Source organism: Pseudochaenichthys georgianus, chromosome 17, assembly GCF_902827115.2.
Source record: "Pseudochaenichthys georgianus chromosome 17, fPseGeo1.2, whole genome shotgun sequence".
NCBI classification, from domain to species: Eukaryota; Metazoa; Chordata; class Actinopteri; order Perciformes; family Channichthyidae; genus Pseudochaenichthys; species Pseudochaenichthys georgianus.
The window spans coordinates 28,507,737-28,564,755 of record NC_047519.1 but is presented as its reverse complement, the minus strand read 5'-3'; the positions used below and the strand labels follow the sequence as shown (position 1 = coordinate 28,564,755).

The following is a 57,019-nucleotide window of genomic DNA, read 5'->3' as shown; positions in this document are numbered from 1 at the left end:
ATTGAAGATACATGGGTATAGTGAGAGATGAAGAGCTACACAGGTCGTAGTAGAGGTTTGACTCAAGATAATAATTGTGTGCACAGGTTTCTGAATTACATCTATTAGACGTGTTGATATTGATTAGGTGTTAATGAACTGCAGTAGTAGTACAATAAGGAAGTGACATTTTTTGGCTAACACTTTTCAGGGAATGTGGGGAAACAGCTATTCCAATGAGGGGTTGGAGATATCTTGAACATTATAGTTGTAATTGTGAATTAATAAATGATGGCGCTCCATATATACAGATTTTTATAGACGAAGGATGCTGGCCTGTGCTGGAAGATCGGAGTCTCTGCAGAGCACGACACATGGCCAAAAAGACTGAGACCAACTGACCTTTGACCCTGACCGACAGGGTAACTTGGGAAGGCACTCTCAATGACTGACTCTGAGGTGTACCTGACCAAACTTAACTTTACAACCTGACAGTGTGAGTGTGAGTGAGTGTATGTCTGCATCTGATCAGTGCAACTGCATGATTTAAAACAATGACTAATCAAGCATGTTTTTGGACTAACACATTATTTTTGTGTGATAATAATGTGTGAAATGAGAGGTTTCCTAACATTGCACAAAAGGGGAAACCGTTTATAATCTGCTTGATGATATTTCACTCCCACAGGAGGTTGCAGTTTGCAGAATGTGAAACTCAAACTATGACATTTGAGGATTCTGTTTCTTTTAGGACTGAAAGAGGGAGAGAAACACTTCATTTCACTGAAGTGTTTACTGTGGAAATAATGGATGTACATTTGGGAAAAATGTTTGGTATTGTCTTATAATCCATTATGACCTGAAGGTTTTCTTCCCATACAGGATTTTGTTTACACATGAGTTAATGTGTAAAAAAGGGGGAGTGTAAACTTCACAATGTACATTTTTCATTTAGGGACTGAAAGGAACCGGCTGCCCAATTCGATTGTTCAATCTGACCATTGATTGACAGTTTTAGAATTGACCTGCTCCATATCTGGGGATAAGACACTGTTTGATGAATGTTGACATGTCTCTAAGATTGATTGAGTTATAGCAGGTAACACAGATAAAGAATCAGTGGCAAAGGGGCTACCAGAGAGATGTAAGTCCAGAATGGAATACTGAAGAAGCTGACCTGTGAGTAATGTGTCAACTAATGTTTCAACAGGTATTAAAGTAACTGAGGTTTGAAATGTAGAAAGAACATATTTACAGTTAAGCTAAAACATAGTAATGTAATGAGACAAAATGTAATTTAAACACCATCATGTAACTAGCCTGGTAAAGAAGTAAGAGCCATATACTTTATTGTTTAGGTCATTATGGGGATATACATTTCATCTACATTTATAATAGAAAGACATTTGAGGACAGTTTGTTGGAATTCTGTATTCATTTTTTCAGCGGGATAATATCTAAGCACTGACGGGTAGAAGCAGTATCACCAGGAAGCCATTCACTTTGTTAGTATTGTGATTTTGGTTGTTTTTGAATCCATAACATTAGTGTGTTTCTTTACCAGAAACATTAGCAGTTCAAATCATATTTAGATTTTTAATGGGATCTCAAGGATTTCATTTAAAAATAAACACAGATGCTTGTCAGAAATTCAGAGCTATTGAAATATGTTATTTAGTTTACCTAAAGATGTTGGGGTTCTTATTTAGTTGGCACAGTCCAAGTATTAAGATTCTGAAGCTGCACAATTAATTTAGAAAACCTGTGCACAGACGTCTGTTGTTTTAAGACACCCCACCAACAGGCTCCAAGTGGCCACGCACTGGTGGGTCAAACAGCCGAGGGCCCCAGAGCCCGGAGCGTAGGCTTGAGGGATTTGTATCAGATTTCTCCACACAGGTAGTCGACGCCAAAAGGGGGACCCGAGACGCAGGAGGCTGACTGTCAGCAGGACAAAGTGGATCAACCCCAGGCTCTCCGGCCCCGACCGAGTGACCCAGCGGACATCCCATGCCGTCCGCCTACAAGGAAAGGGGGACAGCTCGTACCACGGGAGCCAGTGTGCGGCGGGGAAAACACCTGCGAGGACCCTAGACGACATCAGGACGGATCTGGCTTTCGTCATGGAGGTCGACTCGGATGCTGTCATCAGCGGACTGGAGGAGAAGGACCTCGAGGACATCCATCCAGCAGTCGTCCCGGGAGGCATCATCATCGGACCGGAGAAGGAAGATCGGGAGGACATCTATTCAGCATCGACTCGGAAGCCGCCATCAGTGAGCCGGAGGAGAAGGAAGACATCTCTCTAGCAGGCAGCCCAGAAGCCGCCGTCAGCGGATCGGGGGGACAAAGACACGGCAAGCCAGGACGGCACAGGGGACTCCACTCTCCGCTGAAACAGGAGTGTGGGTTAAGTGCAACAAGACGGTGTATGGAGCCAGCCAGGCCTGCCAAGCTATGGGCAGCCTCTACCATGACAGCTGCTTCACCTGCAGCGCCTGTAGTCGAAGGCTGAGAGGGAAGGCGTTCTACTATGACGCAGGAAGGGTTTTCTGTGAAGAGGACTTTCTGTACTCTGGGTTCCAGCAGTCTGCAGACAAGTGCAACGCATGTGGACATCTGATTATGGACATGCAGGCCTTCAGGCCCTGGGGAAGTCGTACCGCCCCGGTTGTTTCCGCTGCGTCATCTGCAACGAGAGCCTGGACGGAGTGCCCTTCACTGTGGACACTGAGAATAAAATCTACTGTCTGAAAGACTACCACAGGGTCCTGGCGCCTAAATGTGCTGCGTGTAACCAGCCCATCCTGCCCTCAGAGAGGTCTGATGAAACCATTCGAGTTGTATCCATGGACAAAGACTATCATGTGGGTGTTGTTGTGTGCCGTGCATCCGCTCATTATGTGTCAGACTAATCAGTTCCACCATTGAGGGAAAAGCTGCTTCTCCCCCTCCTGACACTGTTGGCCTGTGTCAGGGAGAGGACGAGTATGGAGACTCAGCAGACAAGGACGCAGTTTTTTGACATTTTTTGGTCTCCCTCTCATTCTGCCATAAGAAATTGCTATGAAGGGCTGTTTCCAAATGTTTAAAGGGCTCTAAATATAATGTTGAGAGATGAACACAATGGAGAGGAGTGACAATAGTTATGTTTCAAGTGCCTTGTGTAAGTTGCACTCTGTTTTAAAAGTGCAAAAGAGGGAATTGTGGAAATTGATGTGAGATATAGTACAGAAGAAGTGTGTTACATTTGAAATGGCAGAAAGTCTTGTTGCAATTTCCAGATATTAAAAGAGGTCCCTTTGAGTTTCTCTGGTAATTATCAATAGTAGCAGTTAAGTGGATACTGTTCAAACAATACCTGTGTTTGTGTTTTATAGTGATTTCTCTGTTTTATCCTTTCATAAATGTGAGGACTAAAATGGCGATAGACAAAGGGCTGTTAAGAGTAAACTGGGTTTTATTGCCATGTGGGGGAGGTGGAGATATGCAGGACAGGGTGCTAGGTGGGGGAGAGTATATTCTGCTTAAGATCTCAAGCAGGCCAAGTTTCAGGGAAGTCTATATATCTTGAATAATTATATGTGTGGGTTTATACATTCCTGTGTGTTAATAGTTGAAGGAACAAAAGGTACATTTTTCCTCTCAAATATAGAGAGGTTTTTTATAGGTTCCTGAAACAATGTTCCCTTTTTCTTAAAAGTAGATTAGCGCAATAGTCTTTTTCTTTGACTTTTTACCTGTTTATCAAAAGGGTGTTTTAAGCTATTTGTGAAGAAGGAAGATGCAGAATTAATGGTGATTTCTGTTTTGAGTGTAAAGATTATCCCTGAGAATGTTTTTCTGGGTTAAACCATCGATAGGCTTTGCAAATTGGGAGGGACATTTCCCCTGATTTTAATGAGGTGCATCCTGCAGGCCTTCCCAACACTTGTGGCTTTCATAGCTGCCATGCGCTGATTCCCTGTGAGATAGCGTTTTGGTATCTCCCAAATGAAACGCCACCCCTTCTTAGTATTAGGGAAATGTGTATCTTGTTGTTTTGTCTCTCTCCATGCGCTGACAAGACGAAAGGATGTCCGCAGCGCGTGAATAAGGGCGGGAGTACTCCACACGTTGCTTATATGATTCTTTGAATTGTATAGTAATGTATTATATTATATCGTATTGCATTATTACTTTGTTTAATTAAAACGGATTATTGTTTAACTGGTATCCTGGTGTCTTCTAATTCCCTCCCTGTTATGATTTCAAGCAGGACTCGTCAAAACAACACGCGGTGAGGAGTTGGGTTGTAAGAACCCCAATCCCCCAACAGCGGGCAAAAGTAGGATCCCAGAAGTGATTCGCCCAGTGTGGAGTGGCTCCTGAAACCCCTCCCGGCGTGCCTTTAGTGGAACTCGGGTCCGCTGTGGTGGATGAGGTTGAACGTGGCTCTCATCCGGAACTCAGCAAAGGTGGATCACGTCTCAGCGCTGACGGCGTGTAACCTGTTCCTCAGGTGAGTTTCAGAGCACGAGCAGCAGCTGTGATGAGCAGCAGCTGTGATGAGCAGCAGCTGTGATGAGCAGCAGCTGTGATGAGAGTACCAGATCAGCAGAGGTCGCAGCCCGCCCCGAGTCCCCAGCCCAGGCAGGAGACGAGGGCGAGTTGGCCTAGAAAATCACCGGTTCCGGCTGCAGCCCAGGCGCAGCCAACCCAGAATTTCGGCCAGCAGTCGAGGAGGAAGAAGCGAGCGGCATGAGCCCCTCCTTCTCCCCTCTGTGACAGAGCTGGAAGTTCCTTCCCCGGCTCGAAATGTGTTCCCGCTGCCTCGAGAGATGCCTCAACGCCATCCTCAAGTCCGCATAAAACACATGTCACATCCTTATTGTTTGAATAAACCATTTTCCGCTGACGCATCCAGGCTTCGGCCAAGGGCGCAGCTCAAAAAAATGAAAAGAAAAACAATAAACAGTCCGTTAACCATAAATCCCCTTCTGAGAGCAGCTATGGCCTCTCTCAAAAGGCGGATAATAAACGGGTCTATGAAGGCACCACCGCCACACGCATGTGCAGTACCGGTTGGGGCTTTAAGGGCACTACCGTCACGCGCATGCGCAGTGCCGGCTAGAGCTGTAATGGACAGCCCGCCAATTCTTCCCCTTTTAAGAGCAGCTACGGCACCTCTCAAAGGACGGATTATTGACGGGTCCGTGAAGCCACCGCCACACGCATGCGCAGTGCCGGCTGGGGCTTTAAGGGCACCACCGGCACGCGCAGGCGCAGTGCCGACTGGAGCCGTGAGGGCACCACCGGCACACACATGCGCAGTGCCGGCTGGAGATGTAAAGGCACCTCCGTCACGCGCATGCGCGGTGACGGCCGGAGCCGTAAGAGTGACATCCCAGCTGGCTCTAAGGAGCATACAGCAGGAGATACTCACAACGTCTGCCTGGGCTTCTCAAAACAGTTATAATGTATCTGTTTTCACAAACCCAGAGAGAGTCAACCCATATTCCGGAGAGAGAGGTTCTCTCTCTCCTAGAAAGAAGGGTTTTATCTATAATGCCCACTGAGCGGAGTCAGATTACGGAGGAAAATGTCCTCGTAAAGCACCCACTCAACATGGGCCTCATAATAAAACTAAACCCCGAACGCCACGGCGTACGGAGAGTTTTGGTTATTATGAAATGCGTAGTGGCACTACACCTGACTTTTCCAGTGCGGGACGCGCCTACGGGTGCAGTCCTTTCACGGGAGGTGGTCACCACGGACGCAGGTCAGACGGGCTGATAGGGGATTTACGAAGGTCGCCCGGTGAGAGGTCCCTAGAACAGAGACTTCCAGCGGGCACACGTAAACTACCCGGAGCTTTTAGCAGTGTTCCCCACCCAAAAACGCTTCCTGCCTTCTCTCAGAGGACATCATGTCCTCGTGAGGACAGACAACACGATATCGTGTATGAACCGCCAGGGGAGGTTGCGTTGTCTCCAGTCACACACACTGGCACACAAACTGATCCCTTGGAGCGGCAGACGTCTCCTCTCTCTGAGAACGACACAGGTACCGGGAGTTATGCACCTAGGGCAGGGGTCGGCAACCCGCGGCCCACGGGCCGCATGCGGCCCTTTAAGCCCTCTGCTCTGGCTCCCTTGAGCTTAGACAAAAATAAGAAGGAAATAAAAGTATTTGTAGGACTATTTATATTTTGTTGCATGGTTGTAAATGTTTCGTATCTTGTATTTTGAGGTGATACTGTGACACATAAATAAAAAACAAAACGGTTTTAATTAGGTCAACTAAAAATATGCGTCACATCCTGCTCCGGTCCCGCGCGAGCGCCTTTTCTTGGAGGCGAATAACCTGACCTCCGGCTCGATGAGCGAACTATGGATAAATCAAAGAAAAGTACCGGAGGAACACAGGATTTAATTCTGCGTGGACAGAGTTGTATGCTTTCACAGCAAACGATGCTGGTTTACCGGTATGTTTGATATGTAGAGAGAAGTTGTCAACGGTGGTGCAGCCTTTACGAGGGAGAGGAAGCCAGCTGACGATCGTCAGTCATAATTCAATGGGGTATGTAATTTATTTCAGAAAACACTTTTTGTTATATTCCATAGAATGCTCTTAACGTCCCGATAGCAATGAATATATTAAATGCTTTGACAATAAATACATACAAAAATTAATCTCTGGAAGCCGTAGCGCTGTAAAAAGCACGACCAATCATCTGACCCGGCCCGGCTAAAATAACTGGATGGCCTACCTGCCTGTCAGCCTTCCATCTGGGCACAAATTTATATCGTGCCCTCATTGGTCATGTGTGCGTTCGTGTGTGTTGGAGGAGGGACTCTGTAAGAAAGTCTGAAGGAAGAGGCAGATTTGTTCCGGTTGTGTACTTTCAAATTCTAGCGCACTCGAGCTGGTTTCTCCATTCTTACCTTTAACTCTTTTTAGGGTGCAGATATATGTTTTATTTATTTCGAAGTGGACCCATTTCATAATATTTTGTTCCCCTTCAAATGTGCCGAGGACTCCCCAAGTGCTGTGTTTAATTTATTTTAAAGTAGGCCTGTGTATTATTTTTAATTCTCCTTATAAAAGTTCTTTGTTTCTTATTAGAGGTTAATAGTTTTATATCATGTAATAAATAGCCTAATAAATGCAAAACTGTAGTTTTTGTCTGATATAACAATAAAAAACTATGAAATATGTTTTGCGGCTCCAGACAAAACATTTTTTGGGAAAAGGGAGCGAAATGGCTCTTTTGGTCAAAAAGGTTGCAGACCCCTGACCTAGGGACAGAATTATTGTCAAAAGGTGCACCACTCTATGCAGACTGGACTCCTCATCCAAGGATCGGGAGTCCGCTGTGGGTGCGTTACGGCGGAGCCGCGTTAAGTCTGTTCGCAAGAGGAGAAAATGCTCAATGACAGCTGTTCTCTTTAATGCACGATGTAAACGCACTGATAGGCGGGGACGCACTCGTACACGATTGACCTCCGGGTCCTCTGTACACGTTCCCACCCCTGGCTCTGTTACCCTTAACTCTGGCCAGAGTGAAGGAGCAACGCCACACACTTACTCTGATGTTTCCACCCTAGCCCGCAATATACGGGCTGGCGGGGATATATCAGCTGTTGTGCGGGCAGTCATGGCAGCCTCCACCACGCAGGGACAGATTGTCTCAAGCGGGGGGGGCGATCCTTTACTCACGCCCGGAGCGCAGGGCACTATGGGCCTGACCCGTGAGTGGTACAATCTGAATACAGTGGGACTCCCTCAGAAGGTGATAAACACTATTCAGAGTGCGAGAGCTTCCTCCACCAGGTCTCTTTACGACTGTAAGTGGAGGGTGTTTGAGGAGTGGTGCCTTCAAGAAGGACACATCTCTTTTCAATGTCCTGTCGGGGTGATTTTATCATTCCTACAGGACTTGATCGATAAACACAGAGCTTTCTCCACGATCAAGGTGTACCTGGCTGCTATTGCTGCATGCCATGTGGGCTTTGAGGGTAAGACGGCTAGCCAACATCCTTTGGTTTGCCGTTTTATGAAGGGAGCTCGCAGGCTCCTCCCTGTCTCCAGGTCGCTGGTGTCCTTATGGGACCTGGCAGTGGTTTTAAATGGGCTCAAAATGACCCCATTTGAAACCTTGGAAGGAGCTGACATGAAACATCTGTCACTCAAGACAGTGCTGTTACTGGCCCTGGCATCCGCTAAACGGGTCAGTGATATCCATGCACTGTCTGTACATCCCTCATGCACTCAGTTCGCCCCAGGGCAAACGAGAGTGTTGTTGAAACCCAACCCTGCCTTTACACCAAAGCAGGGGCGGATCTACCGGGGTGGCATGGGGTGGCAACTGCAACCCTAAACAATAGCCTTGCCACCCCAGCTGCCACCCCAGTTGGCATCTTTGTTTTGAAAGAAAAGTTGTGGCTCATCGGACATTTATGAGCGAAAGTCTCTAATGTCCGAGTGCAAGTGAATGCACCACAAGATGCACGTCATGTAACCCCTCCCCCGGTCCTGGCACGAGAGTGGAAATATGATTGGTGGCGAATTCACTTGAACGGGGGGACACCGCGTCCCCCCTCCCCCACCCCGTCCCCAGAACTACACATGCTGGCTATTCTGTTTCGCAACATGTTGTCTATGGCACGTCTCTACTGGGAGTTGTAGTTTTAAAAGACGTTTTCGTATTTCCCATAATAAGAAGTTGCCAGTATTAAACTGTGTACATCCCTGGAGGTTTAGGGGACAGGAAACACTGGGTGAAAATTGCTTGTGCCCATATACCCACATGCCAGCTAAGGTTAGAAGAGCTTTATTTAACAGCTGGTCTTATGTGTGTGACCCCTGTGATAACATTACATTACATTAATTGATAAGCCTGAAACATGCACTTGTCAAGGTTCAGAGGCACATTTTGCAAATATGGCAGTAGCCATCGATCAGCTTAAGATAAGATATACTTTATTGATCCCAAGTTGGAACATTTGCGTTACATCAGCATGTGTAACAGTTAAATATGCAGTTGTGTTTATTTGAAAATCATTTAGTATAATCACACAAATTCTGTGTTTTATATTCAACAATTCTGTGTTCTTTATTTATTGATTGTTCAATACCTGACAAGGCCGGAGATGAAATATCTACATACATCTTATAAGAGTATAATACATTATGTATAATATCAGTTAAAATAAGTGCTTCAACATAGTTAACATTGCTGGAGGTATGCACACATATTGATAGATGTCTTGTAATGCACTATTGAGGAACCTGCAACCCATGTTTTTCATTCAGTGCAGAACTACACCACAGTTGTGTAGGCCTATATGATATGTCAATAAACCTTAGAAAATCTTTAAATCTTGAAAGGGATGTGCAAAATAGTCATTACATACAGTCTTTAATTAACTATTAGTAGAGAATAGCGAGTAATGAATATACTTTATAGGGATCGTATTAATATCTAATAATACAAATAAATAAATTCAATAACATGCTTTAACCACCAGGTGTCCCTTTATATCAGCTGTGCACCTTTATGTAAATACAGCCTATCTACCAATTGGATCAAATATAAAAGTGAGCCGAATTAGTGTTGATACTGCAAGGAGACGTATTGTGTGAAAAGAAATGTAAGATGTTGTTTAATGGCTGATATATTTATGATCCACGTCACGTTTTCAGTTCCTCATGTTTGTCTTCTCATCAGGGCTCTATAAATACAGAACTACGGCAGATATGTAATATGTAATGCAGCCGAACCGTGTATTACAATGCCGTTATGTGATGACTTTCAAAGAGAAAAGCAAGCACACTCGGAATAAGGTATTATTATTATTTATAAAAAAAAATACGGTCTGTTTCCGGTATTTGTTAATGACGATGTGCTGTGAGATGTGAGACTGGAATTGCACAGGGGGAAAATAACGTAGGCTATCTTTAGATGCGGATTTTGTTAAACTAATATGTTTAGGCTGTGGACCAACACTATACATTGACGGGGAAGGGGGTAGCAATAAAGATAACACCATTAAACAGTTACACAACATAACAGAAATAATATCAATAGCAGCGTCCCTAGCAACCACCTTGGTAACAATGAAAACGTCGCGATTTCCTGAAGTAATCTTCGTAATAACTAGCAAACTAAAGGGTCATGTACATCCACTGCACACATAATCTGAAATAACAACTCATATTTCTCGCATCAAATGACATCAAAACGTATTTTAATGGCCAAACTAACTTTAAAATAGGCATTTTCTACCGAGAATAAAACGAATTTCGGCCATGTTTTCTTTTTCTGCAGGGAGAAATTTGAAGATCATGTGACATAGACGCCAGCCATCGGAATGAATGGTGAAAAAAACGGGGTTTGTCAAACAGAGCACATGGTGTAGTCCAAACAATAGCTGGGGATTCTGGGTAGTGTAGTGTCTTCTGCCATCCTTTACTCAGAAAAAATATTTGTTTCTCCGAATCGAAGGGGAAAAATACAAAAGCATTGCACACAATTTAAACCAATCAATGTTGTGTAATTAACAAGGATAATCTGGTGTTTTTTAGTCGATGAGTAGTGCAGATATCACTATAAAATCAATCGACAGTAAGAGGAATACTTACTTCCGGGTGTACAATTCTCCGTTATCCAATGGGAATGGACGCTCACATTGCCTTTAAGGGCAGCCGACACAAACGAATGCCGTGCTTCCATGAGCGTCAAATCCCGACGCAGATGGGAATACATTGCAATCAGTTGAAAGCTATTTGCTTCCCTTTATGACGCTGAAGGAGCCTAGGAGCGTCACAATTGGACGCCACGGACACTGACCAAACGTCGCTATTGGACGCTTAGGGAGTGAGAGTGTGTTGGGCCAGCAGGTAAGGACCTTCCACTGGATAATAACTGCAGCGATGTATTTGTTTTAGCTGAATACACGTTTTTTAACCCTAACTGATGCAGTTAGTCACTTCTTTAATGTTTGTTCTTTCTGATGTAAAGTCAAGGTTGTAACTGTATATCAATAATGATATAATTACTTGTTTTTCAAATTTGAAGGAGGGTGAGCAAGCATCTTGATGAACATTCATCATTAACTCCTCCAAAAAATATAGTTTATTCAATAATAAATGAATATGTGAATCATAACAGTTCTTCACTACATCTGTAAAGCGTCTTTGAGCACCTGTAAAAACGCTAACAAATTAAATCTATTATTATTATTATTATTATTTATTAACAGTGATTGACAGCTGATAGGAATAATATGATTGTTAATAGTATCATATTCATTCAGACAAACATCGATGAGACAGTTAATGAATGTACTTATTGCAGCAGTCTGCATAGATTTGGTTCCCCTGCTGGTCTAAGAGTGAGACAAACTCATTCAGTTATTGTTCAGTAAAAATTCATTAATTACGTCTGCCACCTTATATGTAAGGCTTTACTGATGTGCCACAATAATAATAATATCACCTATGTGATTGAGTTAAAATATTAATATTGTGGCTTTCCAAGTTAAAATTGATATTAGGGGTGTAACGGTTCACAAACATTTCGGTTCGGTACGTACCTTGTTTTTAGGTCACGGTTCGGTTCAGTACGTTTTCGGTACAGCAGAAAAAATTATAACAAAACATTAAATATTTTTTTTAAATTATTATTAAACTGTGACTAATGTATTCAAATAAATACAAAATATAGTAAAATAAACATTAAGGTGCAGCATTTCGATGAACTGAAATAATCTGTATTTGAACTGTACTAGTACCTGAGCAGCCAGTTTGACATCAGGACTTGCTTGTCATTGTATTTTCATGTTGTTTAAAGAAAGATGAACTTGTCCACATTGCTGCTGAAAGGGCAGATCTGCTGGCACTAACAACGTCTCCTGCTGTGGAGAACACCCTCTCTAGGGACAGAGGCAGCAGATACAGCCAGGTAGCGCTTTGCTAACATGGCAACATAAGGATACTTGGCGTTTGTAATAGCTTTGGCTCGGTCTGAACTCTCTGCGAGTGGTGGAGGCTTACATGCTAGTGGGAGTTGGGTTTTCACTTCAGTCTTTTTTCTTTTGGTACCGGTGATATTCACATTCGGGTGATGCCAGCCGCGTAACCAATGTTAGTTGAACAATGCCGACAAACAGCTTTGGTTCGGTCCACCTGTCTTTGTCCGTCATCCTTGTACGTAACTGCGAAACCAAAATGTTCCCAAACCGGAGACTTCAATGATGCTGGAGGATTTTCAGCTCAACTTTATCTGCGTTCGCCATTTCGACAGTTCCTCAAATTACTGACTACATTTGAACGCATTCCTGTGACCAGCTCTCATAGTATGCCTCTCGTCCAATGAAATTACTTGGTCGCTCTATGATATAGATTACTTCCAGAAAGTTGTTCATGTTCTCAATTTTTTACGTTTAACGCTATATTCGTTCAGTACACACGTGTACCGAACCGAAGGGCCCGTACCGAATAATTTCAGTACGGGTACGTGTACCGTTACACCCCTAATTGATTGATATGATTGCGATTTAAATCAGCATATACTTCTGTCAGGGGATGCCACCCCTCAAAATCTCCTGCCACCCCATGAATATTTGTCTAGATCCGCCCCTGCACCAAAGGTGGTTGGTTCGTGTACCCCGATTGACATTGAGGCATTTCCTCCGCAGCTGGTTTCCTCCGGGGAGCAGCAGCAGGATCTATTGTGTCCAGTCCGGGCTTTACACACATATATGGACAGATCAAAAGAGCTTCGTCTTAATGACCAACTCTTCGTGTCCTGGGCTAAACCTCACAAGGGTAAGCCTGTTACTAAGCAACGACTATCCCACTGGATTGTGGAGGCGATTGCTTTGGCCTATACGAGTCAGAATCTGCAAGCACCTTCGGGTCTGCGGGCTCACTCGACTCGGGGCCTGTCTATATCCTGGGCTTTGTTCAAGGGTGTTTCCATCCAAGACATCTGTGCAGCGGCAAGCTGGTCTTCGCCGCTCACTTTTGTCCGCTTTTACAGGCTAGACGTCTCCGCTCCAAGCGTGGCCCGAGCAGTGCTGGGCACCTTGTTGAGTCGGGACTCCACCTGTTAAATTCTGGTTGATCGGTGATCTTCGAGATAAGCTCGTCTGGCAATACGGGAGCTACAATATCTCATAGTGAGACATCGAACGGAGTGTTATGAATGAGAACTATAGGTTACCTACGTAACCCCAGTACTCAGAGTAACATGAAGTGAGATGTCTCACCAGACGGCCCTCCTTGCTATGGTGAAGCGAGAAGAGGTGCTTATTTTGAATGACGCATGCGTCGTGGCGCAGGCTACTTATAGGGGGTGATTTCCCCTGACGTTGACGTCAAGATCACCAGCCAATCAGGATTGGCGTAATGAGATTGATGCTTCTGTTTGCTCCGCGATGAGGCGCATCCCATAGTGAGACATCTCACTTCATGTTACTCTGAGCACTGGGGTTACGTAAGTAACCTATAGTTTCATTAATATCAGTTTCATTAATAACAAGTACAGACCAGTTGAAAGGGAGATAACAATGCATGTTTAAATACACCCAATGATGCAAGAGATCTAATAGCAGCAGGTAAAGTATTCCAGTCTGTTGGGACTTTAAACATGAACGCTCTTCTGCCAATACATTTTTTTGCAGAGGGGACAGAGAAATAAATCTGAACAGAATGTCTAACTTGATTATTTGACGAGTAGGGTACGAAATACTGCTTTAAATAAGGGGGATAGTTAAGATAAATTTATTTAAATATCAGCTGAAGCCAATGCGTGTGTCTTCTTACATTTAAAGAAGGCCATTGTGTGCGATAGAAGAGAGATGCTTGGAGCCATTAACACCTGTTATCAGGAACATTAGGGTGGTAGAGCTGGCCTGTACATTTGTGTTGTGTTATACAAGTATGTCCCACTTTCTATGTTTTTACAGAATAACAAATCAGTTATATAAGATAGATGCAGGAACAGATAACAGCGTATTCAGAATGGAGCAGCTGACGTAAATAAGCACAACATCTCTAAATTTTTAAATTGAGTGGCGCTCTGCTTTAACTCATTAGGGATTTTCTTGAAAGCTTGAAATATCTGAGCATCTTCATTTTTTCTCTGCTTTCACCTAGCACACTAAATAGAGTCAGTTTATTAGGCTTTGCAGACATGAGACCCATGAAGCATTGGATGTGATTGTGTCAAGACAAAGCTTTCATATTCATAAAGCATACACAACAAACATATGTCTCTGCCAGCCTCCTGGGGTTTCGAGGTGGCTCAGCTGGCATGTCATCCCTTTGGTTTCTCCCAATTATTTCTATCTCTCTCTTCACTGTGAACTCTCAGATAAAGGTAAAACATCAGTAGCCTGTTATCAGCCGTGCTCATGCATGAGCACGGCTGATAACACACATCTCCCTCAGGCAGAAAATCCCAATGGCAGTGATCGTATTCAAGAGCAAAATGTCAAAGCCATTGTGTCAGCATGTGTTAAGGGACTTGTTAAACAAATGTGTTCTTCGAGGGACTTGCCCTCAGAGTGAGATACCCTTATTGATCCCTACTGGGGACATTTGGTTGTTGCAGGAAACGGACAGGAATAAATAGAGATTTGTATGCAGAAAAATACAAGGTGTTTATATAATATAATAATAAAACAAAATAGGAAACTACACAGTAGGATTTTGAGACAAATAGCATGGTATATAGAGTCTAGAGTCATCCGACGTGAGGCTGAGTGTTTCCTGGAGAAATTAATTATTTCCGAGACGGAACATTTGACAGAACATTGGAAGCAATTTGATTTCAGAGTCAAGTGTGACGGCTTGGTTAGTACAGCGATGTGGAGGGAGGAAAGCTGCAAGCAGCAGAGAGAATGCTATAGTAAAATGCATACCAGTTTTCTATGCTGTCAACATGTCATAGTCAGTTTGTGTTAAGTGTCAGTTTGATTCATTGAAGCAAGATATTCTACAATAATGTCACAGCTGTGTTTATCTTTACATTGCTAGTGTATCATTATTTGACATCATAATTATCAACTCTTTAATTCACAACATAGCTTTCAGAAGCAGTGAGATCATGTTCATGTTAATATCTATTGATTTAATCGCAACTAGGTAATTCTAATGACTGTTAAAATATACAGTATTAATAGCACATCATTGCTGTGTATAACAGAATACAAAGTGATTGTTTAAGTGACATGTTTTGGCTACAGATAGTGTTATTGCTGGACAAGTCAACAAGTCACTGACTGTCAGAACAACCCATCACAAGAGGTTGATGTGCAGTATATGACCAACCACACTGCCATCTAGTGATGCCATCCTGCTGAGATAATCAAAAGACTAAAAAAGAGCATGCTGTATTGACATGATACAAACTTCATTTTTTTAAAAGCCAACATTGCTTACTGAGTTTCAAATACACATTTGTGGGTGATTGTAGTAAAACGCCATCATACTTTATTGTAGAAGTCATTGTCAGCAACAATTCCACTCGTGCTTTACATACACTATGATCAACATTTCACCTGTTGAGCTTATCAGTGTTTCACCACTGGCTTAGTAAAGATAACAGCCCATTACTTTATTTCTACTTACTGTAAATGAGCACATTAGGACACCACTGTTTATTTTCTTTCCATTACATGTAAATGAGAGGGACTAGGAGATGAATGGACTCATAGAGGCACAAACCGTTTGCTGGCCTGAGTAAAGTTCACAGAACCCTCATATACTGATGGCTAACTTTAACCTCTGCGTTCACGGCTCCACTATTTACTTTAGTTTCTGGATGCAGTCAATGGTCTGCAGGAAGCATTGGTCCAGAACGAGGGAATACCTCTGAGGAGAAGGATGGAGAAAGGAGTCATTCAAAGCTGGAATGACAAATAGGTGAGGCTGTTTACGTATGCTGTGTTTACATAAGTTTGTGTTTGGTTTGGTGGGTTATTGGGCATTTTGGAATAAATCTACACCTTTCTGCGTAATACAGCTACATAAAACGATATTAAAATTGTTTGTGGAAGTGTAATTTATTTGAAAGTGATGACACTATTACAAAAATTAAATCAACCACATTATCTGTGACATTAATTTGTGACTGAAATTAAACAGTGAAATTAATATTGAACGGCAATGAGCTTGAATTCCGAGCCAATAGCTTGTAATATCTCTCTATCACCAAATATAAGCTTTGTCTTAAATGTTTGAGAAAATATTGGACATGCTCTACAAAACTGATTTATGAGGTTGTATATTATTAGATTATTTAAGTTACAAATTTATTTTACAAGAGTCATGGCCAAGATTGTCTGCAGACAATTTAAAGCACGCCTAAACAAAAATGTGTTAAGTTCAACATGTTCTCTTGAATTGAATGCAGGAAGGGACCACGTATTTTCACCAACACCTTTTCTCACACACATTTCGAAAACATTATAGGCAATCCTGCAAGGCATGCAGTCATGAAGCTAATGGTATCTCATCTGTTCCTACAATGACATCTCCCTCTACTACATTAAAGCGTGCCTCACCTTCTATCCAGGAGGTATTTAACACAAGCAGTTTTTTGTTACTCTGAGCATAAAGGCTTTCTTCATCACGTCCAAACTCTGATATTTTTGTCTTGTGGCACTTTTCTCGCTCAGTCCAATGGGGACCTGCCAATCTCCCACAGGGTCCTGGAAGAAATAGTGCGGTATTTGAAGCAGCACACTAACTCAGCCATGGTTTTTAAATTAAGCGTGATGTGGAGGGAGAGGAAAGGTGGAAGGGGGGTTTCTGCTGAAATCCTTTTGGCTACATCGGAAGAAAATAACTCGGATGCTAGTTTGAATGTGGAGCGCAGTCCCACCAGGCTGCGCACGTCCAAGCAACCTTTGGGTTGAGGAGCGAGGCGTGCATTCTGTACATACGTGTGACACGCTCTGGGGACTGTACGGAGGACTATAGTGGGAGTTTGTGTAGCTTGAGCCCTCATTCATTTTCAACCACTATTCCCACACATCTGGTTTTAAGTCAGAAATGATTAGCAGGAATATTTAAAAAGTAATACTGAAATGTATGGGAACTTAACTGGGGTTTTTACTGTTTGGCCTGGCCTGTCACACATTTATGAACAACCATCTGGGGCCAAAAGAAACTCATAAATCTAGGAAAGTCATAGCCATGAATGTAAACAATATATTCAAAACATTTGGTAAAGATTGGGTTTGCCTTCCATTGATTAAATTGGACATTGCGGATAGCCTACAAAACAGACTGTTGCTTTCTATACATGTAATGCACTTCAGGTTCCCCGCAGAGGGAAACACATGCAGAGTTTCAATGAAATGTGACTGCAAGCAGAGAAAATCTGAATCGAAAATGTCTGTAATCAGTAGGAACACTTATCACACCACGGTTACATTTGAAAGCTCCGCTGCTCGAGCTACTCAAATCGCCAAAAGCACAAAGGAACCAACAGAAACCGTCTTGAAAGGTTTCATATGGAGGAAAAGACCTCGATCCGTGTGATGTTTTTTGTGGCAGAGGAGGAGAGCCTGTTTCCTGCAGACTGCTGTGTGTCACATGTGACAGGAGAAAGTAGGGCTCAGCTGGAAGTGAGGCTGAGCAGGGACCGGCCAGTTCCCCTGGTTAGTGTCGAGTCTGGGCTGTCACAGAGCCTGCAGGAAAACATGCTTGGCTTGTCTCATCGCGTCATTGCAGAGCTGCCGGTCATGGTGGAGAGTGCTCTTTAGCGATGCCCTCAGCGCCTGCGTTTCCTCCAGCTAATTGACCAACCAGGAGACAGCAAACAAAAGCAACATGGACATCTCTGTGCTGCCCAAACATGAGGGCTTGAAATGAGCACTGTCCATAAACAATATGTCCTTTGCCAGGCATCATTTTTTCTCTCCTCTTGTGTAAATCTTGAGTTGGAAAAACAAAAATCTTGCTTCTTTTAAAGTAAGATGTTGACAAATGACAAGCAATTTTTTCTACCAGTTCCTGTTGCTCGGCGACTGCTGCCCCACTGGTTCTGTGGGAAAAGTGCTTCTGAGGGGCAGAGCTCTGATGGCAAGATAGACATGGTATAATACTTATAACATAGTCAGGGAATTTGAAAAAAAGAGGAAAAATGTCAAATCTATTTGAAATGGTCACATCACACTAACTGACCTTTGCATACCAGTTCTTCCCTTGCTGACTGCCCAGTCCTTACTCTGGATCGATTTGTGTCGACTCCACCTGCTTTTCGAGGATCGTGCGGCGCTCCTCCTGGTTCGTCTCTTTTTCTCTGGAATATTTAAGCAAGGTCTCTGATTAAAAATGTATTTAAAATGATGACATTCCCTCATCGATGGTGACTTTAGAGATGCACTAATGAGACTTTAGATGGACATAGATTCATTGATAGATTCACTAACTCATTAAATAATCGTTTAATAGAGAAGTAGTCAGCAATACAACCTGCAGTGCTAAGAAAACCATATCAAGAATCCATGGCTCTGAAAAGAGCTTGTATTAAGAACCACAAAATAATGTTTGGGTGGTGAATCAGAGGCATCATTTTGATGTCTGATTCACACAAACAAGCCACATGAAAATATAACCTCAGAGGTTCAGTGTTTCTCATGTGAATAATTTAACAGACACACAAACAAAGTCTCAGCGACTCATGTCTCATGGAGTCTCTCCTTCTGAGCACAAGGGGTTTTATATCCATCACACTGACTCATTAGTGTGCTCACATCAGCTGCATATTGTGGACATTTTGAAGAGCTTGGTGCCCCTGAAAACAACACTGAAGAACAACTTGCTCAGTCCAACACATTTATTGTGTAGCAAATTATAAATAGAGTAGCAGGGTGTCCACTTACTTGATTTCTATACTGCTTCCCACGGCAGGCAACACCAGTTTATGACCAAATTTAGAAACAGAACTGCAAAAATATAAAAAGAAATTACTCTCTGAAAAACAGGCATCAAACAAAATCAAAACAGTCTGAGTGACTTGTTGTAAAAGATGTCTTAAAAAACAAGTCTGACTGTAACAGTTAGCAGAAAAGAATACTTTAAGATTCAATTAAAAGATCTGACTGATTCCATTCAAATAATATTTGATGTATGCATATCCAATGATAATTAAGCACATCACGTTTCATTACTGTACATACCCTGAAAATGTTATTCTTTTGTCAATGTCTCCCTCTTCAGGCGGAAATCCTGAACTGCAAAGTGTTGTCTTGGACTGCCTCTCATCGCTCTCTTGCTGCAAACATTGATTGTATATCATGAATGCATTTTTTTAAAGTATTGCTATGTTTTGAAGGGACATATATTATATTTTTGTTCCATTTAATTGAAATACATAATCGTTGAGTTTGTCTTTCATTCCCATAGTTTTGCATTTGAGTGGTTTTACCTCGACAGACAGCTGCTGTATTTGGTCCTCCAGGTCTTTGATGCTGGCCTCTCTCTCAGCCACGGTCTGCCTCAGCCTGTGGATGACAGCGTTGTGCTGAAAAGGCTCGCTGCTCTGTTGTTGTCTCAACGGGGTCTCCTGGCTCTGGACATTTTGCTGTTGGCCGAGCCGTCTCAGCACCTCCTGCATCTGAGACTGCTGTTTCTACCAGAAATAGAAGAGGCGGTTATTGTTAAGAGCAATTTATAGGCTAGGCGTATCACAAAAGATCCTTCTTGCTCTGTGACTGTGATGTCAAAGACCTGATCATTTCTTTATTTATTATTCCCAATAACTGTGGGGTTTCTTTGGAAGTTTTCCCTTGTCCTATATGAGGGTCTAAGGACAGAGGTTGTTCATATTCATATTCTGAACACACTTTAAAGTCCCCTGAGACGAATGCTGAATGTGGGAATTTGGGCTGTATAAATAGAAAACGTTTGATTTATTGATTGATTGTTTGTGCCTGTGTAACACAATCTGAGCTGTGTACTTAATAACGCATTAGATGTGTTAACTATTAGATGCCTTTAATGGAGCATTTGCTGCTAAACCCAAATGAATCATGTTACGCACCGTCTCCCTAACAGAGCTACAACCTGAAATGTGTGTAGAAATAATATAAAGTGTATATAAAGACTTTTATCCATGTATTTTTTTTAATGTTTATTTTATTAGCTTTTCTTTTTTAATGCTTAATGTCTTTCATTTTTTGTAAAGCACTTTGAATTGCCTTGTGTTGAAAAGTGCTATATAAATAAACTTGCCTTGCCTTACTAGCATAGATATTATTCTCTTGTCTCATAGCCTTACCAGCAGGGCATCCACTAGCTCATTATCATGTTTTTCCTTTTCCAGGAGAGTGGAGATCTGGACCTTCAGACATTTTATTTCGGTACACAGAGATTTGTTCCTGGCTTTAGAGGCTTCCAACTTTTTCTTCACATCCTCATGGTCCTTCAGGATGACCTCATAGTCCGCTGAGATCCTCTGGAAGAAGAACAGGGTCTCATCAACAAATACTCATATTCAAATGCATTTACAATTCATGATACACACCTCATATGCCTCCTTCTTTTCCTTTTCGATGGTGCGGATGTAGCTGAGGTTCCTCTCTTGAGGAAGGGTTTTCTGGAGGACTTTCTTGTCAAAAAGCTCTTCCTCCAAGCTCAGGATGCTTGGCTGTCTCTGCTGAGTTGACTGGTTCAGCTGCTGCTCCAGGTCCCGAACCTGTTTGATTTATATTTTTGCTTTTTTATAGTGACTATACAATGTATTTTTAACTCTGACTAGCTGAATGACTTAACTTCGAGGTGGATTGTTATGAGTGTCAGCTTACCCTTGTCTGAAGAGCCATTATTTGCTGTGATCGACCTCTAAAGCTCCCAGGGCTGTTCAGTAATTGCTGAAAGTTGACCTCCTCTCCAATCTCACTAGTTAAAACCTACAGTACAGTTCATATTTTAGATATGGAAGTCAATGCTGATTAATCATTTCAATTAGAGTAGCTACAGGTATAACATCATTCTACCTTCTGAGCTACTTTCAGCTCCTGTTTGGCGGATTGAACCTGGTTGCGATACTCGGTTGCTTTCAGCTGGGCAGCAGCTAGTTTTTCCTGAAGAGATTTCACCATTGGATGTTCCTGCTTTTGTGAACAGATGACACACAATTCAGAATAAGTTGCCATCATTAAAATAAAAACGTTGTGGGAATTGTTCACATGTATTCTTACCTCACAGTCTTCTGATGTCTTATGCTGTGACTTTGTAATGATCTTTTGCCCAGGTGGAGAGAACACCAACGTCGCCTGCAGCTATAGAGAGAAGCATAAGTGACACGTATATATTGTTTATTCCCTTGGTAACAAATTATTTCACAAATATAATTTAAAAAACATATCTTTGTTTGAGCAATTATTGAATTTAAAGGTGTAAGGATTTGTGTGACATCAATCTGCAAATCAAATGTCACAATCAAAACAAAACCCAGCTACCTGCTTCTCAAGCACTTTGACTCTGTTGCTGTTTTGCTTAGATTTAATTTGTTCTCGCTCAATTTCAACATTAAGCTCTCGATTCTTCTTGGACAGCTCAACAATCTTGGTGGCTGCGATATCCCCTGCCAGGCCCGACGTGCCTAAATGGAGGAGAGGATAAGTCACAAGGAAGCTCTGCCATCATTCTTTATATTACTGTGGTGCAAAGCGTTGGTGTTTTACCTGCTAATACCAGTCGCTCTTCTCTTTTCTTGTTCAGGTGTTTAATTTCAAAATCGTTCTCACTCAGTAGTTTGAAGAGCCGACCATTTTCATCCTTTAACTCCCTCAGCTGGTCTAGCAAAGGTTGTTTGTCTTGCAGTAGTCTATAGGGAGGTCATCAAGAAAAAATAGACACTGAATAGATAACAGTGGTTCAATGCAAGTATAAAAACATGATTCTTCAACAATAAATAGTTGATTAGAATGTATGCTTATTTATGTTTAGTGCAATTAATAAAGTTTCATAACAAATACAAATGTACCATACAAAACTATATTTTAGCCAGGACTCACCTGTGCTCGACATTCTCTGCCTGAATACCTTGCTTAGATAGATCCAAATCATCCTGGGTTTCAATGGGTTTAAGCTTATCTGGTTCTTTCTCCTTTGTCCGATCCAGTTTTCTTTTCTCCTGCTGCTTTTGTAGCGCTTGGAACTGAAGCCGTAAGTCGTTCATTTCATCCTCATGCTCCATGATCTATGATCTATGATTTATAGCATAAGAAAAAAGAATTCAACTTATAAAGGTGGAAAATAGTTAAAAGTTGTGGGGGCATTTGGTTAAAGTTATATCATGGTTTTTTTTATGTATATTCCTCTGAATTTGAAGTTAATGGATTTGGCATGTGTTTGGTTTAACTCAATCAAATAATAAATAGGCACATTTTCTGAGCTTGCCAATTGGTAGTTTCATTGCATATATTTTACCATCGACCAAATCCAAGAACTTCTTTAAATAAATGCCAAAAAGGTAATTAGTGTGAGAATTACAGCAAACATGAGACCATGATCATCATATCTTTATAGCTCCCAGAGATAATGACATACAAGACCTTCTTGTTGTTGTGCAAAGTCCATGACTGTCAGGAGGTTGTTATTGATGACCCCACTTACCTTTATTTGAAAATGCATGAGCCTTAACAGACCGAAACTGACAACTTTAAGCAAAAATAACACTATGCTAGATTTCGTAACGAGCAATTAACAAGCTTCTGTTGACGATAATATGAGTGCCTGTGAATACACAGATGTCATGACAAATTCGTGTCTTCAAACTTCTTACTAAGTAGGCTTCAGTTACATTTGAAAAAACTAAGAAAATAACTCACCCGTGGTGTATGTGTCCAAGTACCGTCCTTTTAAACACATTTGAGTCTGCTTTGCAACCTTTTGAACCGAATGTGAAAAACCCTTCCTCGCTGATTGCGACGCTACTGTGTCCATGGCAACGGCACTCTAGAGAGTTAGGACAAGATCTCGCGAGAGCAATAATGTAGCTCTGGGAACAACATAGCATAAAAGTCTTTTTCTCCTATGTTAATATTATTAAGACCATTGGAGGGCGACATACATTACAAAGTGTCTCAGTCACTATTATGCAAACACACAGAAGCACATGTATTGTGTTATCATGGAAGATATTGGCCTCTGGTGTTTTTTGACCGTATACATAAAAATGGCAATGGAATCCTCAATTGGAATTATTTTGATAAAAAAAACTGTAAATAAATGATATAGTGTAACATGATAAATATCAGTTGGCATCAGCATACTCACAAGAAGTGCATAGTCACAATGACACAGCATTTAAGAGCCTCTTGCCAACATGAAATGACGCATTTCATTTCCTGTTGATCTTAGGGTGGGACAACAGGAAAGTATTGTAAAGCTTGATAGATATCAGTCCAGGAAAGAAGTTTTAACATTTGATGGGCGAGGTAGGCGAATGTTCAAATGTGTGAAGGGAATTTTTTGACACCAACTGTTGCACAATAAAACAATGACTAAACATTTCCCATTTACAGGGAGTATCAAACAAGAAAGAATGACCTCGATACAAGAAGACAAATGTAATGAACTGTAGGCTACATTTAAAAAGAAACATTTGTTATGAATATGTTTAAACATTCCAAATATATGTGAAAAAAGCACATGGAGTTTTCAAAACATACACAAAGACATTTTAGAATTACAAGACTTTTATTTGCGATTAGTTTATAAATATGTATTAATATTATATATATATATATTAATATATACTATCCGATACTGTGGTGAGTCCCTATGGGTGAGTCGCAAACCTTTTGTGACCTTGTTGTTTACATAATGTGTCAACACAGGCCTCGTTTGAGACCAGATATTGGCAAAGCCTTAAATAACTCCTTAAGCATTCGGGTGTCCGTTAAATAAAGAAAAGAAAGTGGACCAAGGTGCAATCAGTTTCCATTTGACAAAAATACTTGCATAATTACTAGGGCTGTCAGTCGATTAAAATATTTAATCGCACATTTTTGATCTGTTCTAAATGTACCTTAGAGGAAGTTTTTAATACTCTTATCAACATATGAGTGGACAAATATGCTTTATGCTAATGTTTATTATCATTTGAACAATGACAAATATTCTCATGAATATTAAACACAACAACCTGGAACCTCTCTCATTCAATACAAATGGTAATGGTGTGTGTGTGTGTGTGTGTGTGTGTGTGTGTGTGTGTGTGTGTGTGTGTGTGTGTGTGTGTGTGTGTGTGTGTGTGTGTGTGTGTGTGTGTGTGTGTGTGTGTGTGTGTGTGTGTGTGTGTGTGTGTGTGTGTGTGTGTGTGTGTGTGTGTGTGTGTGTGTGTGTGTGTGTGTGTGTGTGTGTGTGTGTGTGTGTGTGTGTGTGTGTGTGTGTGTGTGTGTGTGTGTGTGTGTGATCGTTGGAGCTATGTGCAACTCAAGGCATATGCTCGAACGGGAGCTACCTGGACGCTGCAATCATGAGTGTGCTGACTTTTCGTACAATGTCCCGCTGTCTGGCTTCCTGCATCAAGTCAAGTGCTCGGCGCAGTTGTGTGGATAGACCGCTCCTCTGTTTTCATTTAAACAGCTCCTTATATCCGTTAGCGCAGCTAGCTAGCACCCGATGCTAACAACAACAATGCACGTAAGGTCTCTCCCTCGCTCGCTCGGGCCACACAGACACACACCCTCCCGGTCCTCCCGATGGCCAGTCGGTGCCTGCCGGTGAGCGTGGAAGTGTGGTCTGCCACAAGCGGGCAGCAGGAGCGGGGCTGTCAGCATCAGCTTGTAGATGGTATTTTAAACTCGATGCGCTCTGAAACTATGGGGCGGCCGAGGAAAAAAAAATAATCGCGTTAAAATAATTAGTGGCGTTAATTTTTGTTTTGCGTTAACGCGTTAACTTGACAGCCCTAATAATTACATACAAATAAATCGCTGGTGTAAGACCAAGAAAAAAAGAAGAGAAAAGTCTGATTTCCTATTGGTGGTTGTTTTAAATATAGCCTTAGCCTTGTCCAACTTAGTCGTTTTTGATATTTAACACACTTCTTCTGGAAGAGCTGAAAATAATAGGTGGAGTTAAAACGCTCCAGAACACTAATTGGTTTGCAAAAATCATCACTACAACCGTGGATTACACGACAGGGGACAGTCTGCTCAAACCTGCCTTATTTTAAATAGCCAAGATAACATCAATAAATACCGCTTTTATTTAATTCACTCAAACCCCTAAAACAATTGGCTGAACCTTTACACAAAGTCGTACACTAAGACATTTTACAAAGTGCAAACATTCCACTATTTGGGGGAAAAAGAAAAGATCCCGAAAATCTCATGTTGATGATCTGACAGCAGATTCACACAATTCTGCTGTGCCGATCAGCGGAGTCTCCAACCTGCAATGAGGCGATTCTTTCAGCGGTGCAATTTGAAATTGAGTAAAGGAACCAAAAGTGAGTTGAGTCAGTGAAACGGAGGCATTAGAGGATAGGCATTAGAGGTACTCAATTGGATAGACCAATTTACAGTAGAGGTGAGCTGCTAAACGGGATGTGTGCAAACAAAATGTATCACACATCTGTAAAAAATAAACCTTCAACACACATGAGGTTATATTAAGGGATATAAAATGTCCATCTTAGAGTCCATGTTCACTTGTCTTTCAAGGCTTTCTGTTCTTCTCTGGGTTTCACAATGTAATCTTTGTACATTGAATACAGAACACCTAAAAACAAAGAAACAACAGGGATAGGTTACACATTAACCTTTACAATCTACTTGTATAATTGAAAAGTAAAATTGTTCATAATGTAACCAGCCAGAATCCAGACCTATATTTCTTTTAAGGATAGTTTTAATCCAAACCACTTGTAATTCAAAATCAAATCTACTCAAATCAAATACATCATCATAAACAAGATACATACCAATGGTTATGGCACCAACCACAAAGCCTTGGGCACCTACACGCATGTGAATCAGGTGAACTGACATTTTTGTATTGCCACGATTTTTCATTTTCATCAGTCTCCAAGCCACAATGGCAAAGAATCCAGCCATTCCTGCAAGTAGAAAAGAGTAAGATCAATTTAATTTGATGACTAAAACAAACTTAAACAACAATTAAAGTGCAGTATTAAAAATGGGGGAGACTCAAAAGGTACCATGTGAAATAAATAACATAATGTGAATCATTTCCATGTGTTGTGAAACTGTGAATGGATCATAGCATGAGCCTACAAATTGAGACCTTCCCAGACTTTCTCTGTAAAAAAGAAGCGAGCCCTTTTTGCTGGAAAAATCCAAATGATGTAACGGTTGGGCAAGCTGCCTATGTCTTGCATCTACACAGATCCTATAGCGCCAACAGTGTGTAGCTAACGTAGAAAGCACCGTTTTTAGTGGATAACTTTGGCTTTTTTCCAGAATCCCTGGGCTGATCTGGCTCATAAACTAGCTAGCTTCCTGTTTGTAAATTACTTAATAAACTCATGTTACAATCAATCAATGCATGATCAATGAAGCGTAGTTAAGTTGAGCAGTGTTTCCTTCACTTAGATGTAAGACTATATTTGGCAACCCTTTTTTTAGCATTTGGCTGATGCCCAAGATGCTAACTTTGCTTGCGCCGATGGAATGTTTGAACCAAATAAGAAACCCGATTTCGCGCAGCTCAAATCAGAAATAGTCTATAACTAAACATAACGCATTAAAGCATCCGGCATGTTATAACATGGCATATATTTCTTGTCTCTTAAGTAGACGCAGTCTGATGTATAGCTATAATTAGAAAATTGCACAGCGAACAAACATTTTTAGAAAATGCTTTTTCAAATGGCAGTGGATGTTAGCTTAACATTTGGACCGTTTCACCAATTTAAAGGCTCTGTTTCCAGATCTTGCAAAATGGTGTTGATGACAAAACCTAAATGCACAAATTGGTCTTCACATTTGTATTATTTTGATTATTTGGCCACTTAAAAATGCCCTTTATGTGTAAGCATGGGTGGAAGGGATGTTGCTTGTGAAAAATTGATTCAATTAAGACGTTGATGACCTCTGGGGCAAAATAATTGGTCATCATTGGTCATTTTTTTTGTGATCAACATGTTTTATTAAAGCAAAAGACACGACTTTACACACATTTAACACATAGGCTACAAACACCAGTATTGCAATGATTACGCAGTCCATGAGAAAATAGGGGGGGGGGGGGGGGGGGGGTGTTAGATACACACTGTTTTCATGACCCAAATATGTATATATATGTTCATTTTAATTAACTTCTTATTTTTCATAGTTATTTTATCATGGGTGGAGATACTGGGTGAAGATATGCTTGATTTTTGTGTGTGCATTTTAAAAAATAAGGGTTTTGCATTATATGTAGGCTATATAGTTATTTTAATATGTTCCTTTACTAAAGCAAAGTGTACAATTGTGTTTTAATTTAATAATAATAATTGTATAATTAAGACATTTTATATATTCTAACTGTTTTGCAATTTTCTATCATTTGTCATTGTTCGTTTCTTTTTGTGTGCTATGTTCAAAATAAACGTTTTGCCAAGTAAGATCCGTATTGGAAATGCAGCTATTACACGCAGGAGACTGTTGCACAACATGACCATTTTGTTAGAAGTCTACACTGAAACTTCATTAATTAGAGCCGGAAACATAGTGGACTTAATCAAAATCGCGGGATCCGTGAATCCAGGACATTGATCGAGAGAGACCAGTAGCCTACGAGTTAGTCAGCGCAACTTCACAGACTCATGTCCAGGCCACACGAGAACGAAAACGGTCGTTTGCGTTACCGTTTAGTGTCATATAGACCGTTCGGCCACACGAGGACGACCGAATACGGCACTAAACGACTGCGGAAACGATAACGGGTCCCAAGGTGGATAGAACGGCATACGCAACGCTCTGGGGGGTCCAACGGCTCCGTGTGTACTCCCTATACGATCATTTTCTGATAATGATGAGGCAATAGCCCCGCCTCTCCCTACCTCTGCTGCTCACCCCGCGTCAAAGTAAACTGCACCCTGAATTCAGATTATTTATCTTTCTTTCTAAACGCGAGTGAAGACTAATCTGACAGGACGGAGACACCTCTCAAACTACCTAAACTAGTTATAAATATGTTTATTTTTACTGTCGGGTCACTCATTACTGGATCAGCTGCTGCATGAGACAGACACTGATGCTGTCAGAAGAGAGGGAGGAAAAAGAGAGGCTCCGTGTATTTTATTATTATATTATATAGAGTCGTTATTCATTTGTTTTAAAGCTCAATAAATAACAAAGAAGACCTTTGACCGGCACTTTTATAATTTTTTCGGAAGATTTAAACTTTAATACACGATGACTGGTGAAAAACTCTGCCCGGTTCCCTCGACCCCCACCGCGGAGAATAAACAGAAGGGCAACCATGACAACCATGCTTCTTCGCTGCTTTTGTGGAGGAAGTTACAGCGCCACGTACAGGCTCCTGCATATGTACTGCAGCTTCTCCAGCGGTTGGAGCTAAACGGAGCGGTCTCGTGTGGACAGACGGTGACGGACAGACGGTGAATATTGCATGTGGACGGAAGCTTTTTTGCGATTGCGTTGGCGTTAATCCTATGCGTTTAGCCGTTTTCGTCCTCGTGTGGCCGGGGCATCAGATTCGCAAATCCTGACTCACTGTGCAAAACACAGCAGACTCGTGCGGACTCAGAGCCGTAACCGTATAGCAGCAGATCCAGAGACCAGCAGACTCGTCCTCATGCACGAGTCAACAGCAGACTCAGATTTGCCAAATAACCTTTTTTTTTGTGATCAACATTTTTTATTAAAGCAAAAGACACTGTGTAGCAGAGGTTAATATAACGTCAGTTTAATGCTCGTGAAATGCAACAAGTTTTCGGTTTCACCGGTAGGATTTCTACGCTCTTGGTGATGCTGACTCACATGACTCAAATGACTCAAATGACTCGTATGATCCGGATCTCTTCAATGACTGACTCAGAAGACCCCGAGTCTGTAAAAGGATCCGGATTTGCCATCTCTACTAGTTTCCTAAAGAGGAGGGGCACTTTATAAAGTTGCACAGATACAGGAAATGGACTCTCAGTGTGCCATCTCTTTCTATACTGTCTTAAGTGCCATTAAGGACACCCGTGTCATTCATAATAACACTAATCAAAAACACCAGAAAGTTCATTTAAAAGAATACTTTCAAACAAGTTAGATTCATTTTACTTTGTTCGTGATAATCATTAGGGCACAGTATGTACTTACCCACTGGGACAAATGGATTCTCCTTTGCCTTTCGCATGAACTTGGATTCATTCTCTTCATAATCAGACATCTTGACTAAGTAGCAGAAGAAAAAAGGAAAATGATATACACATTTGACTTAGAGGTTTTAGCATTCCAGCTAATTCCGTACAGGATCCAATCCATCCATTGTTAGATTCATATAAACTGCGCTGTAAAACTTTATTAGAGTCTGGGGTAAGCTTCATGATGTAGCCTACATATTAGTAACCCACGGTTGTTTTTGACTCAATGTTCAGATAGATCTAATGTCAATTTAACATGAACTACTAAAGGTTAAACATGAAGGGCAGAGAGTCAATAAACGACCTTTCTTGCTATTAGTATTATTATTCTCTGCATATTGTAAGATAGGCTATGTATAAACGGTTATGTTATGCTAAGTAATACTGTTTTACATGTTGAGCAAAGTCAACATAAAATAAACACCGGAGGAATACAGATAGAGGACTTACACAATGGAGGACTTACGTTACTGTTTTTAACACCAGAGAAAACATCTATTAGCCTACGCCACAGTTGGCAAAACAATGTCTTACCTGTTAACGGGGTGTGTCGTCAAATGTATCGCCTGAAAACAAATTGTCCCTAAAATGTTTAGCAGTCTTCGGAGCTTCAGATCGCACGTAGTGTGGAGGAAGAGGCGAGCCGGCAACGTGATGTAACTACCGTACTGCGTAGGTCTGACGTCAGCGGTGAAACGCGTGTGTAACATTCAAATCACAAGACAAAATGGTAAAACATAGAAAATCCCTTAAATGAAGTTCCCTATAAAATGTGTGTAGGTCCAGGCATTATTTAAGTCAAAGTTAAACTTAATACAATATTATATCCCCTCTGGCTGCATAGCATATGTTCGCTATTAGTATTATCTGATTATGCTCAGGCTACAGAGACTGATGGTGGTAGTGAATCTGATGTGTACCGAATGCAGCATCACTTGTACAACACACTCAGAAAATCAAAGATAGTGAAACAAAGGTTGGCTACTACTTCCTGTCCGATCGGCGTGTAGTTTGTATCGCAGCTGTACTTCTAGCTGGAAATATTATACGTTAACACTTTTTCAATGTTAAATATCAAACCCACACGTTCACGTTTGTTTGAGCCTCTGTAAAATCCCTTCTTACGTTCGTCTCTACCTTACTGTTGTTTAAACGAAGGTGGAGGTAGATGGGGTTGAATACTCTTGTTTTAGTGTGGATCTTTGGGATGATGTAACAGAATGTTCAAATCGTTCAAGTACTAATGGCTGCACCGTGCACGTTTCTGAAACGTGCTGGTTCCTGGATGCGATTTAGGACATAACAATAGAGATTACATTACTAATAATAATAATATTTATGTTCCACATTTTTTGTTTTATGAGACACTTCACAATTACTTTAAAGGTCACCTATTATGCAAAATCCACTTGTTCCTGTCTTTTATACATAACAAAATGTTTGCTCACTTTTTGTCCTGATCCATTTATATAAAAACCTGACTGAAAAATTAGCTGATCAGATTTTGGCCACTTTATAATGTCATAACGATTTGTTGGCTTGTGTAACCATTAGCCAATAACCAACCAAGGTCACACAACCTTGTCACCTGAATCTCCTCCTAGAGCACCATTGTGTTTTTTAACCAAATATCTCGCAGAGGGGAGTGGCTCCTTATTTTCATCCAAGTAAAAGACAGAATCAGCACTTTTGAAACAGAGGGGTTTATGGGTGCTACAATGCACGATCTGTTTGGTATTTCGAGGCCAAACACTTCAGAGACATGTTAGGTAATATATCTGAGACCTAACAAAGTAATGAAAAACAGTATAGGGGACCTTTAACTGATACAAATCGAGAATCCTCTGATTTTTTTCTTGAAATTATCAAATGTTGCCGGCCAAGTTATATACTAGGAACTATTTATTGAAAAACCGGTATTTCCTTTTTTATAGAGCTGTAGAATAAATATTTAGTATCTTCCCGGAAGAAACTTGAAACGTTTCTGCAGAGAGTCTGCAGTGTGTCCTTTCTTGAAAAGGACATTCAGAACAGCTTTGAAGCCCTAATGAGCCTGGAGTAGTTCCTTTATACAATTATGGACTATCGGGTCCCACTGATCATGAACAAAGCCTTGATGTGTAGATTAAAGTAGACAGATAAAGTAGGAGTGGTGCAAACAACCAATATCTTCCAGACAACCTTCTGAGCACCCTGTTGTTTAGTGAAATGTAGTGCCATATCTCAGTGTAGCCTACTTCTTACTGATTCAACACATATGTCTTAGCTGATCTGGGGAAGTAATATTGAAAATTACCAATTAATATGTTTACGCCAGCTTTTCACTTTGCCTTGTACCCAGACAAGGAAATGGAACTTAAATTCAAAGAACTGTCTAAAGCAGGGGTGTCAAACTCAATTTCATCACGGCCACATTCGCATTATGGCTGCACTCAAAGGGCCGGTTGTAACTTTAAAACTATATAAAAAAATACATAAATATTTAATATATAAACTAATGTATTACATTATTGCCTCTGCATTGGATGATTATCAGATAGGGCAGGGGTGGCCAACCCGCGGCTCTCGAGCCGCATGCGGCTCTTTGCCTAGTTTCATGTGGCTCTTCAGTTCATATCGAATTGTATATTGCCCCTTTCACACCAGCGCCTTTTCAGCTCCGGCTCGGAGCTAGAGCCTGAAAAGCGCCGGGTTTTCCTGTTCACACCGCAGCGGCGCCGGCTCTTAGCTCCGGAATCCGCTTCATTTCCAGCTCCAAAAAATTGTCGGTCCAGAGGCAAGAGCTTTGGAGCTAAGAGGCGACGTCGCTTACGTCTCTTACGTCGAGGCGTGCAGAAAACTAAACCCACCTCCCCTGAACATGGGTCGACTCGACTGTTATGCCTGCCTACAAGCAGTAGTGCCTATAAACACACTTTATAAAGTCAGGCAACACTAACCAGGCTTCGTGTGATTCTGTTTATTTGTACCTTACTTTGACCATCCGTTCACTGTTATTGATCATTGTGGAGAGAGGCAGACGTGTTGTTTTGTATTATTGCAGCTATCGGATGCAAGTAGTCAGTTTAGCTTTGGTTGCTATGCTAACATCACCCGTTTTATACCAGAGAAACTTTCATAACAGCGTTGTGATACCAAACAGTGTCAATTCAGACTGACACACAATCACTTAGGCTAAGGGGAACTGGGAACATGCATCAGCTGCTTGTGTGAGTCGGACAGTGAATACTTTAGAGCGGCCGCTGCAGTGTGAGCTAACCGGGAGCTAACGGGAGAATAAACTCCGTGGAAGAGCAGCCAGCACTGCAGCGGTCGGTAAATGCTGCAGAAACACATTAATAAACAACACACTCTCACTCCCTAAGCGTCCAATAGCGACGTTTGGTCAGTGTCCGTGGCGTCCAATTTTGACGCTCCTAGTCTCCTTCAGCGTCATAAAGGGACGCAAATAGCTTTCAACTGATTGCAATGTATTCCCATCTGCGTCGGGATTTGACGCTCATGGAAGCACGGCATTCGTTTATGCCGGCTGCCCTTAAAGGCAATGTGAGCATCCATTCCCATTGGATAACGGAGAATTTTACACCCGGAAGTAAGTACTCCTCTTACTGTCGATTGATTTTACAGTGATATCTGCACTACTCATCGACTAAAAAACACCAGATTATCCTTGTTAATTACACAACATTGATTGGTTTAAATTGTGTGCAATGCTTTTGTATTTTTCCCCTTCGATTCGGAGAAACAAATATGTTTTCTGAGTAAAGGATGGCAGAAGACACTACACTACCCAGAATCCCCAGCTATCGTTTGGCCTACACCATGTGCTCTGTTTGACAAACCCCGTTTTTTTCACCATTCATTCCGATGGCTGGCGTCTATGTCACGTGATCTTCAAATTTCTCCCTGCAGAAAAAGAAAACATGGCCGAAATTCGTTTTATTCTAGGTGGAAAATGGCTATTTTAAAGTTAGTTTGGCCATTAAAATGCGTTTTGATGTCATTTGATGCGAGAAATATGAGTTGTTACTTCAGATTATGTGTGCAGTGGATGTACATGATCTTTAGTTTGCTAGTTATTACGAAGATTACTTCAGGAAATCGCGACGTTTTCATTGTTACCAAGGTGGTTGCTAGGGACGCTGCTATCGATATTATTTCTGTTATGTTGTGTAACTGTTTAATGGTGTTATCTTTATTGCTACCCCCTTCCCCGTCAATGTATAGTGTTGGTCCACAGCCTAAACATATTAGTTTAACAAAATCCGCATCTAAAGATAGCCTACGTTATTTCCCCCCTGTGCAATTCCAGTCTCACATCTCAGAGCACATCGTCATTAACAAATACCGGAAACAGACCAAAATAATAATAATACCTTATTCGGAGTGTGCTTGCTTTTCTCTTTGAAAGTCATCACATAACGGCATTGTAATACACGGTTCGGCTGCATTACATATTACATATCTGCCGTAGTTCTGTATTTATAGAGCCCTGATGAGAAGACAAACATGAGGAACTGAAAACGTGACGTGGATCATAAATATATCAGCCATTAAACAACATCTTACATTTTTTTTCACACAATACGTCTCCTTGCAGTATCAACACTAATTCGGCTCACTTTTATATTTGATCCAATTGGTAGATAGGCTGTATTTACACCATAAAGGTGCACAGCTGATATCAAGGGACACCTGGTGGTTAAAGCATGTTATTGAATTTCAATATTTTTATTATTAGATATTAATACGATCCCTATAAAGTATATTCATTACTCGTTATTCTCTACTAATTGTTCATTAAAGACTGTATGTAATGACTATTTTGCACATCCCGTTCAAGATTTCAAGATTTTCTAAGGTTTATTGACATATCATATAGGCCTAAACAACTGTGGTGTAGTTCTGCACTGAATGCAAAACTTGGGTTGCAGGTTCCTCAATAGTGCATTACAAGACGTCTATCAATATTTGTGCATACCTCCAGCAATGTTAACTATGTTGAAGCACTTATTTTAACTGATATTATACATAATGTATTACTCTTATAAGATGTATATAGATATTTCATCTCCGGCCTTGTCAGGTATTGAACAATCAATAAATAAAGAACACAGAATTGTTGAATATAAAACACAGAATTTATGTGATTATACTAAATGATTTTCAAATAAACACAACTGCATATTTAACTGTTACACATGCTGATGTAACGCAAATGTTCCAACTTGGGATCAATAAAGTATATCTTATCTTAAGCTGATCGATGGCTACTGCCATATTTGCAAAATGTGCCTCTGAACCTTGACAAGTGCATGTTTCAGGCTTATCAATTAATGTAACGTAATGTTATCACAGGGGTCACACACATAAGACCAGCTGTTAAATAAAGCTCTTCTGACCTTAGCTGGCATGTGGGTATATATATTAATACTGCCCATATTGGGCACAAGCAATTTTCACCCATTTATTAATTATATGTTTTAAATGTGAGTGTTTCCTGTCCCCTAAACCTCCAGGGATGTACACAGTTTAATACTGGCAACTTCTTATTATGGGAAATACGAAAACGTCTTTTAAAACTACAACTCCCAGTAGAGACGTGCCATAGAGAACATGTTGCGAAACAGAATAGCCAGCATGTGTAGTTCTGGGGACGGGGTGGGGGAGGGGGGACGCGGTGGACCCGTTCAAATCCAGTTTTGGACAGTCTGCCGTGGTTCCATCCCATTTCAAGTGCTGTTCGAGAATCGGCTTAACCCTCGGAGCACACTCTCCAATCACAGAGCTTGAGGACTATCACGGGGTTTGTCAAGAGCACATGGTGTAGTCCAAACGATAGCTGGGGATTCTGGGTAGTGTAGTGTCTTCTGCCATCCTTTACTCCTGGGAATGGACGCTCACATTACCTTTAAGGGCAGCCGACATAAACGAATGCCGTGCTTCCATGAGCGTCAAATCCCGACGCAGATGGGAATACATTGCAATCAGTTGAAAGCTATTTGCGTCCCTTTATGACGCTGAAGGAGCCTAGGAGCGTCACAATTGGACGCCACGGACACTGACCAAACGTCGCTATTGGACGCTTAGGGAGTGAGAGTGTGTTGTAATAAACAATGAACCACGGCACTCTGGAGAAAAGCATAAGGTTGGAGAAGTCGTTATTTAATTTATTCTGGCTTCGTGTGATTAAAAGCAACACGATCATCGACCCGACGCAGTTGTTGTTGTTGTGAGCGCCGTAATGTGTGCCGTTGGGGAGCAAATCAGCGATGTAAACGGTGACGTCATGACGCAGCAGGGGCAGCTCTGGGGCGCCAGTGGGCGGTGTGGACAGAGCAGGAGCTGAAAAGGGAAACCGGAGCTGAACCAGAAAAGCTCCCGCTCGGAGCTAGAAACTGAAAAGCGCTGGTGTGAAAGCCGCATATGTGTGAGTTTGGGGGAGAGACACTGAATCCTGACTAGTGTTGCACGGTGTACCGATACTCAGTGATGTAGTGGGCGTTGGACGAGGGGGTACGCCGTACCCCCACTTATTTGGAGCATGATCTTTTTTGTAATAGTCTAATAAATATAAAATCATTGCCAGTCTTATCAGTTGCAAGTGTGTATTTTTTGTAATAATGACAAAAACATAATACATTTCACAGTAATTATAATAAAAAATAAAAACGATTTCCTTAAAGAATTATGATTAGTCATCACGCTCGTGACCCCGCGGCGAGCTGGGGGTGTGTCAGTGACACACCCACGATTTTGCGGCAGCTCTTTCCCTCAAGAACGCTAACGAAAAAGCTCTATAATGGCAGGCAAACATTTTTTACTTGACTTCTTTTCTAAAAAGAATATAATTCACAAGAAGAAAGAGTCTAGCAGCACCGAAGCTACAAGTGAAGCTGCTACTAGTACTACAGTACATCATCAGAAGAGCCGCCTAAAGACGTGGATAATGCTAGCTAACGTGCACGTTAGCTGCGCTAGAAACGTTCCCCTGGCTAGCTCAAGCTCACCTTTCCCAGAGGTATGGACGGAGGTCGGAGATGTGGCGGAGGAAACAAGAGACATTCCCGTGGATAGACTGCAAAGCTGGGAAACTGGGCTGCAAAGTTTGTTCATCCATATCTGATGTATCAGTCTTCAAAACGCAAGGGGTGTGTGTGTGTGTGTGAAAAGAAAGCAGCGCTGTCTGCTTATTTGCAATGTAGGCTAGGCCTAATCAGAATAATTTCCAGTCCAGATTCAATGTTTGCATTAGTAGGCTATATATATTTTTCGTTTTGTTTATTTAATAAGTTAATTTCAGGACAACTTTGGGAATTTTGTTTGTTTGTTATGAGTTTTAAATAGATTTTGAAAGTGGAGATAGAGAGAGAGAAAAGCAGCGCTGTCTGCTTAGTTGCAATACTGTAGTTTATGCAATTTAGGCCTATACATTGTTTATGTAACGTATGTGCCAGTGTGTCCATGGTTTTGAGTCTGTGTGTGTCTGTTGAGCACAGCGCCGTCTGCTTTTTGCAGTACAGTAAGTAAAGTAGGACTAAGCATACCGGTAGTTTCTGTGGACCTGTCTGCCCGTTTTGTGAGTGCACTGCGCGTGTGAGCACTTGTTTGGCATTGTTTGGGATTACCTAATTTAAAATAGCGTCCCCCCAGTAAAAAAATCCCCACTACACCACTGCCGATACTTGAAAGGTACCGCGATACTCTGCCGTTAAAAACGTTACGATTCCTCCGTTTCATTAGTATCAGTACTTTAAGAATGACGGGGGAAAGTAGTCCGGTGAGAAAGCGCCGTTTAATAAGAGCCGTGTGTGTTCAGCGCTCTGCTTCCACTCCCTGCACTGCAGCGTGCCTGCAGTCCCGCCCTCTCAAGCACGCTCTAAGTCCCTCCCCTCTCTCGTGCACGCGCTAGCTGCCAGAGCATGTGAGAAAACGAGAAGCATGCTGCAAGTGGGAGTGCAACTGCCGCTGCGCCTCGGCTTGTTGACAAAAAAGATGCCAGAAGCGAAATGTGGAAGTATTTGAGCGATATCTCTGACAGTGAGGGCAAGCCTACGGACACCACGAGGCCCGTCTGTGAGACATGTATTAATTGTATTTAATACGAATTATTGTCATTTATTTTATTTATTGTTCTCATTGTTTAAAAGTGTGTGTTATGGTTCTGGTGTGAAATAAAGCACAATAATTACATTTAAGACTGTTTCCCTCTTTTTAAGAAAAGTATCGAAAAAGAATCAGAATCGCAATTCTTGACTTGGTATCGAAACCAAAATGTTGGTATCGTGATAACACTACTCCTGACAGTTAAACCTGATATTTAGTAGGTCTGTTAAGTATCGAATGCTGATAATTCTGACGTCTGACTATCCAGTGTTTTCCCTACCATTGTCTTGGAGGGGCGCTGCGCCCCGCCAACGGAGCCCCGCGCCCCCCCTTAAATTCAAGGTGTTTAAAAAAAAATATATATATATATATATTATTTAATTGTTTTAAATATATATGTAGCACTAAATTGCAAATAATCTATGACTACTGTCACTTTTCACATTGAACATGTGCTCTTTTATTAAATAAACTAAACGCTTTCATTTTAAGTTGTGAGTTTAGTGTTTTTGACCCTAAGAAACACTGATGCATTAATCAATAACAATAATCCACAGCTCCTCTCTCTGCTCCAGAGGATTTAAAACATATATATCCCAATGCCACAAAAATGCATCAGTGACGTGGTTGAAATCTTGTCTCCAGAAAACAAAAAACTGAAACAAGCGGTATCAGTGACTGTGTTTGATGTGGCTCTTTGCAGTAACAGAGAAAAAATGTGGCTCTTAACCTCTGACTGGTTGGCCACCCCTGGGATAGGGTAATAACTTCATATTTAACTCGGTCTGAAAGCAGAAGTCTAGGGCAAGTCTCTTCAGTGAGAACGTCACAAAATGATTTTAAAAAGACATTTTGCAGAAAGAAATTCAAATCTGAGAAAAAAGTCACATTTGAGATGCATTGTGGGACATGTAGTTTATGGGCAACGTGCTTCTGTAAATCGCCAAGTAACCGTATAACAATCCTATTATATTCTTTGCAAACTCTTGTGGGGCCACAGGAAATGAAGTCGCGGGCCGGATTTGGCCCCCGGGCCTTGAGTTTGACACCCCTGGTCTAAAGCAAGCTGCATCAGTCAATGCCTGAATGTATCTTTTGTCATGTCAGTCACCAAGATGACAGGCAAAACACTTTAAAAAAAATGACATACTTTTATATTTAAAAGGCTAACCTATCATTGTAGCTGCACAATACCCACTCAAAAAAACGTCATAAAGGCACGAACTTATTGTCCATACCATAACAAGTCTTGCATGCACTTTGTTTGAAAAAGTAAATAATAACAACTCAGGAGGGAGCCAGTCTCGATTGAGGCCCATCAGCTCTGATCTGCGGCCACTTCCCCCCCAGAAACTGTATTTAAATCTCATCCTGATCACTGACCTGCCAGTGTGCAACTCGATTTTGACAGGATAACAACTGGTGACTTCTAGAATTGTGTGAGTAATATTCTGTTTTTAGACTTCTCTGTTTCAGTGTGTGTACTCTGTATAAATGCTCTGTAGTTGATCTGACTGAAATTGGGATTTTAAATCTCAAAACCGCTACAGTATCTGTCAGGCAGAAACTTGGGTTTCAAAGTAATTTGACTGAAACTTTAAAACTGAACTAACTGACTGCTAGGGTTAACTTTGATTTAAACATTTGTAGAATACTGAAAGCTTTATTGAGTAGGTGTAACTCTATTAAGGGTTAAACTCATAACTTTATAACTTAGGGTTTAATGTAATTGTAAAACCATTGGGCCACTGAAAAGACAATAACAACTCAGGAGGGAGCCAGTCTAGATTTCCTTTTGAGGGCCACCAGCTGCAGAGAGTTAACTAATTAAAGGGACGTGGCCCCACAGCTGTGAGAACTCAGCAATCAGGTGTCCATTTTAGGTAGCACTTTCCTGGAGCATCAGACAGACGAAGACAAAGGAGTCCTGCTGGAGTCAAAGACTGACAAAGACAAAGGAGTCCTGCTGGAGTCACGAGGGTGGCAAAGACGAGGCAAATCCTACTTTGATTGAGCTAAGTATCGCTGGTGTTTTATTTTATTTGGTTGTTTAGCCCTTCAGGCTATAATCATGTGTATTTTCTCCATTCCTGTTTGTGTCTTCTCGCAATTATCACTGGCCCCGTGTATCTCGTAATCGATATAACTGGCCTGCTCTTGTCTATTCCACATGCTCCACTGACATCCAACATCTAGTTTCAGGCGGCCTGTGGAACTGCCAGTCAGCTGTTCCTAAGGCTGACTTCATCTCTGGCTACGCTTCCCTGCAGTCTCTGGATTTCCTTGCTCTCACTGAGACGTGGATTACTCCATCCAACACATCCACCCCAGCAGCTCTCTCCACAGCATATTCCTTCTCCCATACACCCAGACCCACTGGCAGAGGAGGTGGCACTGGTCTCCTGCTCTCTCCCAAATGGAGCTTTTCCCTCTTCAAGCTACCTAACTTCACTCCTTCCACCTTTGAATTCCATGCCGTCACAGTAACCCATCCTATACAATTAACCATTGTTGTTCTCTACCGTCCACCAGGCGCCTTGGGGGACTTCTTGGAGGACTTCTTGGAGGAATTAGATAATCTCCTCTCACACATCCCTGAAACTGGCCTTCCCGCTGTACTTCTCGGAGACTTCAACCTCCAGACAGGGAAGATAGACGAACTAACATCTCTGTTAACCGCCTTTGCTTTCTCACTGTCTCCATCCCCACCAACTCATAAAGCTGGCAATGTCCTTGATCTCATATTCTTAAGGAACTGCACTACTTCTAACCTCTCTGTAAACCCGCTCCACACCTCCGATCACTTCTTCATTTCATTCTCTCTACCCCTTTCCAAACATAACGAACTAATCTCTTCTCATCCTGCACCTGTCCGCCGTAACCTTCGTTCCCTCTCCCCCTCTACCTTTGCCTCATCGGTGCTCTCAGCCCTCCCTTCCTCTGACTCGTTCCAACTCATACCTCCAAACTCTGCTGCAGAAACTCTCCTCTCTACTCTCTCATCCTCTCTGGACTCTCTCTGTCCTCTCACATCTCGGCAGGGGCGGATCTAGACAAATATTCATGGGGTGGCAAGAGGGTGGCAGGAGATTTTGAGGGGTGGCATCCCCTGACAGAAGTATATGCTGATTTAAATCGCAATCATATCAATCAATTAGGGGTGTAACGGTACACGTACCCGTACTTAAATTATTCGGTACGGGCCCTTCGGTTCGGTACACGTGTGTACCGAACGAATATAGCGTTAAACGTAAAAAATTGAGAACATGAACAACTTTCTGGAAGTAATCTATCATTTAATTTCATTGGACGAGAGGCATACTATGAGAGCTGGTCACAGGAATGCGTTCAAATGTAGTCAGTAATTTGAGGAACTGTCGAAATGGCGAACGCAGATAAAGTTGAGCTGAAAATCCCCCAGCATCATTGAAGTCTCCGGTTTGGGAACATTTTGGTTTCGCAGTTACGTACAAGGATGACGGACAAAGACAGGTGGACCGAACCAAAGCTGTTTGCTGGCATTGTTCAACTAACATTGGTTACGCGGCTGGCAATACATCACACTAATTTGAAAAGGCATCACCCGAATGTGAATATCACCGGTACCAAAAGAAAAAAGACTGAAGTGCAAACCCAACTCCCACTAGCATGTAAGCCTCCACCACTCGCAGAAGGTTCAGACCGAGCCAAAGCTATTACAAACGCCAAATATCCTTATGTTGCCATGTTAGCAAAGCGCTACCTGGCTGTATCTGCTACTACCTCTGTCCCTAGAGAGGGTGTTCTCCACAGCAGGAGACATTGCTAGTGCCAGCAGATCTGCCATTTCAGCAAGCAATGTGGACAAGTTCATCTTTCTTTAAACAACATGAAAATACAATGACAAGCAAGTCCTAATGTCAAGCTGGCTGCTTAGGTAGTACAGTTCAAATACAGATTATTTCAGTTCATCGAAATGCTGCACCTTAATATTTATTTTACTATATTTTGTATTTATTTGAATATATTAGTCACAGTTTAATAATAATTAAAAAAAAATATTTAATGTTTTGTGATAATTGTTTCTGCTGTACCGAAAACGTACCGAACCGAACTGTGACCTAAAAACGAGGTACGTAAATGTTTGTGAACCGTTACACCCCTACAATCAATCTTAACTTGGAAAGCCACAATATTAATATTTTAAATCAATCACATAGGTGATATTATTGTGGCACATCAGTAAAGCCTTACATATAAGGTGGCAGACGTAATTTAATGAATTTTAACTGAACAATAACTGAATGAGTTTGTCTCACTCTTCGACCAGCAGGGGTACCAAATATATGCAGACTGCTGCAATGAGTACATTAATTAACTGTCTCATCGATGTTTGTCTGAATGAATATGATACTATTAACAATCATATTATTCCTATCAGCTGTCAATCACTGTTAATAAATAAATAATAATAATAGATTTAATTTGTTAGCGTTTTTACAGGTGCTCAAAGACGCTTTACAGATATAGTGAAGAACTGTTATGATTCACATATTCATTTATTATTGAATAAACTATATTTTTTGGAGGAGTTAATGATGAATATTCATCAAGATGCTTGCTCACCCTCCTTCAAATTTGAAAAACAAGTAATTATATAATTATTGATATACAGTTACAACCTTGACTTTACATCAGAAAGAACAAACATTAAAGAAATGACTAACTGCATCAGTTAGGGTTAAAAAAACATGTATTCAGCTAAAACATAAACATTGCTGCAGTTATTATCCAGTGGAAGGTCCTTACCTACTGGCCTAGTTAAATCAAAGTGGTTACTTTCTGTTGGCTGGGCAGTGTAGTTTTACACGCTGTCTGATTTTACTTTCTCAGGACTTAAAACTGTTTTTTGGGGGCAGACCCCCACAAAGAAAAAATATATATACACGCATTCAAGGTCATCATCTTAACAGTTTGTTATGCTCATCGAGTCATCCGTGAGCAGAGCATCAAGTTGGCATGTCTATTACAGCTGAATGCAGCGATTACCATTTTGTTCAGCAAAACGCCTCACAAACTTATTAAGATCAACAGCTGTAGTGCGTTTTGATTCAATGCTGAGTACAGCCAAACTGACAGTCTCTTCTCAGTCAGTGTAGACCGCAACTACCTCATTCCTTCAGTGCTTGGGTCCGAACGAAAGGCTTCTCGTTTTGCGCCGTTCCCCCGTTCAAGTGAATTCGCCACCAATCATATTTCCACTCTCGTGCCAGGACCGGGGGGTTACATGACGTGCATCTTGTGGTGCATTCACTTGCACTCGGACATTAGAGACTTTCTCTCATAAATGTCCGATGAGCCACAACTTTTCTTTCAAAACAAAGATGCCAACTGGGGTGGCAGCTGGGGTGGCAAGGCTATTGTTTAGGGTGGCAGTTGCCACCCCATGCCACCCCGGTAGATCCGCCCCTGCATCTCGGCAGGCTCGCCAGTCCCCTCCTGCTCCCTGGCTAAATGACGCACTGCTTGCTAATAGAACCGTTCTTCGGGCAGCAGAGCGGAAACGGTGGAAATCCAAACACCATGACGACCTCCTAACCTATCAGGCTCTCCTCTCCTCTTTCTCTGCTTCGATCTCTCAGGCAAAAAGCACTTTCTTTCAAGATAAGATCCAATCTTCCTATTCCAATCCTAAAAAACTATTTTCCATCTTCTCCACCCTCCTGGACCCCCCCAAAGCCCCTTCCCCCTCCTCCCTTCTGTCAAGCGACTTTGTTAACCACTTTGAAAAAAAGGTTTATGATATTCGCTCTTCTTTTTCTGACTCACCTTTACTCACCGCTGGGTCACCAGACCCTCCTTTCACCCACACACTGACCTCCTTTTCCCCTCTCTCTCCAAGTGAGGTTCTTACCCTCATTACCTCTGCCCGCCCTACCACCTGTCCTCTGGACCCTATCCCTTCAAACCTCCTTCAGACTATCGCTCCTGATATTCTACCGTTTCTCACCCATTTCATCAACACTTCTCTAACTTCTGGTCACTTTCCAAACAGTCTCAAGGAGGCAAGAGTAAACCCTCTCCTAAAGAAACCCTCTCTCAACCCGTCTGATGTTATAAACTACAGGTCTGTCTCTCTCCTCCCGTTCCTGTCTAAAACACTTGAACGCGCTGTCTTTAAACAACTCTCCTGTTATCTCCATCAGAACAACCTTCTGGATCCGCACCAGTCTGGTTTCAAGGCAGGTCACTCCACAGAAACTGCCCTCCTTGCTGTCACTGAGGAACTGCACACGGCTAAAGCAGCCTCCCTCTCCTCTGTCATCATCCTGTTGGACCTGTCTGCTGCATTCGACACGGTGAACCATCAGATCCTCCTTCACACTCTTCAAGAACTTGGAGTTTTAGGGTCTGCACTTTCCCTCCTCACCTCATACCTCAAAGACCGCACCTACAGGGTTACTTGGAGAGAGTCGGAGTCCGACCCTTGTCAATTAACTACAGGGGTCCCTCAGGGCTCTGTTCTTGGTCCCCTCCTCTTCTCCTTGTACACAAACTCGCTCGGATCTGTCATTAGCCCGCATGGTTTTTCATACCACTGCTACGCTGACGACACCCAATTAATTCTGTCCTTTCCCCGCTCAGAGACCCAGGTCGTCGCACGCATCTCTGCTTGTCTAGCTGACATCTCTCAGTGGATGTCTGCTCATCAGCTCAAGCTCAACCTTGACAAGACTGAACTGCTTTTCCTTCCGGGAAAATATTGTCCCACTCTTGACCTAACAATCAACATCGGCACCTCTGTTGTTTCCCCGACCCAGACTGCAAGGAATCTGGGCGTGATCCTAGATAACAACCTGTCCTTCACTGCAAACATCGCTGCTACAACCCGCTGCTGCAGATACGCGCTTTACAACATCAGGAGGATACGTCCTCAGCTGACCCAGAAAGCAGCGCAGGTTCTGGTCCAGGCTCTCATCATCTCACGCCTAGACTACTGCAACTCCCTCCTGGCTGGTCTACCTGCATGTGCCATCCGACCCCTGCAGCTCAGAATGCAGCGGCTCGTCTGGTCTTCAACCTTCCTAAATTCTCCCACACCACGCCGCTCCGCCGCTCCCTCCACTGGCTTCCGGTAACTGCTAGAATCCACTTCAAGACAATGGTACTTGCGTACCATGCTGCGAATGGATCTGGCCCTTCCTACATCCAGGACATGGTTAAACCGTACACCCCAGCACGTGCACTCCACTCTGCATCAACAAAACGGCTCGCTGCACACTTGCTGTGAAGGGGACCCAAGTTCCCATCAGCAAAAACACGTGGGTTTGCTATCTTGGCTCCAAAATGGTGGAATGAGCTCCCCATTGACATCAGGACAGCAGATAGCTTACACACCTTCCGGCGCAGACTGAAAACTCATCTCTTTCGACTCCACTTCGAGCAATAGAACTATTAACAAAGCACTTATATACTAATAAAGGACTGGCTTACCTAAAGCCAGTTGAGTAGCACTTGAAATGTTTTTGCTCTATGAAACCTGATGTACTTATATGATTCTGTTTTCTTGAAGTTTGTATTTTGTTGGTCGAACGCACTTATTGTAAGTCGCTTTGGATAAAAGCGTCAGCTAAATGCAATATAATGTAATGTAACATATGTTTTTAAAACAATGATCTGCAACTAAAGGTTTTGCTGTGATGTGATTTGAATGAATTTGTACCTTTATGCACATAACGAGCTCACAGGTATGGAGGACAGAACAAACAAATACAAGAATAAATAAATGTGGAAGTAAATACAGGAATAAATAAATACATGTCGAAATAAAAATGGACATAAATAAAAATATATAAGTTATATATTTAATGTATTTCTACATTTATTTTCACTTACATGTATTTATTTCCGTATGCCAATGAGGTAGGCGGTCCTAACCTCAGTCTAGCAGGGGTGTCAAACTCAATTTCATTGCGGGCCACATCAGCATTATGGCTGCTCTCAAAGGGCCGGTTGTAACTGTAAGACTATATACAAATACATATAAATATATATATATAAAATAATGTATTATATATTACATTATTGCCTCTGCATTGGATTATTATCAGATAGGGTAATAACTTCATAATTAACTACGCCTGAAAGCAGAAGTCTAGGGCAAATAATTGCAAGTCTCTTCAGTGAGAATGTTACAAAATGATTTTAAAAGAAAAGCCAAATTCTGGAAAAAAGAAGTGCCATTTTTTTTAAAAGAAGTGAATTTTGAAAGAAAAGTCAAATTCTGAGAAAAAGGCATATTCTAAGAAAAAAGGCAAATTCTAAGAAAAAAGTCAAATTTGAGATGCATTGTGGGACATGTAGTTTATTGGCAACATGCTTCTGTAAATCATAATTTAACTGTATAATGAACATATAACATTCTTTGCAAGCTCTTGTGGGGCCACATACAAATGAAGTCATGGGCCGGATTTGGCCCCCAGGCCTTGAGTTTGACACCCCTGGTCCAAGCATGTTCAAAGAAAAAAAAAAAACTTCCCACATCTCCTAACACTTCCCCTGATGGTTGTTGTAACGTCTGTTTAAACTTTAAGGTAAGGTTTTTGAATCAAGGATGTTTTACATTACTTTATTTGTTTTGTTTTAGTACAAACATTTTTTTATAAATATCTTTATAAGTGAGTTTTTATCATTGTATTATCTATTAAATATATTATTATTTTATTTATTCCATTTTCGTTTTTTTAAATTGTATTATTTAAATTATTATAATTATAATTAAAACATGTTCACGTCCCCCGAAGCTGTCTCCCTACTGTTATTATTTTTTGAATTATTATTTTATTGTTTTTGTGGGTTTGAATCTCCAGCCTGGTAGGACATGTTGGGCTGTACATCGATTTTTTTTTTTTTAAATGTATACATTTACAAGACAGCCTATAACAGAGTATAACAACAACATGTATCTTTGCATCTGTGTCTTCTCTATACATCCATGCTTTGCATGGTTGAGTTTGTAATAGTCACTTTGAGTAAAGGAGTACACTCTGGTACAAACTGTAATGGTCATAAGTCAGGGGCGCTGAATGAACAAAGTGTTGGGTTATTCAGAGCAGCTCAAATGTGTTTGCATGATGTTGCAGTTGCTCTTAATCATAACATTTGTAGATGTTTTCCCCGTAACTCCAGTTACTTATTACTGGGTTTATTTTTTAGCACAGTGAAAATACAATGTCCTAAACGGCATGAAAATATAATGTTCTGCCATTGAGTATATGGGAATATATATATTTCTTTTAAAGGAGCTCAGCACTGTATTTAAAGATAAGTTTACTTTTTAAAGATAAAGTTAGAAGTACCTAAAGAGATACATTTTTGAGGGATGATAATCACTTCACAGTCACACTGTGATTTTGTTACAAAGACTGCTGCACCCATAGTGCCACCTTGTGGTTACAAAAGGGTATTAAAAGATAGAGCGGCAAGTTGGCAATGGAGAGCCTATCTGGATCAACCTGATCTCACCAGAATGCGTGACTCCACCACGACTCCTTAACACCGCATTGCGTGGTGGACTCACGAACTTTGTTACATTTACCTATCTGCACCACGCAAACAAGCCCAATGTAAAGTGAATGAGGCTCCTTTGTCGTGGTGCACACACGCATTTCTACAACGTCCTTCAGGGAGCTTTTATTCTATAAAACGTTTTTAAAATCTACTGTATAGCTTGTAGTAACTCACGGGAGGCTTCTTTTATTTTATTTGTATTCATAATAATTTTAATTTTTCGTCAGAATGTATTATGGTGCATTAGTTACGATTTTTTGTTCTAAAAAAACAGTGCATTGTGTGTAATACAACTGTGATTTTTATTAAATGAGTTAGTTTTTAAGGAAGGCCAGAGCTTCAGCTGTGTCCAATAGATTGTTCCCTTTAGTTAACGTTTTTTAAAAGAACATTATATTCCTATTTGATCATGTCCCCTTTATTGTATTACGGAGAGCAATGTGAGCATCCATTCCCATTGGATAACGGAGAATTTTACCCCGGAAGTAAGTATTATCCTTACTGTCGATTGATTTTACAGTCCTATCTGCATTACTGATCAACTCAAAAACACCAGATTATCCTTGTTGATTACACAACATTGATTGGTTTAAGTTGTGTACAATACTTTTGTAATTTCCCCCTTCGATTCGGAGAAACAAAGATTTGTTCAGTTTAGGATGGCCGAAGACACTACACTACCCAGAATCCTCAGCTATTGTTCCGCGTTGCCTCAAGCTCTGTGATTGGTTGACCTCCAACTGCATTCCATATGAAAAAAACGTTTCGTAAAAGATAAATCATACTTTATTCAGCAGTGCTTTCTTTACTCCTTGAAAGTCATCACATGAATGCATTGTAAATAGTACACATCTGTCGTAGTTTCTTTATCTACAGAGATCTGGCCTCAAAATAGACCGGAAACTATTATTTTACCGTTCTGTTTTAATTTCACAATAAAGTTAGTAGTAATAATTTGTTTTGATATTATTGTTTTTTATTAACTACTCATGTTAAGACTATCTTTTCTGTGTTGCTGTGGGGTTTTTCCATCGCTTTTGTGTTACAAATATCAAAACAATAACAGAATATATCGGTCGTAAACTAAACCAGAAACAGCAGTATATTTTATTTTGTTAACACTGTAAACTTGACAGCTTTTTAACCCAAACCACCTACTGGTTAAAGCACGTTATTACACGTTTAGAGTAATATTGAAATCTTGAAAAGGGATGTCCAAAATAGCAATTATATACAGTTTTTAATTAACTAATTAATTTGTAGAGAATAACGAGTAATGTATATACTTTATAGGGATCTGCAGACAAATATATCAAGCACCAACAATCATTACATTACATTACATTGCATTTAGCTGACGCTTTTATCCAAAGCGACTTACAATAAGTGCGTTCAACCAACAAAATACAAGCTTGAAGAAAACAGAATCATATAAGTACATCAGGTTTCATAGAGCCAAACATTTCAAGTGCTACTCAACTGGCTTTAGATAAGCCAGTCCTCCAATCAAATATCTCTCCTGATTGTTGGCACTTGACAATCACCTTCCCTGTATTTTACTCAGGTGTAACTAAAGTCTGCTTTAAGGGTTGTTTATATTTCACATCATTAATCAGAATCTGTAAAGTAACTAAAATAAATGTAGTGGAGTAAAAATACCAGGTTAACCTTAAAGAAAGCCCTCATACTGACGCTGTGTACAAGAAGGGGATGAACAGACTCTATTTTCTGAGGAAGCTGAGATCCTTCCACGTGTGCAGCAAGATGCTGGAGATCTTCTAGTCTGTTGTGGCCAGTGCACTCTTCTTTGCTGTGGTCTGCTGGGGGGGGGGGGGCAGCATCAGAGCCGGTGACACCAGCAGGATCAATAAACTGATCAGGAAAGCCGGGTCTGTCATCGGCATCAAGCTGGACCCCTTTGAAGCTGTGGTGGAGAGGAGGACACTGAACAGGCTGTTGTCCATGATGGATAACCCACCCATCCTCTCCACCTGCAGCTGGACAGTCAACGGAGCTCCTTTTCCAACAGACTGCTGCAGCTCCGCTGTCACAAGGACCGATACAGGAACACATTCCTGCCCACTGCAATAACTCTGTACAATAAATCACCTCTGGCTGGAAGAGAACTCTCTGCTCCATAGTTTCTCTAATACAACATCGCTGTACATTGTACACATATATAATCTGTTCAATATTTGATATTCCATATTCCATTGTCATATATTTTTGAATATGTATATTTGCATATATAATATCTACATGTATATTTTTTATTTCAACACGTAGCCTATATTTTCTATTTTCTTTTTTTTCTATTCTTGTTTGTTTGTAGTTTTGTTTTATTGTAAAATGCCTTGTCTTTTATGCTGCTGCAACAAAAACAATTTCCCAAATTGGGATCAATAAAGTACCATCTTATCTTATCTTATTTTATCTTACATCCGGACTAAAACCACCAGACTCAGGGACAGTTTCATCCCACAGGCCATAAAACTATTAAACACCTGAACTTTGAAATAACATCCATAGCATTAATCTGGCTGCTACTTAGAAATGATTTGTTTAATATATCATATTCCAATCCCTTGTATAGACTCTTATTGCAATATTTCACTTTTTACTATTTTACTAATTTTCTTTTTGTATTGACTTGCACTATTTTTTCTGTGTATCTGTTTTATTGTGTTACACCGTTGGAGGAGCCTGTGACCTAAGGGGGGGGAGACGTTCGATTCCTGTTTTGAATAGTGTGCCGTCGATGGGTTTCATTCCATTTCAAAATGCTGTTTGTCGCTCAGCGTACAATTCGCGCACTGCCACTCCAACATCCAATCACAGAGGTTGAGGACAAATCACGGGGTTTGTCAAGCAAAGCACATGGTGGCATAGACATATAAAGAGTAGACGCCGCATTGGCTGCTGGGGCGCAAGAAATACGGCCGCCATCTTGGACCGGTCATCCTACAGACATTCTACCCATAGACAGCAGAGGTTTCAAGATGCCAGAGCACTGTGCAGCATATTGCTGTGCAAATCGGCGGACGATTGCGAACAGGGGTCGGGGGATTACTTTTCACAAGTAAGATTCAACATTATAATTGGTTGTATTTTGTAAATAGAATATTATTGTACTGTATTGATGTCCGCCAGCGAAATCGTAGCCAGCAAACATTATGTTCATGGCCAACTGAGACTTTATAAATCGCTGCTGTAACAAGTGAATGTCCCCGTTGTGGGATGAATACAGTAAAATCTAATCTAATCTATCTAGGAAGAAGAAGAAGGAAGAAAATAAGATTGACCTCCTTCTTAAAATGTTTTTGTGTTGACTCTCAAATCTCCCGTTTTTATTTTGAAGGTTTCCCAAAGACAAAGATATGAGAAAGAAGTGGGAAGTTGCTTTGAGGAGGGAAGGGTTCACTGCAAGCGAGTCATCCGTGATTTGCAGTGAGCATTGTAAGCAGGACGAGTTTGACAGGACAGGACAGATTGTCCGACTCAGAGATGGTGTTATTCCCTCCATCTTCAGCTTCCCGGTTCACCTCCAAAGAGTAGGTGTATCATCATACGGTTATTAGCATTCATAAATGTAAATATTGTAAATATTCTATTATCAATAACAGGGCAGGGTGACGTGTGTGTGTGTGTGTGTGTGTGTGTGTGTGTGTGTGTGTGTGTGTGTGTGTGTGTGTGTGTGTGTGTGTGTGTGTGTGTGTGTGTGTGTGTGTGTGTGTGTGTGTGTGTGTGTGTGTGTGTGTGTGTGTGTGTGTGTGTGTGTGTGTGTGTGTGTGTGTGTGTGTGTGTGTGTGTGTGTGTGTGTGTGTGTGTGTGTGTGTGTGTGTGTGTGTGTGTGTGTGTGTGTGTGTGTGTGTGTGTGTGTGTGTGTGTGTGTGTGTGTGTGTGTGTGTGTGTGTGTGTGTGTTCATTTTAGCCAGAAAAGGGCAGGACTACGTCTACTTCCAGAAAAGCTGAAGAGAGCCTGTCTGTGGCCCCTCAGGACGACCCAGAAGCTTCAACCTCACACTCACAACCTCAGCCTAATGATGTGAGTATTTCTATTTTCAACATCATATCATAATGGTCCTAGACAAAGTCAAATCTCTCTTGTTTGCTGCCACTCATATTAAACACACTCACAAATAAACACATACACACACAATTGAAGACATGTTGAACATGCATTCCTGGCACACACACACACACACACACACACACACACACACACACACACACACACACACACACACACACACACACACACACACACACACACACACACACACACACACACACACACACGCATGATGCTGGCAGTAGCTTTGACAGGTGATGACTATAAGAAAGAATGTGGGCCATACTCTAGTTGTGTCAAAGTGTTGTGTGTGAAGTGAAACATCACTCAAACCATGTTCATCCCTCTTTCTACTGGGATCATAGCTATGTCTCGCCTGCTTCTCCTACTGCTCTTAAGGCCAGACTCAATGAAGCTTTAGCAAGAGTGGAGAGTCTCGAGCGAGAGAGGAAGAATGCCATGGCTAGAGAAAAGAGGGCAGAGACCACAGTGAGGAGTCTTTTGGGGGATTTGAGGGAAAAGAACCTCATTAATGAAGAACTCAAAGAGGCTTGATTTCTACTCAGGGAAGATGAAAGTAGCACTTTGAGATTCATGTACATCTTACTCTTACACTCTTTATTAAACTCCTTTGTTATTATATGAAGGGGACTTATTAATTTTTTCTCATACAATTTCAGATCTTCAAATAGACTTGAAGGCAAAGCAGGGCCATGAGTACTCCAAGGACCACAGAGAATGTGCCCTCACACTCCATCTACATGGTCCAAAGGCATACAAATACCTCAGAGAGACTACAACAAAAAGGTAGTCTTAATGTTGTTCAATTTCATTTTTGGAAATTACGGTTGCAAGTACGTTAAATAGCTACTTCTCAATTTTTTTTTACAGGTGGCTGTGTTCGGTGGATGGCAAGCCTGGCCTGAACAAGATGATGCTGGATATGCTGGAGAGAAGATGCCAGGACGACCAGGCTAAATATGGATGTGTTTCACTCATGTTGGATGACATGGCCATCAGAAAACATGTGCAATATAATCCACATAACCAGTCAATGTCTGCTTTTGTAGACATGGGTGATGGAAACAATGAGACCGATGCTGCTACTGAGGCTCTTGTGTTCATGGTGGTTGGCCTACACGGACATTGGAAGGCTCCCATTGCATATTACCTGACGAAGTCTTTGTCACCTGAAACACAAAGGGTCCTAATCTAAATCTAAAATCTAATCTAATCTATCTAGGAAGAAGAAGGAAGAAAATAAGCTTGACCTCCTTCTTAAAATGTTTTTGTGTTGACTCTCAAATCTCCCGTTTTTATTTTGATGGTTTCCCAAAGACAAAGATATGAGAAAGAGGTTCTCAGTCATGCTTTGGAGGAGCCGCATGCACGGGGCATTCGGGTGTCATGAGCAACTTTGTGTAAATATGGTTTGGGTGGGGTGGTGTCATGTTCTTGTGTTTTAACTTGAACATTTACATTTTTTATATAGATGTAGAAGTACATTTTCATTTTTTATGACATAGATATTCATTTTTACTGATATATAACTTCTGTCTATGTATAATGTATTATTGTTTCTTCATTTTTCAACTTATTAAAATAGCTGAGTATAGGCCTACACAATATGCTTCTCTATCATATATATAGACCATTAGTGTTTTTTTATGTGTGTGTGTGTATATATTATATATCGTGTGTCTTTTGCAAAATACCTATCATACATAACATAGGCTATCAAATACCAGAATATTCTATTGCTGTTAAGCCTACTATGAATATTAAAATACGCCGAATCATGTGTCCGGTATCATGCCTACATATATGACGTTTGCAGAAACCCCCCCCCCCCGTGAAAATCAGTTTTGTATTCAGCGAGTTATGATTGATAAAATGCGCTGACACTTCATTGCGCCTGCCAGACAGATTACACTGAGTGGAGCGGGTGACCGGTCCAAGATGGCGGCCCCACGGCTCGTCAGCGCCAATAGGCAGCAGCGGTCGATGCGGCGTCTACTCTTTATATGTCTATGCATGGTGGAGTTCCAAACGATAGCTGAGGATTCTGGGTAGTGTAGTGTCTTTGGCCATCCTAAACTGAACACATATTTGTTTCTCCGAATCGAAGGGGAAAAATACAAAAGCATTGTACACAATTTAAACCAATCAATGTTGTGTAATCAACAAGGATAATCTGGTGTTTTTGAGTTGATGAGTAGTGCAGATGGCACTGTAAAATTAATCGACAGTAAGGGGAATACTTACTTCCGGGTGTAAAATCCTCCGTTATCCAATGGGAATGGACGCTCACATTGCTCTCCGTAATACAATAAAGGGGACATGATCAAATAGGAATATAATGTTCTTTTAAAAAACGTTAACTTAAGGAAACAATCTATTGGACACAGCTGAAGCTCTGGCCTTCCTTAAAAACTAACTAATTTAATAAAAATCACAGTTGTATTACACACAATGCACTGTTTTTTGAGAACAAAAAATTATCGTAAATAATGCACCATAATACATTCTGACGAAAAATAAAAATTATTATGAATACAAATAAAATAAAAGAAGCCTCCCGCGAGTTACTACAAGCTATAAAGTATATTTTAAAAACGTTTTATAGAATAAAAGCTCCCTGCAGGACGTTGTAGAAATGCGTGTGTGCACCACGACAAAAGAGCCTCATTCACTTTCAGTGTTGGGCAAGTTACTTCCAAAATGTAATATATTACATATTACTTATTACTCTCTTTAGAAAGTAATAAGTTACATTACAAAATTACTGTCTCTGAAATGTAATGAGTTACACTACTTTAGTTACTTTTCTAGTTACTTTCACCAAAATAACCGCAAAAGAATGGCTAGGTATTTTAAATGCTAAAATGTAGTTTAGTGCAGCTCATTATACATCCAATGAAGGGCGATGTGGTATAGCATAACAACTGTGTAGGCCCTTAAGGCTACTAACAACTTGTATTACACGGGTTAGTTGAATACTCGATTCTGATTGTAAATTCTTAACATGTGACACGTTGTTAATACAGTAGTACAGACCGCTGTCAAGGACTATAATGAAGGTTGCTAAGGAGGATCCAGAAAGAGAAAGGAAAAGAGGTTAAAATACGGAGCGCTGGACGTCAGATAAATCACCAGAAGAAGGCAGAGAGGAAGTTAATAATAGCAGGACATGGAATGGGCTCTGTAGTGTGTTTAGTATATGGCCCTGTACAGGCCCGGTTCCAGAACAACATGACTCAGGGTGCCTCTGAGGTTACAGGGGGCACAGCAGTAGCAGGTTTACATGAGCAGTAGTGGCCGGCAACAGCAATGAAAAATAGCATTGATGGACCCAATGAACAGATTATGGCCTTTGCTGTTTTGAAACCAAGCAAGTGAGAACATTTCAAGTGAGTTAAAAGTGCAATCCTGAAATATTTCATATAGTCCAAAGTGGACTGTGGCAAAGAAAAGCACAGCAGCTTCAGTACTCTACTGATAAAACAAATGAGAACATATTGTAAATCAAGGCAAATATTATTTGAACCAGCTCATGGTTTGAAATGGCAAACATTGAAAAGCAAAAGTATTATTAAAACCATGTAGCCTACTAAACATCACTTTGGTCCCATCATATACTCTGGGAAGAGAATATTTACTGTGCTTGAGAACTGGAATCACATCATCATGTGAGGTTGACTTTGTGACCTGGAGAACATTTCAGCTGCAACATTAGCTCGTTGATAAGCTTGGGATATGAGATCTTTTTGTAGCCATTCGTGGTGAAGGCATCTGTGCTATTGTATGCATTATGTTTGACCCAACATTTCTACAGGCATGGCAGAATATGGCACTATTTTCACATATTCTAGCCCTTGTCTATTTGTATACCACGAGCTGCAAAATGACCGCCTAACCCCACTGTACAGGCGGGTACTTGTTTAGATCTACAGGCTACAGGCAGGCTCTGTTTTGCCGTGGTATCCTGGCTGGCACCTGCGGGCCGCAGAGGGGCGGCGGTGTTTCGGGCGATGAAGACTGCTGCTCCGAGGGCGAGGGCGGCGAGTCAGGCGGGAGTAGGGAGTGGAGTGGGGAGTGTCCACAAAGGAGGGTAACGTGATGTCCCCATCCGACCTGTTGCTACGGTCTGCAGTAGATGCAGTGTTGCTGGCGTTTAGTGATGGTTGCTTTAACCATTTTCGTATAAATGATTATCCACAGATGTGTGTCACTGCTGTGGAAGCACTTTGGAAATGATGCACGCGCAGCTGTCACGCGCACCTGACACAATTTGTTGTTAGTATTTTTCGCTCCGTTCTCTTTTTTGAATAGAGGGTGCATGACATTCAACTGCCCCGAAGATCCCGGCGCGAAGCCTGAAGGGTAAACACCAGGTTTACTAATCTACCCGCACAATTTGTCTGGTGTCGGAATGTCTCGCTATGTTAGTACATTGTTAAAAAACAAAACGCCATTTCATTTCGGGTTAAAATGTGTTACAGGGGGCACAGCAGTAGCAGGTTTACATGAGCAGTAGTGGCCGGCAACAGCAATGAAAAATAGCATTGATGGACCCAATGAACAGATTATGGCCTTTGCTGTTTTGAAACCAAGCAAGTGAGAACATTTCAAGTGAGTTAAAAGTGCAATCCTGAAATATTTCATATAGTCCAAAGTGGACTGTGGCAAAGAAAAGCACAGCAGCTTCAGTACTCTACTGATAAAACAAATGAGAACATATTGTAAATCAAGGCAAATATTATTTGAACCAGCTCATGGTTTGAAATGGCAAACATTGAAAAGCAAAAGTATTATTAAAACCATGTAGCCTACTAAACATCACTTTGGTCCCATCATATACTCTGGGAAGAGAATATTTACTGTGCTTGAAAACTGGTATCACATCATCATCATGTGAGGTTGACTTTGTGACCTGGAGAACATTTCAGCTGCAACATTAGCTCGTTGATAAGCTTGGGATATGAGATCTTTTTGTAGCCATTCGTGGTGAAGGCATCTGTGCTATTGTATGCATTATGTTTGACCCAACATTTCTACAGGCATGGCAGAATATGGCACTATTTTCACATATTCTAGCCCTTGTCTATTTGTATACCACGAGCTGCAAAATGACCGCCTAACCCCACTGTACAGGCGGGTACTTGTTTAGATCTACAGGCTACAGGCAGGCTCTGTTTTGCCGTGGTATCCTGGCTGGCACCTGCGGGCCGCAGAGGGGCGGCGGTGTTTCGGGCGATGAAGACTGCTGCTCCGAGGGCGAGGGCGGCGAGTCAGGCGGGAGTAGGGAGTGGAGTGGGGAGTGTCCACAAAGGAGGGTAACGTGATGTCCCCATCCGACCTGTTGCTACGGTCTGCAGTAGATGCAGTGTTGCTGGCGTTTAGTGATGGTTGCTTTAACCATTTTCGTATAAATGATTATCCACAGATGTGTGTCACTGCTGTGGAAGCACTTTGGAAATGATGCACGCGCAGCTGTCACGCGCACCTGACACAATTTGTTGTTAGTATTTTTCGCTCCGTTCTCTTTTTTGAATAGAGGGTGCATGACATTCAACTGCCCCGAAGATCCCGGCGCGAAGCCTGAAGGGTAAACACCAGGTTTACTAATCTACCCGCACAATTTGTCTGGTGTCGGAATGTCTCGCTATGTTAGTACATTGTTAAAAAACAAAACGCCATTTCATTTCGGGTTAAAATGTGTTGTAACTGCGTTACTGAGCATTGTAACGGGTAATATATTACCCACATTTCATTAGTAATGCGTTACATTACCTCGTTACAGCAAAAAGTAATATATTACTGTAACGGCCCCTACACACGGCGGCGTGCGTTGCCGCTTGGCGGTGGGCGTGTCTTGAGCTTGGGGAGTCAACGCGAGCAGCCCGACCAACAACCAACCACATGAATGTCCCGCCCCGGACATACAAAGCAAAGCATTCATGCTACAT

The 57,019-nt window shown here is 41.4% G+C and overlaps 2 protein-coding genes and 1 long non-coding RNA gene across 9 annotated transcripts; 1 reads left to right on the top strand and 2 right to left on the bottom strand.

Moving 5' to 3' along the window:
* Positions 1 to 14,677: 14,677 nt before the first annotated feature.
* ccdc13 (coiled-coil domain containing 13) lies at positions 14,678 to 22,932 on the bottom strand. 7 transcript variants are annotated; one of them, XR_004553871.1, is made up of 15 exons: positions 22,818 to 22,932; positions 22,002 to 22,193; positions 21,669 to 21,811; positions 21,444 to 21,586; positions 21,183 to 21,263; positions 20,979 to 21,095; positions 20,787 to 20,891; positions 20,507 to 20,677; positions 20,261 to 20,437; positions 19,409 to 19,612; positions 19,161 to 19,255; positions 18,864 to 18,926; positions 18,163 to 18,280; positions 16,536 to 18,054; positions 14,678 to 15,843 (listed from the first exon to the last, which is right to left on the bottom strand). XR_004553871.1 is itself a non-coding variant. In XM_034105431.1 (14 exons), the coding sequence occupies exons 2-13, from the start codon at positions 22,181 to 22,183 to the stop codon at positions 18,202 to 18,204; spliced, it is 1,560 nt and encodes a 519-aa protein (XP_033961322.1). In that variant the 5' UTR covers positions 22,184 to 22,193; positions 22,818 to 22,932; the 3' UTR covers positions 14,678 to 18,054; positions 18,163 to 18,201. The 7 variants fall into 7 exon arrangements, 6 of the variants coding, with proteins under 6 accessions (XP_033961322.1, XP_033961324.1, XP_033961323.1 ...); XM_034105431.1 differs by having other exon boundaries at positions 14,678 to 18,054; XM_034105433.1 differs by lacking the exon at positions 16,536 to 18,054.
* A 2,249-nt stretch (positions 22,933 to 25,181) lies between these two features.
* On the bottom strand, positions 25,182 to 30,163 carry higd1a (HIG1 hypoxia inducible domain family, member 1A). Its single transcript, XM_034104438.2, has 4 exons — positions 29,858 to 30,163; positions 29,280 to 29,354; positions 25,922 to 26,056; positions 25,182 to 25,719 (listed from the first exon to the last, which is right to left on the bottom strand). The coding sequence occupies exons 2-4, from the start codon at positions 29,347 to 29,349 to the stop codon at positions 25,646 to 25,648; spliced, it is 279 nt and encodes a 92-aa protein (XP_033960329.1). The 5' UTR covers positions 29,350 to 29,354; positions 29,858 to 30,163; the 3' UTR covers positions 25,182 to 25,645.
* A 19,770-nt stretch (positions 30,164 to 49,933) lies between these two features.
* On the top strand, positions 49,934 to 51,018 carry LOC139435573 (uncharacterized). The gene is made up of 3 exons (XR_011644805.1): positions 49,934 to 50,057; positions 50,337 to 50,529; positions 50,910 to 51,018. It is a non-coding gene; the product is annotated as an uncharacterized lncRNA (long non-coding RNA).
* Positions 51,019 to 57,019: the final 6,001 nt, after the last annotated feature.

Coding starts and splice junctions, on each gene's coding strand:
- ccdc13 (XM_034105431.1), bottom strand. CDS start 22,183: ATGGAGCATGAGGATGAAATGAACGACTTACGGCTTCAGTTCCAAGCG. Junction 21,096..21,182: donor AGACATCAGAAGACTGTGAG/GTAAGAATACAT, acceptor TGTTCACAAAAG/CAGGAACATCCAATGGTGAA. Junction 18,927..19,160: donor AAAAGAATAACATTTTCAGG/GTATGTACAGTA, acceptor ATATTTTTGCAG/TTCTGTTTCTAAATTTGGTC.
- higd1a (XM_034104438.2), bottom strand. CDS start 29,349: ATGTCTGATTATGAAGAGAATGAATCCAAGTTCATGCGAAAGGCAAAG. Junction 26,057..29,279: donor GAATCCATTTGTCCCAGTGG/GTAAGTACATAC, acceptor TTCTACTTGCAG/GAATGGCTGGATTCTTTGCC. Junction 25,720..25,921: donor GGTTGGTGCCATAACCATTG/GTATGTATCTTG, acceptor CTTTGTTTTTAG/GTGTTCTGTATTCAATGTAC.